Source organism: Danio rerio, chromosome 10, assembly GCF_049306965.1.
Source record: "Danio rerio strain Tuebingen ecotype United States chromosome 10, GRCz12tu, whole genome shotgun sequence".
NCBI lineage: Eukaryota > Metazoa > Chordata > Actinopteri > Cypriniformes > Danionidae > Danio > Danio rerio.
In genome coordinates this window covers 31,653,708-31,714,655 of record NC_133185.1, presented here as the reverse complement: position 1 = coordinate 31,714,655, position 60,948 = coordinate 31,653,708, and the positions used below count along the sequence as shown (strand labels likewise).

The window sequence follows — 60,948 nt, the reverse complement described above, 5'->3', positions numbered from 1 at the left end:
TTGCGATGTGATTTTAGTCCCAAGTGAGCTGTAGTTTTAATCAAATTAGACTTTTCACCTTTTGATACAAATTAATGATTGATTTCTTTACAGAAATGAACTTCATTTTTTACTTTTTAACATCTTAAGTGCCTGACACTGACACAACTGGTGTCCTGACGTTACTGCTTGCACTCCTGGTTGACATTGAAGTTATAGCAGACTCATAAAAATTGCTTAATTTTATTTGCATATCAGCATAATTTTGCATAACAAACCAAAAACATTTCAAGTCATTATTGGTTGATTCTCTGAGGAATATTTCCAGTATTCCAGGATTAAGGCAGTTCTGAGGGCAAAAGGGGGTCTGACCCAGTAGTAGTACGGTGTACCTAATAAAGTGGGCAGTGAGTGTAAATTTGTCATTTTTGTAAAAAAAAATTAATATGTCGATGTGCAAAATAAAAAGAGACAAAAATGTGGTTTTCAGCAGATTGATCCAATGCAGTCTAACTGGAAAACATAAATCATTTTGGGTTTTTTTAAAGTAGGAAATTGTGTCATTTGTACAAAAATGTACAATCTTTTTAAGCGTTCCGATAACATCATGCATCCCAAATGCTAGGTTCACACCAAATGCGAGTTTAAGTATTCACCAGTAGGCATGGGACTACACCCAGCAAACAATTTTGTCTTTAATAGACATCTAGATGTATTAAACTTAAACATAGTCAAATAGGCAGATTAGACAGACTTTATAAGTGTAGTCATTCATTTCTGTTTATTTGATGACTAGCTTAGTTTTGGGCTATTCTTAGACATCTATTATATTTTCACTGACAGCCCAAATTTAGCCTTGTTTTAGCAAAGATGACCATGTATAGACGTCTATTAGACATCTTCCATAGATATATACACTAGATATTGTATACAGACCCTGAGGATGCGTCAAACACGCCGCCACATTTGTACAGTGCTTTCAGCACAAATGTCACTTAACCACACTCGTCAAGACCAAAGCCAATGTAAAGATGATGGACTTTAGCACTGGGTACAGGTGTAATAATGAGCAAACAAAGAAAAGAAAGCATAAAGGTGAAACATTTCATTGGTAAAATTTTGTTTTTTAACTTTTTACATGTTACAAACTTTTCTGCTGAACAAGTTTTGATGATAATACAGTCACTTACTGCATTCACAAGGCAAAGTAGCACCAACTTGCACTAAATTCTAGGCTTATGCTAGTTTTGTTGAATAAATGAAATATGACAGCAAGATGCTGCGGTGCCAGCAACTTGTATTATCTCTGGCTCTAAATGGCCAGTCCTGGTCTCGTATTCATTTTAAAGGAGCGCTACCCTGTACTAAAATGGCAGCTCTATTGATGCATTCCTTCCAATAGACAATAATAGATTAGGGGACATCTAATGTAAATACCTATGGACATCTTTTAAAAACAAAAAATGCTTGCTGGGTACTTCCTCGGTTTAGAAAAGTGAAGGTTTTAAAAACACTTTTTTCCCCTACCTTTCCTACAGTTTTTTAAAGCTGTTGTTTTATCAAAACTATTTTATTTAGTTTTTTTTTTTTCGGGTAGCAGTATCTAATAAAGTAAATATAGGACTTTCTATATAAAAAACTACTGGTTTGCCCACGATTTTGGAAATATTTAAAAAACAAATTGCATATGCGCCAACATCCAAGAATGCTATAGACCTGAACAGTGGAGTGGCGTAAAAGAAAAATATCCACAGATGCGTTTTAAATTTTTAAAAAGAAATCTGTATTTTTAAAACTAATGAAGATAGCAGTAGTCAACGATTTATTTTAATTATTTAGCCTGACATGTTTACTGTTCCAAAATATTTAAAACGTTTCCTAAAATCAAAAATATTGTGTTCAATGGGGGAAAAGTTTTCCCAGACATTTAAAAATAACATTTTAAAGCAGAAATCATAACACGGGGATATTTTTATCCAAGGTTTTCATACTGACAGAAATCCATACTGGCACATGCCTGTTCGCGAGTAAATTAAAAGTCAACGCAAAGGTGCATATATCAAATTTATATGGCAAATTTCCTCAATGTGGCACAAATGTCACGTGATGCAGTACGCGTTTGCCACGAATGAGCAATATTCACCTCATTTGCATCTTAAGTTAACACATTCAGGGGTGAAAAAACATCCCATAGGTAATCTAGAGTGGATGCGCTTGATCTCTTCCCATTTGGTGTGAACCTATACAAAAAAAAATCTAATTCAAACTCTGTTGATCACCATTAGACATATGTCCTGTTCTGATTCTGGTAATGTTAGTAATCCAGGCCATGTATTTGGAGATGCGGGTGTAGATGCCATACTTCCCCTCTTTAGCGCACTCCTCGCCCCAGCTGACGATGCCCGTTAGGAACCAGGTGTCTTTGTAGCGGGTGGCGTGCGGGCCTCCACTGTCCCCCTGACAGGCGTCTTTACGTACCGTACTGTAACCGGCACAGAACATAAAGCGGGAGATGCTGTCGGTGCTGCTGCCTTTGCACTTTATTCGGTCCACATAAGGTAGTTCCACTTTCTGCAGCACATTGGATTCGATGCCACCATAGCGTAACCTGCCCCAGCCACTCACCAGGGAGTTTTCTGCGCTCTGAAGCAAGTTTTCAGTGAAGTCTTTGGAGCCCAGGCAGATAGGTACAGCGTAGTCGAAGAGTATGACAGGCTTCTTCAGCTTTAACAGGGCGATGTCGTGGTTGTAAAGGCTCCGCTGAGAGTTGTAGCGGGGATGGATGTGGTACTCCTCAATGCCGTGGTCAGACTCTGTTCCCTCCATCTTTGAGACGTCATGTTCACCTGTTGAAATATAACAACTCATTTTTAATCTGTGTAAATTAATTTGGTCTCTCTTAGCTGCATGCCAATTCTGTGTTCTCTCCTCCATCCCCAACTCCTCCTAGCTCCTTACTCATATCTAATATCTGTTTAAGGTATTTAGCTTATAGGTACATGGTAATCAATGTTGGTATATACAGTTGAAGTCAGAATTATTAGACCTCCTGAATTTTTAGCCCCCCCAGTATATTTATTTCCCCATTTTGAAAAGATTTTTTCAACACATTTCTAAACATAATAGTTTCGGTATCTAATCTTTCTGATAATTGATTTCTTTTATCTTTGCCAAAATGAGAGTATATAATATTACTAGATATTTTTTCAATTGCAATTTTAAGGCTTAACTAGGTTAATTAGGTTAACTAGGCAATTTGGGGTAATTAGGCAAGTCATTGTATAATGATAATTCATACAATCTTAAAAATATTGCTTAAGGGGATAATAATATTGACAATAAAAGGGTTTATAATTAAAACAAAGACGACTTTCTCCAGAAAAAAAAAAATGATATAGGAAATACTGTGAGACATTTATTGTTCTGTTAAACATCATTTGGTAAATAATGACAGCAACACAAAATATACAGACAACAAACATGAAAAATGTCACTAACAACTTGTGCTAGTGTTGTGTGGTCTCTCACCCACTCTGATGAAGAAGGACCCCTGCTTTCCTTCAACACAGTGGGCAGCGGTGATGACCCACTCTTCACTGAGAAGAGAGCCTCCGCAAAACACAATCTTATTTACCTTTTCCAGAAAAACCACCTGCCAGCATCATAAACAAAAGAACACTCACGTTTTATGTCAAGGCATATATGGGTCCTATAGGCTCTAGTCATTTGACCACTGTTCAGGCATATCACACAATAAAGACTATTTAAAGTTGACTTCTATAATCATTCTGAATCCAAAATCAAATGGCTATTTGTTGAAGAACCAATTGTCTACAGAAATGAGTCACCCACTTCTTCATCTGTTAAATTCAAATCCTTGATATAAATGATGAAAGTACACCATATGTTATCAAATACAACAATTGATAGCATCTGTTTTATCCACTGAGCCGTATTTGGACTTTGAATTTTCGTTCATAACAGAGTGAAATATTTTGTTTTTTGCATAACACAAGTTGAGATCTACAAATGTTCATTCACTTGTATTGTACTTTTGTTTTTGCTGCATTTTAAGGGAGAGAATTTTTTTTTTATTTAATTAAAATTTTTAATTCTGAAATCATTTACTCACCCTTGGTTGATTCCAAACCAGTTTGACTTTTGGTATTTATTTTTGTTTTAATGAGCAAAAATGTAAATATTTAGAAAAATGTTTGAAACGGGTAACCATTGACTTCTATAGTAGGTAAAACATACTATAGATCTCAATGAATATTGATTTCAAGCATTCTTCAAAAATAATCAGTTTGATATTTCATCTATTGAATTTTATATATTGTTCAACAGAAAAAAAAAAAGAAAAAAAAAAACTCAGGCTGTTTTGGAACCAGGAAAAATTAGCTTTTTCAAATAGGATAATATTGACCACTGGGCCGACATACAACTATTAAAAACCTGCAATCTGAGGGTGCAAAAATACTCATCTTAAAAACTTGTCTAAAGAAACTTGTCTAAGCATTTCACAAATCAAAATTAAGTTATGATATGTTGATGCAAGATTTACAAAATGTCATCATGGAAGAAGATCTTTGCATAATTTTCTAAAGATTGTTGGCAAAATATAAAAATGGATCATTTTAATTTACAATATTTACAATACAATTATTTTTGGGGATTTTTTCACAAATATACAACATGTTTCGCTTCTTGTCACATGTTAGTGTAATTTGTTGTTAGTTTTGACATCTGTTCGCTGCACTGAGAAAAAAGGGAAACTGCTGTGTCTTTCAATCAAAGTACATTTTTATATTGGATTAAATAAAAATTATGGTTATATTCAATTCAACTTAAAGCAAAAAACTAACAAAACATTTAGATCACTTCTTGCTCACCAGGTAGTGTTTTGCCATCTGCCACTCAAATGTGAAGTTTGGATTTAAAAAAATAAATAAATATTTAAGTGTACAGTATCAATTAATAAATATTAATTCACGTTCTCTCTAAAACAATATTTTGCTTTTAAGTGGATTTTCTTTCACCCCTTGGCCAGAACAAACATTTTCATTAATTAGTTTAGTGAAAATTTACATTTTACTACATTACAACTCGTTTTAATACATTTAGCTGTAAGTACAGTAAGTTTTTAGGTTGGTCCAAAGCAAAATTATACCTTGATGTAAGGGTAAAAACAATGTTCTACTCTGTACGAAAGAAAAAAAAAAGTTAATGCAAAGTTAATGTTGTTAACGTTATGAAAATACAGCTGTCCATTTTTAGTTCATGGTAACTCCCGGTGGATTCACTAATGTTAACAAGCAGGAATTTGGATTTTAATAATGCATTGTTAAATGTTGATCTATGAGTTATAAACGCTCTTCAAGTATTGCTCATTATAAGTTCATGTTAGTACATTAACTAATGAAACCGAACTGTAAAGTGTGACCAAAATATTTCTACTTTGCATGAATTAATTTTTTTCTTGACTACAATAAATATACTACTAACTATTTTAGCTGCAACAAATTACAGTAATTTATAAAAGTATAATTCTTTCAGTGTTTCCCAGAGATGGGTTGCAGCTGGAAGGGCATCCGCTGCGTAAAAACTTGTTGGATAAGTTGGCGGTTCATTCCGCTGTGGTGACCCCGGATTAATAAAGGGACTAAGCCGACAAGAAAATGAATGAATGAATAATTCTTTCATTGTGTTTAGAGCCAGAAATTTGGCCATCAGACTAAAAATTATTTAGTCTGTTATATGTAACGCCCTCCATAAATAACTGTTCAGAGGATTTTAGCCACAAAACTGGGTCTGCTTCAGCAGATTGAGAAAGCCTCCTATAAATGTTTAATTTACCCAGACACACACAGTTCATCACATCACTTACCTGCCAGGGAATCTCTCCTGGTATGGCTTCATCTCCTCCTACAATGCGATACTTATTGTTAGTTGTATTGTTGATATTGGTCAGGATGGGAGAAGAGGAGACATTTTGCAGTGAATTTCGAGGTGTGCTTGTGCTGTTCATTTCAGAAAGATCTGTAGGACTGGATTCTGTTGTGTTGTATTCGGTTCCATTGATGTGACTGATGGTCTGATTTTGATTTACAGTCTCAGTGGACTCAAGAGCCCTTGAATTGAGAGTTTCAGCAATGATCTTTCCAAGACGTCCACAAGGATACTGCCCTATAAAGATGTCAGTGGATGAATTAGAGCAAGATCCAATTGCAAGACCCAACTTGCAATCATATTCCTTAAATGAACATAAAGTCATAGTGCACAATATAAGAAAAGCTTTGAGCTGTGAGATTGAAATATAAGTTTGGTGCAAAGTAGCTTAATGTGGGTAATTGGTGTGTAATGAGTGTGATTGCTGTACCTCGCGGTTCACAGGATCTGCCGTCTATAGCCAATCTGTAACCCTCGGCACAGTCACACACTGCTCCATAAATTTTATCCACGATGCAGAAATGCATGCAGCCTCCATTATTTACATGACACTGTTTGGCCATCTCTGCACCAGAGGAGCCCATGAAACACCACATATCGTTTTAGCAGAGGAAGCAAACAAGGTTTAAGCACTTCTTTTTGACCAGGAAAATATCAGAGAGTTATTTAGACAGAGATTACATAAAACATACATATATTACATTTATAACAATTAAAAAATATAATATAATATAACGTAACGTAACGTAATTCGTTTTTCTATTTTGTTTATTTTTGTTCCCTTATATACAAGAGTAACATATGTTTTACTTAATATTATTATTTATTTGTATTTTATCTTAATATTATTTATACATTTTATAGAACCTAAATGTATATGTGTAACAGGTTTTGTTTGTTTGTTGTGTAGAAAAAGTGAAAAGCTATTTGTACTGTATGTTTCATGTCTAATATGTTCAATAAAAATTCTTTTGAGCAAAGAATAAAAGCAGTTTTTAATTACAAACAACAACAACAACAACAAACAACATTTTGAGGTCAAAATTATTAGCCTCTTTAAGCTATATATCAGCTATAAATAAGCTATATATGTCTTGAAAAATATCTAGTCAAATAATATGTACTGTCCTCATGGCAAAGATAAAATAAATTATTAGAAATCAGTTATTAAAACTATTATGTTTAGAAATGTGTTGAAAACATCTGCTCTCCATTAAACAGAAATTGGGGGAAAATAAACAGGAGGGCTAATAATTCAGGGGGGCTAATAATTCTGACTTCAACTGTATGTAAACATATAGTTTACATATATAAACAATATTATATTATATTATATTATATTATATTATATTATATTATATTATATTATATTATATTATATTATAGAGGATAAACCAGAAAAAACAATATATTAAAACATGCAATAAAAATAATTAATAAAAACTGTCAAACAAAACAATGAAATAAATTATGAAAAAAATATGCTGACAATTTTAATCTATGTATACCATCTAAAAAAATTATTTATATAATGTAAATATAAAACCAAATCATATCTAAACAGAAACATAATTATCAAATATACACTTCCAAGATATTGCATCTTACCTAACTCACAGTTCTTCCCGCTGAAGCGTGCAGGACACCAGCAGGTGTATGTGTTCATCCCATCCTCACACTTGCCTCCATTCTGACAGGGAGACGACAAACACTGGTCTCCATCTGAAAGAAAAATAGAGACCATAATCATCACATCATCAAGATATCCTTCTAATAATGTCCATTCTCAACAACATACAAACACGGCACATCCATCAATATTCAACCTCACCCATATAAGTGATCCAGAACTTCATCTGAAAGAGAGTTTGGAAGGTGTTTAACCTCACATTAAAAATCCTAAAACATGACAATGACTTTAAAAACATGCTTGCATTACTTACAGTTTTCTCGTTGTCCTCAAAAACCTCTCTGGCTTCTTCTAGACTGCAGCGTTCCTCATAACATTCCCGCTCCAGGTTGTCCTTCATCATCTCCTCAAGTCCTCCTGTGTTATAACGCTTCTGTCTCTTCAGAAGAGACTCGGCCAGATCCCTCGGCAGAAACACTGAAGCTACACACAAAACAACCACACTGAGAAATTAGGAGTGGTGCTACTTTGAGGACACAGAAAAAAAAAAAGTTAAATGCAATTTGCAGATATTTTTAGTATTTAAGGTAATGCTGTTGTAGGTAAGGCTTTCTATGTTCAGATCTGAAGAGCTGATGTCTCTGGTAATAAAAATACAAGTTAAGGAACAGCAAACACTGACATTATGTGCTAAGATGAAGAAATGCTGTCGATAATTGTAATTAATTTGTGTTGGGGCAACATGAAGTAATTAAGTTAACATACTAGTTCTTGCAAATTTAAGTGGATTGAACATAAAACAGTTAAGTTGTCCCCAAAAAACTTAAGAGTTGTGTTGTTTTAACCCATTTTATATAATAGTTTGAACAAACACCAAATGTGGATTTCACCCACACTGTAAAAAATGCTGGGTTCCACACAATCGTATTGTGTTGGGGCAACATGAAGGTATTAAGTTCTAAGTTAATTAGGTTAGTTTTGCAAATTTGAAATTGAATATCAAACAATGAAGTTTTCTCAAAAAACTCAAGAATTGTGTTGCTGTAAAACCCAACTTTAACAAATTAAATGAGTGTAGTTAACTCAAAATTTACTGAAAGTTAATTCTACTCATTTAAAAAGATTTTTGAACTCTTGAGGGTTAAAGGTAATGATTAAATACCTCATTGCTTCAACTTAAATGGAGTTAGTTCACAGTACTCGTATAGATTTTTTTTTTTTTAACTCAAATTGGTTTGTAATCGGTTTCCTCAAATGGTTTGAGTTGCCTTAACTTATTGGGTTTTAAGTACTCAGTTGTTTTGAGTTCTCTTCATTTATTGCTCAAATTGCTTTGTTTACTTAAATGGATTAAGTTTAAAGTACTCATTAGGATTAGTTTTTGAACTTGTTGCATTCGGTTTCCTCAAATGGTTTGAGTTACCTTAACTTTTTAGGTTTTACAGTGTATAAGTCGCTTGAACAAACACCAAACGTCATTTTTGAGTGTACACAATTTGCATGTTTTTAAAAGATTTTTATCATGGTATTGAAGGTAATGCTGTTGTACTTTAAAAGGTTTTCTATCTTCAAATTTGAAGAGCTGAAGTCTCAAGTATGTAGTAGGTTCCACCTAATCAGTTTGTGCAGGGGCAACATGAAATAATTAGGTTAGCTTTTGCAAATTTAAGTGGATTAAACATGAAACAAATAGGTTGTCCCCCAAAACTCAAGAATTGTGTTGTTTCAGCACATAAGTCGTTTAAACAAACACCAAACATCTTTTTTTAAGTCTATAAAATTTGCATGCCGGCGACGCGATAGGTAGTGCTGTCGCCTCACAGGAAGAAGGTCGCTGGTTCGAGCCTCGGCTGGGTCGGTTGGCATTTCTGTGTGGAGTTTGCATTTTCTCCCTGCGTTCGTGAGGGTTTCCCGCACAGTCCAAAGACATGAGGTACAGGTGAATTGGATAAGCTAAGTTGTCCGTAGTGTATGAGTGTGAATGAGTGTATGTGCATGTTTCCCAGAGATGGGTTGCGGCTGGAAGGGCATCCACTGCGTAAAACATATGCTGGATAAGTTGGCGGCTCATTCCGCTGTGGCGACCCCGGATTAATAAAGGGACTAAGCCGACAAGAAAATAAATTAATGAAAATTTGCATGCTTTTTTTTTTTAATTGAAGGTATTTGAGGTAATCCTGTTGTATTTTAAAATGCTTTCTATGTTCAAACTTGAAGAGCTGAAGTCTCCAGTTTAAGAAAACTGAAACATTTTAACAATTTAATTGTTTTTTTTTTTTTCACATGAAAAGGTGGTGTAAACTTCTTTCTCTCTTTTATAACTCTTTAAACACAAGGCTTTGACTATGTTGAAAATGTTTCTTCCTGCCGTAATACACTGATCATTTTGATAATTTAGTCACATTTGTAAACTGTGCTACTAAACAGCCTATATTTCATGCTAAAGTCTGTTAAATACAACAGTTTTTATTTAATTCTATTTATATCAAGTTTATTTGTATAGTGCTTTTCACAACAGTATTATTTCAAAGCAGCTTTACAAAAGTTGCACATTTTTACATTACAATCAAATTCGGAAAAGGTTATTAGTTACCATAACTTTATTAGTTACTAATAACTTTAACTAATTAACTAGTAACTAATAGCTTTTAACAGTTAAAGTTATTATATGAAGAGTTTGGATGCAAAAACCTCTGAGTGCCGTCTGAAATTTCCATCGAAAATGAACTTTTTTCTCAGCCTCCTTTGTTTATGTTGAGATATTTCCCTTTAAAGACCAGGAAAATGACTTAATCTTTGCCATAAAAGTGATATTATTGAACGTACACACAGGAGCCTGATAAAAATACAAATTTTAGAAGAAAATTTCAGAGGGCATTTAGAGGTTTTTGCATCTAAACTCTTTATATATAAACGTTTTAAGAACAGACAATAAATTAAGTCAGATGAAAGTTAACATACCTCCTGAAGAAAGCCAGAATTCAAGCAGCAAACTGCACATCAAAATAACGGGATAAATCTTCACCATTTTCTCTATTATGATTTCCCTTCAGGCACAAATCTTTCTCAACAGTCTAAATACCTTCATGATCTGCTCCAAAGTTCAGCACATACGTGTTTGCACTTCATGCGAACTGATATCTCATCCGGTGGGTGTTTTTCTTTTTTCAGTACGTGCCTTCATGCAGTGTTTGTGATCTTTTTCCAGCATTTTCCCCATTGTTATTCTAATTTAAATAAGATCTATTTCAATCAGTAATGTGTAGTGTAAGAAAACATCCCTGCGGCTGAATAATGCATTTTGTCATATTTCGGATTTCATAAAGTAGCCATTTAAATGTATAAAGTGTATATTTATTTAATATTATATTTGCATGATGCCACAGCATGTGCGTGCCTGAGTCATTCTGCCTTTTTAATGTTTTTTTCCTGCTGAGTCAGAGATTTCAGTTCAGACTTGGGACCCAGCAAATATTGACTTGGCTGACTAACACTCCTCCTCTCATAATTGACGTCCATGGCTGCTAAACTAGCTATTGCTATTAAAAATACAAGTTAAGAAATAGCAAACACTGACATTATGTGTTAAGATGGGGATATGTGCTTAGATGTTTATTTTCCTCTGTGAGTCAGTTCTCCTTTAGTGATTAATGGTGAAAAAGTGAATTTTTGTATGAGTGTATCTTGTGCTAGACATGTATGAAAGCAGACAGATCTGGTTTTCCATGTAGATTTGAAATATTTATAGGTCTCATATCCGTCCACCCAACTTGGGTGACTTGCAGTATCTTTTTTTATGTAACAGGATTTGTGTTTTCTCCGTGGCAGTCGAACAGGAAGTTTAATCTACATAATTAATGCTGCTCTTGGATGGGTAAATGAAGAGGGAATTACAATGACTTTCACATGGGCCAACTAGTCAAATATTATAATGTATTTCTATAAAACAAAGTCAGGGTTTCTGCAATTTAAAAGTAAATTGAATACTTTATTAGATATTTTCAAGTAAACTAAAAGGAATAAACTAAAGAAAACAATATCTTAATGCAGTATGTTTTTAAATCGAATAGAAATACAGATAATGATCAAATATGCTAAAATATTAAATATCAACAAACTCAGGATAGTTCACTCAAAACTGAAAATTCATTCTGTCATCGTTTACTCACCTTTCACTTGTTCCACAGCACTTGGAACAAGTAACTACATTTCTAGTAACTCACTTGTTTCTTTCCTCATCTGTTGAACACAAAGGAAGATAAAAATCCAAAATTAAACAAAAAAGTGCTTAATAATGCTTTAATGCTTAAATAATGTGTCGGTGCTCTTTGAGTAAGAGATTAATCAAAATAAACAGTAAAAGTCTGTCCAAGGCACTCACAAAATGTGGAAAAATATTAAAAATCCTTTATTGACATGGCTATTCCTTAAAACTGCACCAACGCGTTTCGGCAAACAATTGCCTTCACTAGGGTAACGACAAAAGAGGAGATTTTAGAGATTGCTGAAAACCCTGTGAATATTCTCTTCCATACTCGTTTTTCCTATTCAATGTTAATAGTTACAATTTTTCAAATTGAAATAGATGAACAACAGATGAAAGAACATTAATCAGGTTAGTAACAAGTGAAGGGTTAGTAAATATTAAATAGTGAGTACATTTTTGTACTCTTTTTGAACATTTTTGAACTCTCTTTAAAGAGAGTTCAAAAATGTTCAAAAAGAGTACAAAAATGTACTCACTATTTAATATTTACTAACCCTTCACTAAGTTAAAATAAATAAATTAAAATACAATTGGCATGTGTTTGTTCTTGTATAGTTAATAAGACAATCATTTAAAGTTTAAATGACTGTCTTATTAACTATACAAGAACAAACACATGCCAATTGTATTTTAATTTATTTATTTTAACTTACATTTTGGTTACTGATATATCTTGAATAAAGATGTATAGATATTTGTATTGAACAAGTATCAAAAATACTAGAGATATAAATTTTATTAATTCATTTATTTATTTAATTTCCTTTGGCTTAGTCCCGTTATCCATTAGGGGTCACCACAGTGAAATGAACCGCCAACTTATCCAGCATATGATTTACACAGTGGATGCCCTTCCAGCTGCAACCCAGTACTGAGAACACCCATACACTTTCACATTCACACACATACACTATGGGCAATTAAGCTTATTCAATTCACCTCTAGCGCATGTCTTTGGGCTATGGGGGATACCGGAGCACCCAGAGGGAACCCATGCTAACATGGTGGGAACTCCATACAAAAATGTTTACTGACCCAGCCGAAACTGGAACCAGCGACCTTCTTGCTGTGAGATGACAGTGCTAACCACTGAGCCGCCGTGTCGCAGATGAGTTTTATAGCATAAGTCAATGCGTAATAAATGTGTAATCTTGTATATTATAGCGGCTGTGACTCACTTTCTACTCAAAACACTACATTAAAAAAGGGATGAGTTATTTTTTAAAAATCTCATTAAAATAAATCCTACTGTAAACTTAAATAAGCTGACTTTCCCACCCTTACTGCAAGAAATGACTTTTTGCATATAAGCAAGATCAGCCTAAACCTTAGCAAGCAAATGACTCCATCATAAGCTAAAATAACATTACAGCACCCCTGCTCGATTTGATGACAGATTCAAAACCCATATGATGCAAATTTTGTTTAACCATAAAACAAATCCAGCTTCTTCTTTTAAATGGTTGGCCACATATAACATAAACTGGGACTACTTGGAATCTTAAATATTTGCTAACTAACAAAGTAAAAGGAGTGACATAAAATATTACATAACTGCTACCCTTGAAATAGTTTACTTAGTAAATATATGCTAGATATTGAAAACAAATGTACATTTTGTGACTTGGAAGAAACCATTGTTTTTGTGAATATATTTAAGTGAAACTTTTGGACTAACTATCTATCTCTCAGAAAAGACAAATGTTTCAATACTTTTGACATATTTGTCTTTTATTACAACTCTGAATCTTGCATTCAGTACATTGTTAATATTTTTATTATAATGGGTAAATTTTTTATTCACAAATGGACATTTTTGGAGAAGATGTGAATTCTGGTTATTTTTTATTGACTATAAGTCACATTTTTTGTATTTAATGGGCATAAAAAATAAATAATAATAAAAATCTTTGAAAAGTCAAAAATGGCCTGATCTTTTATTCATTCATTTATTTAATATGTTTTAAAATCTCTCTCTTCTTTAAAATGTATTATGCAGATTGTAACAGCATCTTCGTTTTTTACTAATGTTTTAAGTTTCTGCAATCTATAGTAAACTGTTTTTGAAGCCAATAAAAAAGCACTCCTGCTCCTTTTAAAATCATTATCAGATATTCTTGCTTACAATGTTTAGTTCAGATGGCCTGCCATCTAAAATTCTCTTCTAAAATGAGTTTTATTCTAAGGCACCTGTTAGCAGGTTAATTAATTTCCCTTGTATTGTGATTAATATGTTGCTTTCTGTTCATTTGAAAAGATGTCATGAAAACAAACACATGAGCCTGAGAAAAATGCTCATTTTGAAGAAAAATTTCAAGTCTGTTTTCAACGACTGCTGTTTAAACCAAACCTGCTGTTTGTTAATGAATGGTGTTGCGTAAATGTGCACGCAATGTTTGTCAACTCGAGAGTATTCTTTCTGACCGAGAGGCGTCAGCGGCGGGCGACGTCACGCGTCACGTGGTGAAGTTTGGGCTCCACAACGCGACCTTAGTGAAATACACCGCCATGTGGTCTGATTGATGTGTCAAAGCACATCATGAGCGCTCGAACTGTAATCTTACACACCGCAAACTAATCGACACTAAAACAGCCTGGGAAGTGGCCTTTGACGTTTTAATTTTTAAAGAAGACAGTTGTTACATTTTTTTCTCACTGCCTTTCCTCTGTCATGGAACAAAGCGCAATGTACACCTGCCAGAGGAGATCGTAATAACGACCAGCACACGGTGAGCATTCAGCAACATTTAATTCCACTGACGTTGAACTAATTTAATTAACATTCATATTCAAATTGCTTGATGAGTTTGTTTGGGAAAGCATTAATGCTAGATTTATGCTGCATGCTGTAACGTTATATGATACTTGATGATCTATAAACACTATTTTAAAAACAAAAAGACATCAGCCTGTTATAAGCAGCACTCTGGTTCCTTTAAGGAGGGGTTGGCCACTGTTTAATAGAAGAGCCAGTTTTAAATGATCGGACCGTTTTGGTGTGAGTTATCATCTGGAATTCTTCATCAAAACTGGGATCTATGAGCGGGAAAGCATTATTAAAGACGAAAGAAGATAAGGATGCAACCAAAGGTAAGATATCCCATATATATTAACATGATTATCATCTTTTCCTCTATGTACTGACATAAATATGCTTGTTTATAATTCTGGGGAAACTGTTGGTTGTGGTTATGCAGACGGTTACAATGAATGGGCCGATGCCAAGCATAGCAGGGAAAATCATTAAAAATTGATTCCCTCGTCGTTAGTAGCCTGCAATCTATTAAACATCTACAAAAAAAGAGTAACGCTACCTTAATGTGACTGCTTGCTAGCGTTCAATCTGATTGATACATACAACCAACAAGTGCGATGTTTATTTAGCGTTTATATTTTGAGGCGCGGTCACTTTAAATCTACAGTAATAACAGCTGACCGCGCTTCACGAGGAGCAAAAATAGCTTTCCACGCTTCTCATACTTTACCTCAGAAACAGCAAACGCTTCAGTCAAAAGGCTTTCTCTTGACGAAACGTGTGTGCAAAAGGAAAATGAGTATTTATGTGTTTATTTCCTACTTGAGCGTGATATACGCACGCTTCAGTTCACGGAGGCTGGGGGTACCTATTGCCATGGAGACAAAGAGGCGGGAGGCTTCTCATTAAAAATACATATGATGCTGTATAAAGCAGATGTATTCTGTATTTTTAGCGTCTACAGCGGTTCTTGCACTGGACATAAATTGCATAACATTTTATATAAGGTCAACAAGCATTAAAGTGCTCGTTTTTAGCCTAAAATGTGTAAGTAATCTAGTTAGGTATCCACAACCCCCTGAAGAGGGAGTACTAAATGCTTGTGTGGGGGATTATGTTTGATTAAGCTGTTAGAGGAAAAACTCTAATAAATAAACTAATAAATTAAAGTTTATTACGTCATGGAAAAGTGTGGAACAATCAAGACATCATCTGCACTTGAGGCCATGTTAAATGAGGGGTCATTAAAGAAGACATAACTTTTAATTACATTTAATAGACCTGTGGGGATTCAGCTTAAATGAGAGATTTGGCTTCTTCTGGGTTTTGATTGAACACAACGTTCGTTTAAAATGTTGCGTTTAATTCTGGTCACTGTATGTCACCGCTTGTGTCAGTGTTTGATTTTAGCGTCCTTCAAAAATATGTTGTATGCTGTGTCGTTGATAGTATTAACATTGATTTTTTTCAGGTTGAAGCCTCAGTGATTTACACATCGTGGCCTCAAATTTCAGGGACTAAGATTTATCACATGTGATCTGCTATATAAATGCTCCACTTCTATGTGTGTAAACAAGACTCCTTCAGATCTTGTGGGCTAACCATTAGAAAAATGTAACAAAATATATTTAGAAATTTGATTAGAGGTAAATAAATCCTAGTGTGGTCAAAGACAAGAATAACATTTTTGAGGTGTCTAAATAAAAATTAATTCATAAGATTTCATATAAATAATGTCGATGTTACCTAAATGACTTTAACGCAGTAGTAGTAGTAAAACTTTATTGTTCTTGACAGGAAATTTGGTATGGGCATCATCATGCAAATCATGGAAGGATGACATTCCATAAAAACAATGCAAACAATGCACAGTAGTCACAATAACTCATTTCTAATAACTGATTTATTTTCTCTTTGTCATGATGACAGTAATTTGACTAGATATTTTTCAAGACACTAGTATTCAGCTTAAAGTGACATTTAAAGACTTATCTAGGTTAATTAGGTTAACTAGGCAAGCTAGGGTAATTAGGCAAGTTATTGTATAATGATGCTTTGTTCTGTAGACAATTGAAAAAATGTATAGCTTAAATGGGCTAATAATTTTGACCTTAAAATGGCTTAAAATTTTAAACTGCTTTTATTCTAGCCAAAATAAAACAAATAAGACTTTCCCCAGAAGAAAAAATATTATCAGACATACTGTGAAAAATTTGAAAAAGAAAAAAAAATTCAAAGGGGGGCTAATAATTCTGACTACAACTGTATATATATTCAGATGCACAAACCTATAAATGCCGTCTGAAATTTTCTCCTAAAATTGAAATTTTTCTCAAGCTCCAGTGTGTATGTTGAGTAAATCCCTAAGAAAATGCTTATATTAGAAGAAAATTTCATATGGCACTTAGACGTTTTCTATTCAAAGTATAATAATAATTCAAAGAATTCAAAGTATAGTTGGAAATTATGAAAACGTGAACTCACAATCAAAATTATTGAGTGTTTATGGACTGCTGAATCCCTCAATCCCTAAATAAATTAATGTAAACAAATGTCTTATAATTGTTCTTCTAAATATGCCTTACAAGACTAATATATATATATATATATATATATATATATATATATATATATATATATATATATATATATATATATATATATATATAGTAGTATATAAATTATTGCTTCACTCAATGAGTTCATCTTAGAATAACATATTTTTCTCATAAAAATCATTGTAAAAATGTATTTTACAATAATGCTTTTGTCCTTGACTCTAGCTGCATTAATAAATTGGACTAATGAAAAGTTATTTAAAAAGTTTATATGTTTCTGTTCAGCTAAGACCTGAATTAGTGTGTATATATTTGAACTTTTGTGACACCTTAAGTTAATACTTTTGTAGAAATTGTGTATATGTCACTGAACCCATAGCTTTACCACCAGATGTCAGTATCATCTTTCAAAACTTATTAGGTCTTTTCTATACCTCTTGGCTTGGCCGCTTGGTATGTGTACGTGCACGCTTGCATGCATCAATATAGTCTTAACATGATGTCTATATTTATAATAATGCCATTGTCCCCCCTAATACTTGTTGTCCTGTCATGTTAAAGTATACACAGTTCAAGATGGCAAGGAGTACATTCTGTTGCGGACGGAATCAAGTCTATCTCTCGCTGTAGATCAGAAAGAAAACTCACCTTTTCACAGTAAATGTCAGGAGCTCTTTTGCTGTCCTTTCTGGAAACTCTTCGTTCTAAGAAAGAAAAAAGAAAACACTGAAGGTTTGTCGAGACGAGAGGTTTATCAGTTCTGCCTGCTTAGCACTTTCACCGCAGACTAGCATTGACAATGTTTCTATTAGCAACAACTTAAAAAATGTACACCGTGCTGCGCCACCATAAACAGAATGCGTTGAATATGCTTTATATCACAACGCATGCTATTGTGAATGTGAATGAATTGTTTTATTTTATTTTTTTGTTTTTTTAAGTCTTTGATTTATAAGGAAGTATAATACACTTATGTATATTACTCCTGCATGTAAACACGGACAGTATTTCAAACCCAGTTCGTTTCATTGCGCACTTCAGGAACATTTGAAGCCCAACATTTCTTCTAAAAGCACATTTCGTATCTTTTAGCGCCATCTTGTGGCGATTTCTGAAAGTATCTTCATCAGGGTGGGGTTGTTGTTTTTCTTTCTCCTCAGAAATGTGGCTGAAAACGAATTGTAGCACCGCTAAAAGTTGTTTATAGATTGTTTTACAGTTTATATATAAAATAATCAAACTGTTCTGATAATCTACAAGTTTGAATTATCTAAGATGTAGGAAGAATAAGAATTATGCGTTTCAGGCCCGTAGCCAGCCTGGTGAAAGGGGTGATTCCTTTTCATAAAATGTGGACTTATTTGCAGTTATTCATCTCATATTCTGTTTAATTATAATGTTTAAATACTCAAATAAGTATTATTTTTATTTATATCCTTATTTTTTGATCTACCAAACATATTTCCTTTTTAGATAGGATTTTTATACACAGCCTAATTAGTATTAAAGTAACTTTAATATGGACTGCATATGGTGCTTTGGACATTTTCATTCAATTTCAAGAATAATGTCCAAGATTTAGAATAAAAGTTAGGCTACTTGTAAAAAAAATTTTTCCGACTACAGGCCTGCATTTGAATTATCTGAGATATAAAAACTATAAAATTAAAAAGCACTACAGCAAGATCTAATTAGATAGATGCAACTATTGAGATCTATACAATGGGAAAACAAATCACTTCTGTAGTTAATTTGAATAAGGGTATATTCCTGGGAAAATGAAGGAAATGGGTTGAATATATTTCACTTAGAAGACCTGATTGTGTTGCTATAAACAAACAGAAGATGCTTAACTGATAGATACATATGCTAATGTGTGTATACGTATATGGTTATATATTTAATCATATTGTATTGTGTGTTATCCCCATGTGTATAATGAGGATGGTCATTTGAGATTATTCTGGAAGGAATTATATTATGACATGCGTTCTCACCCTGGATTTAAATAGTCCTTTAATTTTTATAGTTTTTTAATGCTATTTTTTCTATTTATAATTTAACAAAATGTTAGTACTATGTATAGTTAGTACACCTGACAATAATGAATGCAGGGCTCAACAATAAGGACTGCCCAATGGCCCGATTGGTCCAGCGCTGCCTTTTCATTTAAGTTTCATTTGCCTGCGACTTTTTGAAAATTGCGTGCAAATACAGTCTTAGAATTGAGAAACAGTTTGTGTTTTTGAACCTTTAAATGCCACCTTCTCTGTGTAGTCATAAACACTATAATGTTTTTCCATTCCTCTTATCTGATTGGATGATGTGAGCATGTTATTATTTTCTGTAGCAACATGACGGCAACATCAAATTAACCATTAAATGAGTCTAAAGGAAACAGACATTTATGTGGGTACAACACGATGAAAAAAATGAAGTGATGTTTTGCAGTTTGCCATCAGTTTGGGAAGTCAGCCATCTTATGTTTTGCAATATAATACCTGCACATTTTTCATATTGTTATTTTTGTTTACATAACACTTTGAATTTTACTTATTATACATTTATAAAAAAAAAAATATATAAATATTTAAGTTAGATTCACAGACATTATTTTGACACATTATTTAAAACATGGCTAATAAATAGCTATTAACTTTTTTTTTTTGGTGGGGCAGGTGAAATTTTGTCAGGACAAGTAAAAATTTAAACCGCTGGCCCAATCAGGCCAGAAAAAACCTTAGCATTAAACCCTGGTACGCAAATTGTATGTCACTTAAGGTCACATACTGTGATTCAAATGGAGTGTTCACATAAAAACAACAAGAACTAACTACTATAAGAACTAAGAACAATTATTAATATAAATATTTCCATGCATTTGTGCTATTACAACCAAAGACTACAACTAGATATTGTATAATATACTGTATATATCAAATCAATTTAGGTTTTATAGTTATATTATTGCCTTAAAATGAGTAGAAAGAGTGATAATGACAGCATGTTTGTTAATAGAAACATAGAACACAGAAACTAAATAGACTGCGAAGACATAAAGAATTAATAAAAAGTCAATGTCCTGAGATTTGATGTGCATAACTAATATAGAGACTACATGCGCATGCTAACATTACATAAAACACTTGTGTATATGACATTGACTTTGATATGATCTAAAACTGACACGAGACGAGCAGGAAGATGTGTGCTTGGTTGTGTCGTCAACACATAAGAGGAAGGAAGGCCAGACTAATTTGATTGCCCCTGTTTGAGAGGGGAAAAATCCAGTTTCCTCATTACCCGATATCTCATTATCCTCTCTCTGTGCTGGTTTGCTTTGCTGTTCTCGGCTGTTCGAGAAGCGTGCAAAATATCTTTCTTTGGCCTGTTGTTTTACAAGACAGCCTTGGCAACAAAAAACAAGTGACTATAAGATTGATAGTTTGAGCGTATACAATTAAGTAAATCCTCAGGTTTGTGATTAGAAAGCATTTAGCATTAGAGTGTTTGCTTGCTCTTCTATATCCTTGTCTACTTGCTGTGAATGACCCTGAAGGGAATGATAGAGTTGGCAGGATCACAGATGCATCTGATGAATCATTGATAAGGCGCCCTAAACTCATAGTGGTCTGTCAATAATAGCCGATAATGATCTGCTATGATCGCCGGGCTGTGCTCTTTTAATGGATGGAATACACATGAGAATTTGTTGAAAGTTTGCAACGCCCTTTTTCTTGCGTTTGCACACTGTGAAGAAGTGCGAAAGAATAAAAGGCTGCTCTGGATGTCTGTGAGAGTGGCATGGCGTTTCCCTTGAGAAGATCTGTATCAGGTACACTTTTAGAGATCTGTTGATATCCCAGCAAGAGGGGGGCTCTAGATAGGAATGATAATGGCTGATAATGGCATGTTTGAGTGGTTGAAAGGATGCTTTTGTTTGTAATTAGCTGAGAGGTACGAGTCTTTAGTTGCTGTCCGTGGTGCTGAAATTAACCTGTGAAACTAAGCTTAAGTGGGTCACTGGAGTTTTCTAGTTGTTTCTTCAAAGGAAGGTTGCCGATTTAAAAACTAAACAATTAAAAAAGTCATATAAATATATATAATGTATTTGGCACCACCAAATGATTCTGGTGTCATTAAAAACCCGTTAAATTAACTAGAATTGGATGAAGCGTTTGATGAAAATGGCATTTTGACTTCATTAACAGATACTAAATAGATATTCAACAATATTTAAAGCAAACTTTTAAAGTAGCATTAAAAAATGAAAGCATATAAATAAAGTTCAGAATGTTGTTATTAATTAATGAAGAAATTCTCAAATTTGCAAACAAGTTTGTGTAGATATTTAAAAAGTTGATCTTAGAAATAGTGCTACATTTAGTTTATCATTTATTTATACTACTGTATATGATGTTACTGACTCAAGTTGCTTTCTACTTTGCTGTTATTTGGCAGTTTTAAGTCGTTTTTTGGCCTTTTTTGCTCATCATATCCACATATTTTATGAATATCACTAATGAGTTGATAAATGAGCAGATTTGCAGCTAAAAGACAACAAATATGAAAAATCATCAGGTTTTAAAGTAAAGTTTTGGCATCAGCATATTTTTTAAACCTTGAATTTAACAAAAACTATTTTAATTTGTAGAATTATGTAAAAATGTGTGTTTTTTTATTTTAAGGCTTTGCTTTTTATGCTATATGCTCTGCAATGTGGCGACATAGTGGCGCAGTTGGCAAGAAGGTCGCTGGTTCAAGCCTCGGCTCAGTTGGCGTTTTTTGTGTGGAGTTTGCATGTACTCCCTGTGTTCGCGTGGGTTTCCTCCGGGTGCTCCGGTTTTCCCCCACAGTCCAAAGACATGCGGTACAGGTGAATTGTGTAGGCTAAATTGTCCGTAGTGTATGAGTGTGTGTGTGAATGAGTGTGTGTGGATGTTTCCCAGAGATGGGTTGCAGCTGGAAGGGCATCCGCTGCGTAAAAACGTGCTTGATAAGTTGCCTGTCATTCCGCTGTGACGACCCCGGATTAATAAAGGGACTAAGCCGACAAGAAAATGAATAAATTAATGAATGCTCCACAATGTATTTGTCACCACCCAATCTTATCCGCAGTAAAATGTTTTTTTGTGTACTTAAAATACCACTAAATAACTACAATTGGATTAAGCATTTTATGAAAATATTATTTTGACTTAATTAACCTGCCTGTAGGTTACACCAACAAAGATTGCTTGAGAAATCTAACAATTACTGGATTTTCCAACTATACATTTTTACCACATATTAACAAATTAATTTTAAGACAGAGTAGAATTGTGTGTTTTATATAATGTGTATATAGATATATTTTATTATTAATATTATTATTATTTATATTATTATTATTATATTGATACTCCTTTATTGTTGAAATAAATTTGTTATATTTAAAAAATTCTGCTGTGTTCTTTTAGGGTTTCTGCAGATTTTATCAAGTTAAATTTAAGACATTTTTAAGACTATTATGAATGAAATTTTAGACTTATACAGGGCTAAACACTAAGGATTTTTTAAAAATATCCCAGTTATAACAGATCTTCACCTGCCCTGTCAAAAATTATTTAGATTTAATACATTTAATAATACAATAATAATACATTCATTCATTTTCTTGTCGGCTTAGTCCCTTTATTAATCCGGGGTTGTCACAGCGGAATGAACCGCCAACTTATCCAGCAAGTTTTTAAGCAGCGGATGCCCTTCCAGCCGCAACCCATCTCTGGGAAACATTCACATACACACACACACACACTCATACACTACGGACAATTTAGCCTACCCAATTCACCTGTACCGCATGTCTTTGGACTGTGGGGGAAACCGGAGCACCCGGAGGAAACCCACGCGAATGCAGGGAGAACATGCAAACTCCACACAGAAACGCCAACTGAGCCGAGGCTCGAACCAGCGACCCAGCGAACTTGTGTTCATGGCCAGATTGGGCAGCTTTACATGAACAAAGGAAAATTAAGACCTGTTAAAAAGATTTAAGTACTACAACACAACATTTCCAGAGATTTAAGACTTTTTAAGGCGTAACATTTAGCTTTTGAGATTTAAGACATTTTAAGGCTTTTTAAGACCCTCAGGTTGCCTGTCTTTAATGTAGTTGCAATGGCACATCTTGGTTTCACGTGGTATAAACATGGTTACATTCAAAATATAATAATATTCATAATAATACTTATCATTACTGTATTGTAACTTGCTTTTACCACCAATAATCATACTTAATGGTTGGTTTTAATATTTGAAAGAACTCATTTCAACCCATTTCTTATTTAATTAAAAATATATAAATGTTTACTTACAGGCAACTTTAACATAAAGATGAGAGTATTATATATTACGCTAAATAATAATAATAATCATTTAGATTTTAATATTTCTCATATTTTATTTCTATCAATAATAGTTGTAAAACCCATTTTAGATAATACATTAAATTACTAGATTTTTACATACACTATAAAACCCAACAGTTAACTTTATCAAATGAAATGAGTGTAGTTAACTCAGTGTTGAAGGAAATGAGAGTTAATTTAATACCTCATACTTCAACTTAAATGGAGTAAGTTCACAGTACTCATGGCTCACACTACTCATTTTTTCACTCAAATTGTTTGTTCAAACAAGTTTGCGTAGATCTTTGAAAAATTGATTATGTGGCGACGCGGTGGCGCAGTAGTGCTGTCACCTCACAGCTAGCAAGTTGCTGGTTCGAGCCTCGGCTAGGTCAATTGGCGTTTCTGTGTGGAGTTTGCATGTTCTCCCCGCGTTCGAGTGGGTTTCCTCTGGGTGCTCCAGTGTCCCACACAGTTCAAAGACATGCACTATAAGTGAATAGAGTAGGCTAAAATGTCCGTATAGGACATCCTGTCATTGGGGGATGAGCAAATCGTAGTAACTTGTATGAATTAGATCGTACGAATTCATACGAATTAGCCTCTAAATCAAAAAGTTACGACTTGCCATGAGATTGCGTTGATGTTTCCATGTTATGGGTTGCAGCTGGTAGGGCATCCGCTGCGAAAAACATATGCTGGATAAGTTGGCGGTTCATTCCACTGTGGTGACCCCTGGTTAATAAAAGGACTGAGCCGAAAAGAAAATTAATGAATGAATTATACATATTTGTGCCACATTGTACAGTATAACATTTATACTGTACATGATGTTGCTGATGCAAGTTGCTTTGAACTTTGTTATTTGGCATTTTTAAGTCGTTGTGTGGCGTTTTCTGCTTTTCATATCCACATATTTTATTATTGAGTTGATAAATTAGCAAATTTGCAGCTAAAAGACAATACATATGATAATGTCATGATGTTTTAAAGTAAAGTTTTGGCATCAACATACTTTTTTAAACCTTGAATTTAACAAAAACTATTTTAATTTGTAGCATTATGTAAAAAATGTTATGAAAGTAATATGACTTAGATTACGTGTGCCATAAAAGCCACTCCTCATTCCAGGACGCTGTAATGTTGCTTGTTTATACAAGGCGGCTTGTTGAAGACCACAGTCACGTCTCTCGGACTGTCTGTCACCATGCAGCCGCTGCAGGAGAACGAGCTGCTGCTGCAATCAAACCCGCTGCCGAAAACACAGCACTCCGGCATCCCCGCGCCAGTGGATATGAACAATATTCCTCTATGGATCATACAGTTAACACCTCAGTTCAGATTCTCTATCATGCGCCTCTGAATATCCATATTTTGCTCGGTCTCGATAAACGGGGGGGATCTGTTGAGCACCTATGCAGATCTTCACTGCTGAAAACATGAGCACATCTGCAGGGGAAGCCGATTAATCTACTCAACTTCAATTAAAGCCTGCGTTATTGAAAGGCGGAGACCTCTTGCTCACTATTTCTTCCCGGCACAACTCCCTCTCTCTCTTTTCTTTTTCTCTCTCTCTCTTACATGAGGACAGTATTTAATTATTTCCTCAGCCGCGGTGTGTTAACAGGTGCTCGTTTTTTCTGAATCAGCCCATGGCTTAGTTAAGCTTTGGATCATGGCACAATGGCTTGCGTTTTCCCCACTCAAAAACGCGCAACATACAGCCGTCGTTTTCTAGAAGAGACAGCTTTTTGTCCCCGGAGAGGAGAGGAGCTGCTGTCCGGGATCTGCTGCACCATGTCGGGGCACAACAGCCGACGCTGAATGAAGGTTTCAAACCAAGTGATTTCACTAAATAATAGTGATAGAAAATGTTCAGTGCTAGTGGAGACAACGGTGGACTTCTGAAATGACCACTACGCAGTCCGTCATGGAGTATTGATTTTATTCTTGCTCCGTGACAATGCTTTGAGCACGCAGGACTTCATATAGGCTATACAACGTATGGTCGTTTTTTCATCTGGGACGCGTCGCCACAACAAAACGCCAAACTGGCTACAGCCGCAGCGATCGCCAGCTCCCTCATTCGGCAGAAGAGGCAGGCGAGGGAGCGGGAGAAAGCCAATGCCAACCGATGCGCCAGCAGCCCCAACAAGAGCATAGGGAACTGCGAGAAGCCCAGCAGGCTCAACTTGTTTTCACGCGTCAAACTCTTCGGCTCTAAAAAGCGCAAGAGAAGGCGACCAGGTCTGATGTTTATGTGTGTCCTTTATTTTTTCTCGCTCTCAGACTTTTACCCATGTTCATCAATCATCATCATCATCATAGCTGACTGTATTCAGAAAAAGTGACTACACTTTTAACTCCTCCGGGTCTGAGCTGCGCAGAGTGTAAGGATTTCACAGCTCACTGCTTTTGAGCACTGCTTTCTCTCTGAGCTATAGAGCTGATGTTGCAATATCACCAATGCACACAGCTCATCACTTGTTCTACACTACATATCATGCAGTCCAAACGCAGTCTGAAGCACGGGTCTGTGGTTTCATTTGCTGGTTTTCTCATGCTAGTATTGAACATTTGTTGTTGACATGATCACTGGTTGATCTTTCGAAATATTTAGCGTTTTATATACTTTTCATTGAGGAATTTATAATAAGTGTGGTTCTTGTTTCTGAATTAATGTAGTGGGTTTATATCTGGTTGGTGCACTGACTGCACTCTTAAGGGGATTGTGGAGGGATATCATAGAACAACCATTTTTAGTCCATCAACAGTTTTTTTTTTCTTAGTATGAAGTACACTAAAAAAATAGTTTTTACCAGTGTTGAATGTCTTGTGCTGTGGAAAAGGGAGTGTTTTTACAACCTTAAAAATTAAGCATCCAAAGTGGTGTTTTTGCAGTGATGCCATACTATATTTTGGTTCCTAACAGAAACCTTCAATAATCACTTCTTTAAAGAAGCACTTTTTCCTTGATATGAACTTTTATTCCCATTAAAGAACTCTTTTAAAAGATTTTTTTGTTATGGACAGTTTACATACAGCGCTCAGCATAATTGAGTACACCCCATTTTGAAAATTAATATTTTTATCTATTTCTCAGTGAATATAGGCAATGTATTTTGATGCATTTAAACAAAACAGGTTTATTAAACATATATATTTATTAAATTAATATTTTAGTCACCAAACATATTTAGAAATTGAAAGATAATACAATTAAATTCAAGCTAAATATTGCAAAAAATAAATCAGTAAATACAACCTACAAAATTTCAACTATTTTTTTCTTCTCATGATTTTTGCTCTTTTTAAATTTTGTATTTAATATTTTTCTATAACATATAAATTTGGATGTTCTAGTTGTTGGAGCGTTACTGTAAGTTGTTTTTGTTAAATAAGCTCCAGATTTGGCTACTGACTAATCTATTGTATATGCACAATTAAAATATTGTATAACTTCCTATTAAAACATGATTATAAAGATAGATTTGTAAGGGGTGTACTTATATATACTAAATTAGCATGATAAATATTTTAAGTTCTTCTTGGAACTCCAAAAATCTGTAAATTGTATTTATTTTTAAGAGTATATAAAGTCAATTATTTGAGATGCTCCTGCTCAGAGTAAATGTCAAATTCAAGCACTCATGAGTGCAAACAGTACAAACTAAACAAAACACTGTGTATATATACTACCTGTCAAAAGTTTGGAGTCAGTTTTTTTTTTCATGTTTTGTTTTTAGGGAAATTATTCTGTTCATCAAGACGTCATTTATTAAATATATCTAAAAAATGTAATTGGTAAATATTTATAAAAAAAGTAATAACTGCTTTCTTATTGTATAGTTTCAAATGAAATTATTACTCAAGTCATTATTGCTTTTATCAATATTACATTAATAATAATTAAATTATTATTATTGATAATAATAACAATAATAATAATTAATATTAGAGTGATTTCTGAAGGATCATGTGATTCTGAAGACTGGAGTAATGAACTTGAAAAGTCATCTTTAAATCACTGCAATAAGTTATTAAATTTAATATACACAACTTTTGAACAGTTACTTTATAGTGCAATAACATTTTACAATTTGTACTTTATTTTTGATGAAATAAATGCAGCATAACTGCAACTTATTTTAAAACATTTAAAAATCCCTATTGACACCAAACTTTTGACCGGTATTGTATATTAATAATAGTAAATAAAATCACACTTAGATATTGCTTGATGCTATTAGCAGGTTTAGCATGCTGTCCCGGGAAAGAACCTTGAGCTCGGAGAAAATTGGTAAATAAGCATATAAAGGGAAGAAAAGGAGGAGATGGGGTGGAAGGGGGGATTCTTCCAAAACAAAGATAATTTAGTAGGGCGAAATCTGTTTATTTAATGTAGGCTTGAATCAATCTGATTGAATTATTGCTGATTTCGAATGAGCCGAGAGCAATCATGGATTTGTAAATCTTCACTTAATACTGATTAAACTTGTTTCAGGAGTCAGGTAAGGTAGAAACCTTTTTGAAGAAACATCTGCTAATAATAAAAACTGTAATGAATTCTTTGTGAATGAGACTTATACAGCATCACCAAATATCAGTATAGCACTGAACGAGTGAAAAAATACTTTGATTTGTGCTTCTAACTCTTAAATCTGAAGATCTTTATCTGGAATGAGAATATGACCAAAATGCATGTTACATAATTCAGTTATCTATCACCTCGACACTGAGGCATGCTTGGCAAATGTCCGGGTCCTGCTGGCACCAGCACTCACTATGTTTTCACAATGCACATTTTATGGTTTTCCAACAGTCATTTCCTGGCTCTGTGTTAGATGTTCCCTTCTTTTTCCTCACCCCATTTGTTCTGCTGTTACACCCCCTCCCCTCTCTTTTTTCCCACTCCTCCTAAATTGTGATGTCTCAATTCCACAGAGCCTCAGCTCAAGGGGATAGTCACCAAACTCTACAGTCGACAAGGCTTTCATCTACAACTCCAAGCTGATGGAACCATCGATGGTACAAAGGAGGAAGATAATAGCTTCGGTTCGTTTACTGTGACACATACAGTAACATGTTTAAACACGACAGATCCTACACGCTTCTTTCCCTTGGGCTCAACTGTGTTTTCTGTTGTACTGTAACTTCACAGCTATTTTCAACCTCATCCCCGTCGGGCTACGAGTGGTGGCTATTCAGGGCGTCCAGACCAAACTCTACCTGGCCATGAACAATGAAGGCTACCTGTACACCTCTGTAAGTACGACCGTCTCTTCACAGCGCATCTTTGCGAGTCCCTCCTACACACCGTGGGCTCTTCAGAGATCAGGGCAGTAGTAAACATCCCACATTTGGTCTCTGCCGCTCTGATTGTAGTTAAATCTATGCTTTAGACAGCACCGTGGATGCCCGAGGATCCGAGCTGTTAACTTAAAGGTTGTGTGTTGGATTCTAGACAGCCTGCGATCGATGGACTGAAGAGTTAATGAGATCCAACTCCTGCCCAAACACCATCTGCCTCCCTTATTTATCGCGGCATTGTATCGTGCTCGCATTCGAAGATGAGATAATGGCATATTTAGACATGCCTATTAGCACCTCGCTTTCACACAAAGATAATTCACACTTCATGTAATTGTTCTGTGTTTGGACTATCTATAGAGCGCTCTTGGGAGATGATGCATAATCATACGCAAGGTTTTAACGCCCAATATCTGCAGTTTTAAATATGGAGAAATCACAATAATGCTCTAATGGATATCCTTCTTTTTTTTTGCTAGCGCCTCCCTCACCTCTTTCGTTTGATTAAATGTGCTGTGGTGAGATGAATAATTTAGTACCTTGCCAATAAGTGCTTCTGTCAATTCAAAATGGACATTTTGAGCAACACTGCTGGCATTAGTACGCTAAAGATTTGCTGTGGCCCTTGAAACTCTTGGCAGGGTCTGTGCTTCGTAACGCAGGATCCGTTTCAACTGTACCTTTGCGCTTCAACTGTGTGTGGGTTCACGTGTGACCGTCTGCCCATAGGAATACTCAAACTAACACCTATGGTCGTGCTGGTATACACGTATCTCCTTGTTGATTTCGAGAGGTTGTTTTCCCCAGGATGAATGTATTGATTCGCTGGAATGAGTCAAAGTGTTGGGGGCCTCAGGAGTTTAATGGTAATCAATCGGCAGCGCATACTGGATGGGACAACGTGCTACCATGTTTAGACCACTTATTACGGTTCCAATCAGAGGAATTTACCATCTAGGTTTAGAGGCAACTCGAGATGAGGTGATGTGCGGATATTGATGGAGGCTTAGATAGGGCATCTCAACTCGATTTTCTTTTATCGTCGCAAAAGCTTGCACACATTTTTTCATGTCATGTTTCTGGGTTAACATCTATGTTGATCCTGGAGCAACATTCCAATTGGCCAATCAGATTTGAGGGATAAGATTAGAGTTTATGGTAAGTTTAGGGTTATAGTTAGGGTTATGTGCTTGTAGTGTACATCAGGGGTCTTCAATCTTTTTCGTAGCATGGACTGGTGTTATTATTAATAATTTTTTATCAGAATGGTGTTAGGCGCTGTATTTTGGTTGGTTTCTAAGTTAAATTACTAAGGATGTCCTAGAGGTGACCTCGAGTTCAAGTCAGAGTCATTTGATTTTGAGTGTCTACCAATACCCAATCTGATTCTACTATAATACATAAAAAATTATATAGAAGAGCGAAGAAACAGATTCAGGATGTTCCTTATTTTTTATTTAATTCACCTTATATTTTAACATTCAACAACTCTGTTAACAAACTGCGAGGTAGCTTGAATAATCAAGTCATAAATAACATAAATTCTTCACTTTTGGACTTTAGTACAACAGTAAATATAAATATATTAAAAAAACTAATATAAAAACAAATAGGACCTCAACCTTAAAATACCTGGCAGGCAATCCCAAATTTACATTTCTCACAGTTTGCTATGGCAATGTTGTCATCATCAACTTTATAATACCTCCAGACCACAGACATACTCGAGCTTGCTGCTTCAAGCCTCTTTCAGCTTCTACTTTGCTGGATTTAAACAAAAGCGTCTCAGCAACAAAGTGATGTCATGCCGCATGTGTTGCTGTGTCTGTGTCAAGTCAAGTCAAGAAAGAGGTCTAACTCTGTGCCACCACATAACTATAAATGGGTTAAAAATAATGATATATACTGTATATATATATATACATACACACACACACAGTTGAAGTCAGAATTATTGGCCCCCCTGAATTATTAGCCCCCCCTGTTTATTTTTTTCCCCCCAATTTCTGGAGAGAATGGAGAGAAGATTTGTTAAACACATTGCTAAACATAATAGTTTTAATAACTCATTTCTAATAGCTGATTCTTTTATCTTTGCCATGATGACAGTACATAGTATTTTACTGGATATTTTTCAAGACACTTCTATACAGCTTAAAGTGACATTTAAAGGCTTAACTCAGTTCATTGGGTTAACTAGGCAGGTTAGGGTAATTAGGCAAGTTATTGTATAACGATGGTTTGTTCTGTAGACTATCGAAAAAATATGTAGCTTTAAGAGGCTAATAATTTTAACCTTAAAATGATTTAAAAATATTAAAAACTGCTTTTATTCTAGCCGAAATACAACAAAAAAGACTTTCTCCAGAAGAAAAAATATTATCAGACAACTGAAAATGTTCTTGCTCTGTTAAACATAATTTGGGAAATATATATTAAAAAAATAATAAATAAAAAGGGGGGGCTAATAATTCTGCCTTCAAGGTCTGATCAGGAGGTAACGTCCGATTCCGATCAAGTCTAAAACCGTGTGATTTGAGCCCGATTTCAGATCAGCTGATCGGATCTGGACAACCCCTGAAATTACATTAATTCATTCATTTTCTTTTCGGCTTAGTCCCTTTACTAATCTGGGGTCGCCACAGCGGAGTGAACAGTCAACTTATCCGGCACGTTTTTACACAGCGGATGCCCTTCCAGCCGCAACTCATCACTGGGAAACACTCACAATCACTCATTCACACACACACTCATACACTACGGACAACTTAGCTTACCTAATTCACCTATAGTGCATGTCTTTGGACTGTGGGGGAAGCCAGAGCACCCGGAGGAAATCCATGCAAACGCAGGGAGAACATGCAAACTCCACACAGAAACGCAGTTGAGGCTTGAACCAGCGACCTTCTTGCTGTGAGGTGACAGCACTACCTACTGCCCCACTCCATCGCTAGAAATTACATCTACATCTACAAATGCATGCAACAGAAAAACGAATACAACTCACCATGACAGAGAAATAACTGAAGCTTATAAAGACGGCCGCCGCAGCTGCAGCATTGTAAATACATTGCTAAGAAATGCAAATAAATCCCAATTGTTGTCTAGTGTTTCTACCTGGGTAGTACCCTCGTAGAAAACTTTAAGAAATGTTTAGAACTGTCACATCTTTTGTTTTGTCTGTCACTTTAGAGAATTGATTTGTCCCATAAATGAAAATTTGCTGTTAATTTACTCTCATGCAATCCTATGTGTAAGAGAGTTTAATTTTTTTGTTTATTTATTACAACTTTAAAGAAAATCTTTAACTGAAATTGTGGTCCTTGGTGATTCATTAAATGTGAATCAATGGCTTCTGGCACATTGAAAGTCCAAAAAGATAAACAGGCAAAATAAAATTAATACCCGTGACTCCTGATGATATATTGAGGTCATATGAAGTGAAACGATCAGTTTGTTCATGAAATTGATTTGAATGTTATTTATTTACAACATTACAACCTCGAATCCACAGCCTCAGGAGACAGTCCTGGGTGCTTCATGACAGTCTGGTGAAGGAATCTGCATATTGATGATCATTTTCTAACATCATTTTCTTTTCTAGCAGATGACCGATAAAAACTTTAATAGAAAATAAGAACCCATCCTGCTTTAAGGAGCTTGAACATTTAAAGAGACAGAGAACAAAACTGCAACCTGATAACTATACAAAATTGAGGCCAATGCAAATACAGTTATCTTTATAGTTATGTTTGAATGGGCAATAAGTCTGTACTGGAAATGAAATATTTCTTATTTTCATCTGACACATACTTAAAGGTAGTCTTTGATATTATTAGTGATTTAAAATAATAATTACAGTATATAATCATAATCAGAGGGGAAAACTACTGCATATATAATGTTGTGATGCATAAATTCAAAGTGATATTCTGTTTTTAGATTTTACTTTGTTCAAACAATAAGGATTAAAATGTCCATGTGAAATCAGAATTTACAGTCTTAGGTCAACAATTAATCACTTCGGTCTCTTCGATCATACACGGACCCTATTATATAGACATCCAGTGCAATAAGGCGCAAGACGTGAATGACCTGATTTTTTGATAGTTTCGGACCAGTCCAACACTAGTTTTCACATTTTACACCACTTTGTTTAAATAGCAAATCCATTTGCGCCACTTTGTGGTCTCATGGGTGTGCTGGTCTATAAAGGAGGTGTGTTAAGGTGCATTGTTGGCCTGTTGCTATTTTGAGGAAGTGAAATAGATCCCACCATCGACCAACTAAAAGCTGGTCTAAAGTACGTTAGTTGTGCACCGATGCGAGTCCAAACACTTACACATTGCTTAATACACACAGGATGTACAGAAATACAGAAATATCTTTACAATAGGATTAAATTAAATTACAAAAGGAGAATTAAAATGTTACAAAAATTATTATTTTCCATGTAAATATAAAAACCTCTACCTCCATGCCTTCATTTCGGGGGGGCTTTTTTCAGTTTATTCATGACAGTTTGCTTTCGTATAATGTTATTATTAGTATTAGTATTATTTATTATATGCATATTTATATTTGTTTAAATAAAAACAAGCTTAGATTTGTTCACCTGTTGAATTTTGGACCATATGGGGCATAGGACATGTGTTTGGATATAACTCAGTTTTCTTTTTTTTTTTTTACCTCACTTCATTATTATTGTTCATTTATTTGTTTTCTGGAAATTAGAACTGAATTTAGAAATAGTTTTGAAACAAATCTTTGCGCTTAACAAACAAAATTAATTATGTATAGGCTAATGGATGTCCTCAGTGGAGTGAGTTTCCACCATTTAGTTATTCACAAAAGTAAAGGAGTAAAGTAAAGGAGTAAAGTAAATAGTAAAAGTAAAGAGAAAGTGAAGAGGCTGAATGGAGGATGCTCATTTTTTATCCTCGCACTGCAGATGGTCTGTTTAACTGTTTTCTTGCTAGTGAAGCATTCAGTTTTTACACTTACAAATCATGTAAATAGCAAATGCTTCATGGCGCAACGCAACTAACTTTTAAAGGTAATGGGAGTTGAGACTCTGATTGGTTTAATGCATTTTATGCTCAAAACACACCCATAAGTCATGAAGAGAACAAGCACAACCCTGTTAGACCATACGCCGTGGCACAAACCATATTTTTCCGTCCTTAAAATAGCAAAAGTGGATTCGGACATGCCCCTAATGCTTTTGCGCTTTAGTCTTTGGCCCTTCTTCGGAGGGGTGTCGTGGACGAAAGTGAGCAGGGCGGGGGTATCACAGGCGAAAGTGAAGAGGGTTGGGGAGTCGCGGAAGAAAGTGAAAGTGAACAGCAGATGGGGGAGGAGGATGGTTGAGGAGGGGGATCGGTAAAATGAGATGCCGGATCAGATTTCAGAGGTGCCAGATCCGGACAGGCGAGTTTCGGCACAAATTAAGCCCTGCTGTTGGAAGTATATCAGCATACTAAAATAAAAGCCTCAGCAACTTTCAGTTCACACAGATTATCAAACTATTTATCCTATTGGTTGTTTTTAATTTTGACTTTATTTAGACAGCATGCATTATAATGTTAATACCAAACTATGACAACAAATATTTGCATTAAACAGAATCTTACCATCAATATTAGCCTGAACTATCTTCATTTTGTCTGCTCTCACTTTCTTCATCTCCCTCGCACACACACTTTTTTTTCTCAGTTATGCAGATACTCCTCCACAAACACATCAGAATATTGCTCTTCCCCTCATTCTTCCAGTCTCTAATGTTTCTGTTGTCTTCTCTGCCCATTTCACTCTCACAGGAGCACTTCACGCCAGAGTGCAAATTTAAAGAGTCGGTGTTTGAGAACTATTACGTGACCTACTCGTCAATGATCTACAGACAACAGCAGTCGGGCCGAGGCTGGTACCTGGGTCTCAACAAAGAGGGTCAAATCATGAAGGGCAACCATGTAAAGAAGACCAAGCCGGCTGCTCACTTCATCCCCAAACCTCTTAAAGGTTTGTTCAAGTGTCTCCTGTTTTGATCGTCAGACTGATGGCTTTCTAAAAATAATATGTTTGAGACTGGGGGAGATATTGGTTGACAAAAAATTTAGTCGCTTGTTGGCTTTCCAGCACGTTTTTGCTGTTGTTTCATGTTATGAATAGAAATGTGGGTATCACTTTATTTTGATGGTCCCATCAAATGCATTTTATTAAATTTAAGTTACATTTCATCTACATGCCAACTAATTCTCAATAGATTCTAAGTAGATCGTTAGGGTTAGTGTAGTTTGACATGTACTTGCATGTAAGTATTTTATAGTCAGTTAAAGGTTGAAGGAGCAATATTAGGAGCAATATCAGCAGATATTAAGCAGACAGTCTACTAATACTCCAATCAGAGGTAGTTGGCATGTAGTTGCAATGCACCTTTTAGTCTACAAAATGTGCAATAGGAACCATTAAAATAAAGTGTTACTGAAATGTGCTTCATAAAAGGATGAAAATGGGTAAGGGGTTTTAACTGGTATTATTTTTTGTTGACAGTTTAGCAAGCTTGTCCAGCAGATTATGTAATACATTCATCATATAAGCATTTTAGATTTTTAGTCCGTATTGGGCATTAAAAAAATTATTACTTAATAGAATCTATATTACAACTTCAATTTTATTTCCAATTTCATTTGCCGCACATTTAAAGTAAAACTTTTAAACTTTTAGTGTATTATATAATTATCATAATGGCTACATTGTCCAGTATTCAGTATGTTTTTTCACTTAGACCATATATTGTTTCTGATGTTTATTTCTATGTTATGTTGTTTATATTTTAGTATATGGTTTATTGGTCATAACTTATAAAGCACTTATGTTGAGTAATATTTCTATTAAAAAGTTATGTTCATCTGGAATTTATATAGAACTATATAATTTATTAACATTAGTTTATATATATATATATATATATATATATATATATATATATATATATATATATATATATATATATATTCTTTGATCATTGATCACTAACTTAACTTAACATTAATCTTTAAAAACATTATTCATTTTAATTTAATTTAATTACTTAAAAAATGTTTTTATACTTTTTTACATAATGTTTGTTAAAGGGCACCTATGATGAAAATCATCTTTTGTAAGCTTTTGAAAGCACAGTCATATTGAAGTGATAAAAAACAAGAAGGTTTATTTTTTTTAATTTCCTGACGTAAAATAGGATCCAAATCTCCATTTTGAGGCCGACTGCAACGTGATGTGGAAGTGCGGTTTACCCGCCCACTGAATTGATTGACAGACGCATATTAACAAGTCTCTATAGTAACGCGTATAATCATATCAACAAGACAGGACGTGCAAAAAGCAACCGGGATCTGTTCAGCTCTCTGTGATCATCAGTCATCATCAAATGTGATCAAGAATGAGTTTTACAAGTTTACAATGTTTTTCAAATAGTGCATGCTTGTAAGGAATACAGTAAAATCGCTTCGTAATTCAACACCACAGCCACTTAGTTTAGTTACAGTTATAAAAGAAGACGCTTCAATCCTGGTTTGTGGACTTAAATTAGGTTTATTTTGTACATTAACAGAACGGATGTTCATACAGCAGTGTATCCTGTCACATTTACCGTGCAAAAACAGTGCAAAGCTAAACGTGTGTGCGCGTGCATGTATGCGCACAAACTTTATAACGACATTGTGTGTGATTCATTGTTGCAGAAAGGCTTGAATTAACTCCACAACAAATATATCAAACAACAGTTGGGAAAGTTCCTACTGTAGTAAAGGAGATCTGCTTTATTCTTGTCTGTCACTGTGCTGTTTATCTACGTGAAGGCTACGGCTCTGACACGCACGTAGTAAAGCTGGACGAGGAGAACTAGCTCAGATGCATTAAAGGCACTTGCAATAAAAACTGCTACAAAGTTTTAACAGTCTCAAATTTTCCAGATTTAAAAAGCTATAATAAAATAATCTGATGGGTGTTTTAAGCTGAAACTTCACAGACACATTCTGGAGACACAAAAGACATCGCTTAATTCAAAAAAGGGGTAAAACAGGTGCCCTTTAAAGTGAAAAATTGTAAAGATTCTTAAAATTAATACCTATTTTTATACTTTGTGTTTCGACTTCCGAATTTTTGTGCAGCATTAAAAATATTATTATTTTTTTTTAATTTTTGAAATACTAAACACAATGTAATATGGTTACTGTCCATAACAGGAAAACAGTTGTCTGCGTTTATCAAAATCTTAACACCAGCCCATCAATATTTCTTATAGAATCACTCTACTATTGACCTAAAATAGAAAATAAAATATATATAGTATAGTATATTGCGCCCTTTCTAGTAATGTGGTTTTCCTCTTGAAATTAAATTGGTGCCTTCTTTCTCAGAACTGGTGAAATCAGAGGGGAAATCAAAAAGTGCAGCTGCTTGTGTGCAGTCAGAAGTGAACCTGAGATGGCTAGACATTAGTCATGGGAGCTCCATGCAACTGGATTTCAAACCAACTTATGTTAAATTAGTTCATCATACTATTGTTTGTCTGAAATGAGGTGTTTTTTAATGTAGAGTTCAGACAAACTACAGCTGGAAGTCAGTTCAATTTTACTTAAGAGATGAATGGAGTCCTGGTAATATATGCGTATGTGGAATTTCAAATCTAGTTTGAGCTTCAGCTGCATTTATTCTCCTAAAATATGGCAGCTATTACAGCTCCACTATATGCTACCATCTGACTGCATGGCATGTGTTGCAAGCAAAATATGTTTTATGTAAAAAATATACTCTAATGTGAATTATTCAGCACGCTAATTTTACATTAGTGAAAAAGGGTAACGGCTACTTCATGACTAGTTCAGTGTGAAAAAACCTGTAAAATCACTGGTGAATCAAACAAGATGAGATTGTGCGCTAATGAGTCTTTTAAGGCGGTTCCTCGAATAGTGCCATATGTATTACTTTATAATAAGGTTTGTTGATATTGGCTAGATCAGATAGCATTAAAACATACTTCTCAAGGATTATTTAATTTTAATTATAAGTTGTCATCTAGACAGATTTTCTTAACTAAAAGAAAACAAACATGTTTAATATGTTAGGGTAAAAAAAAAAACCCAGAGTCTACTTCAGAACAATGAAGTGCGTAGAGCAAAACAATCCCAAAGAATAAAGTAACTTAAAAACTCATAGCTCTGTTAGCTTGGCACAGACAATGGTCAACATGCGACTCAAACGTTTGCCTTTTTTCCAGTAATTTTCTTATCACTCATTGCTTGTGTAATTTTAATATGATTAGTCAACCTCAATGTCCAACAAAGTCTAGGACATTTTTTTTCTTGTGTTGTGAATTGTAAATTTGGTTTAGATGGGCCTATAACTCATGTTATGTAAACCTAGGTTTAGAATTCAAAAATGTTGAAAAGCCAACTGAGGAGCACAGTGAGTTTTATGTATACTGTTCTCACTAATGATGATTCTTACTCACATTTATTGAGTCTTCATTGTTTTAGGCTCTGTATATGGAATGGAATAGATGTGTAAATGTGCTCATGCGTTTTATGATGGCACTTTTTCACATTTATGCTGTTCAGGTCCTCCTGGGAAGTCGTTATGTTATAAAATAGTCTATAAAATTATCAATAAATAAATTTATATCACTGTATATTTAGCTTTTTCAGCTTACAATGCATCTAGAAAGTATTCATATCGCTTCACTTGTTCCACAATTTTTTATGTTAGAGCCTTATTCCAAAATGGATTCAATTCATTGATTTCCTCAACATTCTACACACAATACCCCATAATGACAATGTGAAAAAAAAGATTTTTGGAAATTGTTGCAAATTTATTAAAAATAAAACACCTGAAAAATCACATGTACATAAGTATCAGCTTCGATAGGAAGCGACGGTGTACAGCCATTTTCAGATCTCTCCAGAGATGTTCAATAGGATTTAGGTCTGGGCTCTGGCTGGGCCACTCAAGGACATACATCAAGTTGTAATGACAATGACAAATTCACAATGTCATTATGGGGTATTGTGTGTATAATTTTGAGGAAACAAATTAATTTTATCAGTTTTGGAACAAAGCTGTAACAAAAAAACATGGAAAAAGTGAAGCGCTATGAATACTATATATATATATATATATATATATATATATATATATATATATATATATATATATATATATATACATACACATACACATTTTACATACAATACATACACATTTTGTATATGCAACAGACCAATTATAATTTCAACACATTCAGCATCAACACAGACGCTTTGTTAACTGCAGTCTCATCAATAGTATCTGGATGCAACTTACACATGCAAGCTGACACGCACAGCCTCAGACATGCAGTCTCAGACATACTCAATGGAGCTAGTGATATTACTGTGAGGGGTAGGGTTAGGGGCGGGGTTAGCTGCACGTATTAAAAGCATTGCATGCCGTCTCAGCTTGCATCTGCACCTGGTCTGCATCCAGACCCTTTTCATCTCATATACTTTCTGTCAGACCCAAGAGTACTAATTATCGTAATTATGACAATGTGTGGTGGCATTCAAGTGCTTTCAACTCTTGAGCATGTGACGATAGAATTACAAATATTTTAAAATATTTCTTCTTCTTCACACTTAAAAGAATTGAACTGAAAAGGGACAGTTTACCAAAACTGAAATTACTCTCCCATTGATTGTTTCAAACATTTTATTTAGAAGAATGTTGGAAACCTGTAACCATTGACTTTCATAATATATGTACACCATGGAAGTCAATGCTTACAGGCTTTCAGCTTTCTTCAAAAAAAATATTTTGTGTTCAAGAAACAAGTAAAGGAAGAGAAAACAGTGAAGACATTTTCATCTTTGGGTGAACTGTCCCTTTAAGGAACCGCCTATGATTCCCATCCCTCATTCTCTGTTGACACTAACAGAACTTATTGATCTACTCATAAAAACCCTTGCTTGCAAGAACCTCAGTATGATCCTCACGAGACCTTTTTTCTCCTTTCTCTCCCTCCTTCAGTTGCCATGTACAGAGAGCCGTCTCTCCATGACCTGACCGAGTTTTCCCGCTCCGGCAGCGGCACGCCGACCAAGAGCCGCAGCGCCTCGGCCATGCTGAACGGCGGCAAGACTCTGAGTCAGAACGAGTCCACATAACCACCGCTGCCGGACTCCAGCGTCAACTCCAACAGCACAAACGCGTTTACAAGAGTGCGGCGAGAAATGTTTCCTGAAATCACTGTGATGAGAACACAAGTGCAAAACCTACATCGTACAATCTGCAGGTCAACCTCGTGAGATCTAATCAAACCAAGCCATCTTACCGATGTAGGGGTCTGCGGTCCCCCGTTCCCATGTGTAGCATATACAAAGCTCCTACTGAAACACCTACTTTGTGTTTTGCTCCATTTCTTCTTAGGGATGCCTGCAGCTCCATAGTGCTGAGTCAACTACAAAATGACAATAGCAGCTTGTGCGACCCATTTATCGGTATATAGAGGCAGAAATCCCAAAGGTTTTTTGGACATATGATACAAGTCCTTCAGCTCAGCTTTTTTTGTTTGAAAGCAGTGGTTCATCGTTGTGTGCTTTTTAGATGAGGCGTTTTGCTTCTCCTTTTTGTCTTTTCAGCTCTTCCCCTCCCCAAACACATTGTTATTCTGCAAATTAAACAGATTTAAGGTTCGGCCTGTCTGCGCACCAAAGATGTCATTAGTCTCTTTGTATGGAGGTAAGTCAATTTGTGTAATTTCAGCTCTCTCAGACAGATAGTTGAGAAAAGCGCGAGAAGCGAATGTCATTTAGTCGGAGGAAATGTATTCGGGAGAGATGAAGGCTACTCGCTGTGCTTTTTTATTTATTTTGAGGTCTGTTTATGTCTTCCTTTACTTCCTGTCTAATTTGGGAACCCAGCATCTTGGAGAAGTGTCAAATCAGACAGTGTTTAAATTATTGATTAACGTCAAGCCGGTAAGATTTCCGTTACGTAAAAACAGGGCAGGCTTCCTCTTTTTTTCATATAATGAAAGCTTCCATTGCTTTAACAGGGCTAAATCAGCATAAGTAAATAACCCGTCTTTGAAAAGTCGTTCATAGTTTCTAGTCTTCGCTGGTCAGGCAAGCAGCCCAGTTTCTAATTTCAGTCAAACGCCTCTTTTGTTTTGTTGTGTGTATGTACTGTATGTATGAAGCATATTTAATGCATGGGGGACAATGGACGCTGCATGTTGTGTGGCTTTGTATATTAACTACAATATGGAACCATGTGCTCTAATGGATACTGGAGTAAAATACAAATGTACTGTATATATATATATGCATTTTAACCTGCTACCCGCCCGTTTATTATTTGTTGTACATTTAAAAAGCTGCACTGAATAAAATGTTTTGTATGTTCAGAGCATTCATCGCGTTTAATTATGTTAAGAGACTTGTTTTTGGTACTATAGCTCTTTTTTATAGCTATATCAATCAACATTTTTTAAAGATTTGAATGAAGGATTTATGTAAAGATATGCAATAAATAAAAGAATGATAAAAATAATTCTGAAAATAATGAAATATAATTCAATTAAAAGGGAAATCAATTGTTTTTTTATAAATAAACAACTTAAAGAGTCTCTATTATGGCTTATAGGCAATAATCTAAAACTAAATTTAATAAAATACGTAAAATTTATATATATTACATTAAATATGAGATGTCCCATTTTGGTGCCTGCATGAAATTACATTTACAAAAGTGATTTAACATCCATAAAGCATATTGCATGGACATTTTAGTGTTTCAAACAGTGTCTGTGAAAGTAAAATATCAAAATATGGTTATAAAAATTGTGTTCTATCCTAATTCACCATGTCATATATTTGCTGTATATAATGTTGAAACAATTCTGACCTTAGGTCAGAGAAGAGGTGATCACGCTTTTATTATATTCAAAAAACTTTATGTCTTAATGTCATGAAATGATCCATGTTCTAACATGCCTGAATATACTCACTTTATTAGGTACAACTGTCCAACCGCTAGTTAATGCAAATTTCTAATCAGCCAAACTCATGGCAGCAACTCAACGCATTAAGGCATGTAGACATAAACAAGACGATCTGCTGCAGTTCAAACTGAGCATCAGAATGGGGAAGAAAGGTGATTAAAATGACTTTGAACATGGCATGGTTGTTGGTGCCAGATGGGTTGGTGTGAGTATTATAGAAACTGCTGATCTACTGGGACAACCATCTCAAGGGTTTAAAGACCACGAGCCAAAAAAGAGAAAATATCCAGTAAGCGGCAGTTCTGTGGGCGCAAATTCCTTGTTGATGGCAGAGGTCAGAGGATCAAAGGTTTGAGCTGATAGAAAGGCAACTGTAACTCAAATGACCACTCGTTACAACCGAGGTATGCAGAAGAGCGTCTCTGAACACACAACATGTCCAACCTTGAGGCAGATGAGCTACAGCAGCAGAAGACCACACCTGTCAGCTAAGAACATGAAACTGAGGCTGCAATTCGCACAGGCTCACCAAAATTGGACAATAGAAGATTGGAAAAACGTTGCCTGATCTGATGAGTCTTGATTTCTGCTGTGACATTCGGATAGTAGGGTCAGAATTTTGCATTAACAACATGAAAGCCTTGTATCAGTGATTCAGGCTGGTGGTGGCGGTGTAATGGTGTATGGGATATTTTCTTGGCAAATTTTGGGCCCATTAGTAGCAACTGAGCATTGTGTCAATGCCACAGCCTATAGTAGGCTACCTAAGTATTGTTGCTGACCATGTCCATCCCTTTATGACCACAGTGTACCCATATTCTGATGGCTACTTCAAGCTAGATAATGCACCATGTAATATCAGACTGGTTTCTTGAACATGACAATGAGTTCACTGTACTCAAATGGCCTCCACAGTCACTAACTTCCAATTCAATAGAGCAGGGGTTCCCAACAGGGGGGCCTCAGTGAGCTTTGTGGGGGGTTGCATCATATATAAAAAAAAAAACATCTTAGCAATGGAAGATTAGGAGAATGATCATGTTGCCTTAGTTCATTTTAATCCCTAGTTCAGTGGGTCTCAACCCACTGTTGATCAGTGGATCAATTGGTACCGGGCCGCACAAGAAATCATTAATTATTTCTGTTTCTGTCTGATTTATTATCGCAGTCTGAACAATCTTTTATTTTAAAAAGTCTCTTATTTAAAAAAAAATGACTGTATTCTCTCGCTTACATCTTGGTCACTTTAGCGGCCAAATTTAACCCACAAGCAACAAAATGAGTAAGAAACAGATGTCTTTGGAAAGTTTCTTTGCATAGGGGTAAAGGCCAGGTGAACGACCCGCGAACTGCCAAGGAATATCCGCAACCCTTTTGTCAACAAATCAGGTGAATCTACCATGGCTGTGCAAGAAGATCAACAGATGGAGATTGCAAATGACGGCAGCCTTTCAGGGGCCGTTCGGTTATTGTGTATTTCTAGAGTTTACACAAGTTTTTTGTTTCCAATGGAGGTGCATGGCCAATTAACCCCGGGCTGCAAGTGCACCGCGAGTCACGTGACAAGAATTGACCGTTCAGCTTCAGCTGGTATGGAACATTCACATTTCGGTAAGACTAATTTTCTTAGACAAACACAGAACAACCAAACACTGCAGTGCTTTGTACTTTTCTCCATAAATAAAACTTGTATCAGAGAGTGACAGCAATGTTTTGTCAGTTTGTCATCCTCTGAGAAAATGGTTGATGGTCGCATAGCAACCTACGAAACACGCCCAACCCCCCGCAGTAAAGATGTCAACCGTTGACCAGTGCATGGTGATAAAAAGGCTGAGGACCACTGCACTAATGTTAGCTGACCAAAAATGGACAAATTTGTAATCTGTCCTCATCAAAAAAAGATAGTCTCACTGATTCGCCTCGCAGCAATCCTCACACTAATTGATAGAGCATAACAAATAACAGGCAGCTATTAAATTGTAATAGCCTAAATTATTTTTTTCCCTTATAAACCAGTGTGAATACTGATTTTTGTTATTGAATTTCAAATAGGGTCAATTTTAAGGCCAAAGGCTCATATTTTTCAGTTACAAATGGCCTACTGATGTTTTGCTTTTATATTTTACATTAGGCTATTATTCATTAATTTTCTTTTCGGCTTAGTCCCTTTATTAATCTAGGGGCCGCCACAACGGAATGAACCGCCAACTTATCCAGCACATGTTTTACTCAGCGGATGCCCTTCTAGCTGCAACCCATCTCTGGGAAACATAGGATTTGTGCATAAACTTATCTAGATATAGTAATAAACATCCCGTTTGTTTGAAAGCAACATTTGTTGTCATCATTACAGCAAACTTATATGAGCGATTATATCATTAATTGTGAAGGGGGGCCTTACAATATTTTCTGGGGAAAAAGTGGGTCTCAGGCAAAAAGGTTGGGAACCACTGCAATAGAGCACTATTGCAAAATCTCTGAGGAATATTTTGAGTACCTTGTTAAATCTATGCCACAAAGGATTTAGGCAGTTCTGAAGGCAAAAGGAGGTCCAACCTGGTACTAGTAAGGTGTACCTAATAAAGTGGCCGGTGAGTGTATATTTAAAGTGCTGAATAACATATTCCTTATCTTAAATACATTCCAATTTAGGGAATTTAAAGCATATTAATCAATAAATGCAATTAGAGAATACATGAATCTCACTGGTCCAGCATAAACAAAATATTATCGCCTACATAATTAATAACTTAATTGAATTCAAAACACTTTGACTTACTGCGTTATACTGGGTTATGTTATCAGTAGCTCTGACTGACAGGTATAAAGGCAACGGTGGCAAATAACTTTACATAAAAAGTTGCGTTAATTAAATGGTGAAGGTTGTTGTTATGGACCAGTTTGCCAGTGAAGCTCTTTACACCCTTTAAATATGCACACTCTGTGACATTCAGGACCCTTCAGGAACGCAACTCAATGTTCATTGGCACCGCGGTGCATAAACAGCAGTGAATTCATCTGAATTTAAACTATAACTCGTGAATAAACATCAGGTCAGCGAGCAGTGTTTGATTTTTAAGTAGATAGTTCTACCTGTTTTTTAGTTCATGGATTCATATTGATGAAGACGCTGTTGAGTGAAGAAATTGATTTTGTTGTGCTTTGCTTCGCTGGAGTTGAGTGTAATGAAACCTTGATCATGTCTAATGCATAACCTATGGGGAGGCCATTGGAAAACTATCTACTCTTGTTTAATGTACTGTAAATGGCCATTATACAGACCATCCAATTCAACTCTATTTAACTCCAATATGAACGAGCCGTTAAATAATGTGCATAGGGCCATTTTACTAGAAATGCACCAAAAATAAACAAGACGAGGTGGCCTTGCTTGATTGAGATGTTTAAAATGCAATCAAGAATTTGAGAAAGACCGCAGAAGGAAGTGAAATTACATAACATAGCAATTTACTATTTACTCTTTTTAACTACATGACTATTTTCATTATTTCAACTGTCATATACCAAAGTATTCTGTCTATATACACACAAAAACAAAAACATTGAAATAATTGTGATTTTTTTTTTGTGACTCATCCACAACTGATATGGCCATTCCAGTACATAGTATAGTCACTTTAAGAAAACAGGTCCCACTTTATATTAAGTGTCCTTAACTACTATGTACTTACATATAAAAAATAAATACAATGTACTTACTGTGTTTATAATGTATTTGAGAACACTTGTGGTGCTTTTGAGTTGGAATAGAGGTTGGGTTATGGACAGGTTTGGTGGCATGGGTAGGTTTAAGGGTGGGTTAAGGTGTAAGGGATGGTCAACAGTGTATTTACAAATGTAATAACAAAAGTTAATGACAGAGTTAATTACATACATGTATTTAATCAAGCATAAGTACACAGTAAATACATGCATTTAAACAATAAGTACATTATAACAAACTATTAACTCCTGTGTAAGTACATATTAGTTAAGGTCACAATATAAAGTGGGACCAGAAGACAAAATAGTATGGAAGGCAATTAGTGCCAAAAGTTTTTAAACAAAATGTGTACAATTTAACCTTCAACATGTTTAACGCAATGTGAGCATGGAGAGGTGTCAGTTTTAAATGTGCTATGTTATCCGTTCACAGCATAATCACTTCAAGAAAGTGCCTCCATTATGGAAGGGAAGTTGTGCCAAAAGTCTTTAATTGTAATGTGTGAATTTGAGCACCAACATGGACGGTTTGACTTTAATGCAGCAATTTTAAAGCAATTTTTTGTCTATGTGTCAAACTAAGGCCTGCCATATTATTTTATATGGCTAGTGAGAGGTTATAATTCACTTAAAATGCAAATTAAGGTATTCTTGCTAGCAGATTAACTACAAACTCAGTGCAAACTTGGCAGCGTGAATGACATAAAGGACTCGCTTCAATTGTGTCTTGTGCATGTTAAAAATATTCAAACTCAAGTCAAAAATTTGCGTGAGGTGAAAAACATCCAGAGAGTAATCTAGAGCAAGTGACACTGCTTTGCTTTTGGTGTGACCCCAAAATTTTTATAAAAGTCCATGCTGCTTTATATTGTACTATATTGACTAAACTAAAAACTATATCTCCCATAATGCATGTTTGTTTTGCGACACGCCATCACTAGACAGCAGTGTTTCCACATAAGATCTAAGCAGAATTTGTTTATGTTTATGTAATGACTGGTGTCTGATGATGGTTATTTATTTTGATGAAATGATGTGGGTCACTTAACCTAATAAAAATGATTCATGCTAAAATCACATCTATTTTATATTTATGCAAATACATGTATTTACTTGATACTTTCTTATAATTTAATAATTCAATTAAATTTGTGTTTATTTCTATAGCACTTTCACAATGTAGATTGTGTCAAAGCAGCTTAACATAGAAGTTCTAGTACATTGAAACTGTGTCAGTCCGGTATTCAGAGTTGAAGTTTAGTTTAGCTCAGTTCAGTTTGGTTTAAATTTCACTGCTGAAAGTCCAAATGCTGAAGAGCAAATCCATCAATGCACAGCTCCATAAGTCCTAAACCAAGCAAAGCAGTGGCGAAGAACAAAACTTCACCAATTGACGAAAGTGAAGAAGAAAAAAACCTTGAGAGAAACCAGGCTCAGTTGGGCACCACCATTTCTCCTTTGACCAAATTTCTCAAATAAAGAGACAATTATTTAACAATGTGCTAAGCGAGGGTGGTAGTAAAGTACAGTTTTCCACAAAATAAAGCCTGACAGCGAAGCATGTTTATTTGTAATAATTTGAACATGTTTATTTATAATATACCTGTTTGTGTAAAAGTGTTACATTTTTAGGAAATTCCTTTAGTATTAGTAAACACGCAAAGTTTGACCGTGTCAACGCGGCAATATTGAATGTCTTTCTTTAGTATGCCTAGACATTCCCAGGTGTTTGAATATGTGAATCCCAGTATCACAATGCAAATACAGTCTTAAAGAGACAGTTCACCCAAAAGTTTAAATTCTGGCATCATTTCCTCTTTTTTCATTTGTTTCAAACTTGTTTGAGTTTCTTTCTTCTGTTGAACACAAAAGAAGATATTTTGAAGAAAGTTGAAAACCAGTAAGCATTGACTTTCATAGTATTTATTTTTCCTACTATGGAAGTTTATTGTTACAGCTTTCTTCAAAGTATCTTTTTTGTATTCAACAAAAGAAAAAAAAACTCATAAGTGTTTTAAACCACTTGAGAGAGAGAGCATTTTAATTTTTGGGTGAACTATATCCCTTAATGAACTTTGGGTGAATTATCCCAAAAATGAAAATTCTTGCATCATTTAGTCTCCCTTCATTTATTCCAGACCTGTTTGAGTTCCTTTATTCTGTTGAACACAAAAGAAGACATTTTGAAGAGATATTTTGTTGACTTTTGTAGTATTTCTTTTTCCTACTATGGAAGTGGATGGTTACAGCGTTCATCAAAGTATCTTTTTTGTGTTCAACAGAATAAACTCATAAATTGGTAACACTTTATTTTGATGGTCCATTTGTGTATTAGCAGATTGTCTGCTTAATATCTGCTGATACTGCTCCTTCAACTAACATTTAACTGACTATAAGAAACTTTGCAAGTACATGTCAACTTACACTAACCCTAACCCCAACCTATCAGTCTACTTATAATCTAATGAGAATTAGTTGGCATGTAGATGTAATGTAACTTAAATTCAACAAATGAACCATTAAAATAAAGTGTGACCCATAAATATTTGAAACCACCTGAGAGAGAGTACGTTTACATTTTTGGGTGAACTATCTCGTAATGAACTTTGGGTAAATTATCCAAAAAATAAAAATTCTGGCATCATTTACTCTCCCTTCATTTGTTTCAAACCTATTTGAGTTTCTTTCTTTTGTTGTACACAAAAGAAGATAGTTTGAAGAGAGTAAAAAACGGTAACCATTGACTTCTGTAGTATTTGTTTTTCTGGTCACACTTTACAATAATGTTCATAAATTAATGTTTATTAATGCATTTACTAACATGAACAAACAATGAACAATACATTTACTACAGTATTTGTTCATGTTAGTTAACGTTAGTTAATGAAAATACAGTAGTTCATTGTTAGTTCATGTTAACTCATGGTGCATTAACTAATGTTAACAAGCATGGTTTTGGATGTTAATAATGCGTTAGTAAATGTTCAATTATGATTAATAAATGCTGGACATGTGTTATTCATGATTAGTTCATGTTAGTAAACGCATTAACTAATGAACCTTATTGTAAAGTGTTGCTGTTTTTCCTATATGAAAGTCTATGGTTACAGCTTTCTTCAAAGTATCAAATAGTATTTATTTAATAGAATAAAGAAACTCATAAATGTTTAAAACAAGAGAGAGAGAGAGAGAGAGAGAGAGAGAGAGAGTACATTGTAATTTTTGGGTGAACTATCCCTTAATAACCACTGAAAATTTCATTTCATTTCATTTGTTTTAAACCTGTTTAAGTTTCTTTCTTCTGTTGAACACAAAAGAAGAAAGAGAGAATTTTGATTTTATTGCCATTTCAGTTTCTCTGGCTATGTCATGACAAAAAAAAAAAAAAAAAAAAAAAAACAGATCAAGTTTACCACATTTTATAATTGCCACTTTTCTAGAATTATAAAAACATTCTAACAATTAAAAGTCATAAACCGCAATAAATAATACACAAGGTCAAACAAAAAATAATACTACAAATAATAATAATATTTATCAAATAAAATACTAAAACAGTTTAAGGTTTACTCTTAGTACACACACAGAGCAACAGGAGGGGCAGCCCAAGGAGACTGTATACTCCGGAAAAGTACCTTTGGTCAGGGTGCCTTTTCAGTTACAGCTGCACAGGAGTGGAATTCTGTCCCCGGCAGCATCAGAGATATAACCTCTTTTAATATTTTCAAAAAACATTTAAAAATCTGGTTTATAGAGAATCAGACGTGTTATTATTCCTATTAGAATGAACCTAGCATGTTTCCTTTTGTGCTTACCATCTTAATGATTTGTTGTTTAAATGTGTTTCAACTATTTTTCTCTATTACAAAATGTTGGTGTTTTAGTTTAATTTGTAAATATTTATTTTTTATTAACATCCACATAACCATGTCTATTTTACAACTTTTGAACTATGTTTGATTGATTGTAGAATTCTTGTATTGTTTTTTTTTTTAGGTTGTTCAGGGGCAACAGATGAAAAATAGCCGTCTAGCTAAATCTGGTGCATTTGCAGAAATGCTAATTAATGTCCCATGTCACAGCCAAATAAACAAATAAATAAAGATTGAAATTGTACAATTTTAGAAGGATTCCTATTTAAAAATATTTCATTAAAAGTTTCTCCAGATAAAAATTGTTGTCTGATAACATTAAAAATAGGGCATATCACAAGAATATATATTAACAGCAGAAAACTATATTATAAAATGTTCTCTGTAGTTCATTCACTTTGATAAAAATGTCAATAATAATGGGATACTCCCGTTTAAAAGACTTCAATGCTTGTACACAAGATTGAGTAAGAAAAATATGTTCTTCAGCATTTTCAATGTGTTCCAGAGCTAAAAATAAAGCCTTTTGCTTAAGCCAGGGGTATCAAACTCAGGTCCTGGAAGGCCGCAGGCCTGCACAGTTTAGCTACAACCCTGCTTCAACACACTAACATGGAGGTTTAAAATAACCCTGAAGGACTCAATTAGTTTGATCAGGTGTGTTCGATTAGGGTTAAAGCTAAACTGTGCAGAGCTGTGGCCCTCCAGGAACTGAGTTTGACACCCGTGGTTTAAGCTGTAAAATTTTAGCTTTGATCTGGATCACAAATGCCGTAGTGTAATTGACACTACTGCTCCAGAAACATGACTGTCCTTTTTGATCCATCTGTGTATATAGGTTTATGAGTAGGATCCACATTTCTTATGTCATCATCTTCTTCACAAAAGAAGATATTTTGAAAGAAAGTTGAAAACCAGTAACCACTGACTTCCATAGTGTTTACTTTTCCTAATTATTCCTCTTGTGTTCAACAAAATAAAGAAACTCAAAAATGTTTGAAACCACTTAAGGGACATTACATTATAAATTTTTGGGTGAACTATCCCTTTAAATACGACAATTCAATGTACATGGCCTTGCACATGTTGACATGATCAAAATTTGCACATATAGTTAATAATTGTTGGCCTCAATCTCCTTCCATGCTCTATAAGCTCCTTGGGTAAATCTGGGATGGTTACATCACCGCTGCCCAGGCTAAGGCCATCAAGTCCTGAGTTAATATTTCATAACCTGACATGAATTATGAATGAACTGGGCTCTCGTTCCCAATAAACCCAGTGAGACAGTGAGATTATGTGCCTCTGGGAAACAAAGTGCTAAAGACTTTGCATTCATTAACAGTCTTATCATTAAAATAGCATTACATGTGGTGGCGAGGAAGTGGCATCTCCTGGTTTGTATCCAGATGGTGCCTGAACAAGAAGCACGCACACACTGACTGATATGGAAGAGCGATGGGGGACGGAGAGATGTGTAGATACTGAAGAAAGGAAATGAGATGGAGAAGTGAAGTTATGATGGACAGCTCCGTGCTGATCTGCCGTTTTAAAATCTGATTCTGTGAGCAGCACTCAGGAAATTGTGCTTCGTGCTGCTCCAGTAAATGAAAATAATGAATGGAGCAGAACAAGACACGGGCCCCTGCTTTGTGCAGTCATGCGTGGCCACTCTAAAGGGTCTAAAGGTTCATTATGAGCTCAATGTGGTTTTTTCTTCTGCCACTTTAAATGCTTGAGCTTTTTTAAAAGTCAGATTTTGATTGGATGACAGTTCTTTTAGTTCATCAGCTCTGACTCTAACAATTTTGAGTTTACAGCACACTATTTCACATTATAAACTATGGCTGCACGATATTGGAAAAATCTAACATTGCAATATTTTTGAATTTTGAGATATATATTGCAAGATGAAAAGAATTTTACTAGATTAGTTGAATAACTAGTTGCAAAGGTTGATTGGGATGATTTTGTCCGGGAGTGTATATGCATAAAACATAAAAAACAATCCACAAGCATTGATAAAATCAATAAAGAAACAGATACAAATTAAATAAACAGCTTATTATTGTTTTCCGAGGAGTTGAACTGTATTCAGGTATACAGTAATTGAATGATCAAATGTAAAATAATACTACATAGTTTTCATTTTATAAACAATTCACTAAAATTGATAGTTTTATAATTTGACCAAGTTACAAACAGTACAATTTCTTAAGTTTAACAGTACAATTTCTTAAGATAAGTTTAAAACCCTCACACAGACACAGGCCTCAAAAAACACTTGCGAAATGATGAATTATAATCCAGAATCAACATTGCACATACTTGCAATGTGACTACTGCGAATGATCACATTGCGATATCAATGCTGAAACAATATATTGTGCAGCTCTATTATGAACTCACAACTGCGTTAACATTTATGCAGTTTAAAATTTCTCCTAAAATTCTGAGAGATAAATTTTGAGCAAAATTCTGAATTGAGAGATGTAAGCTCTACAAACATATGTCAGGAAGACAAAAATTTTGAACTATGATATAAACTTAGAATTCAGACCTTTTTTTGTCATTTACAGTATACATCTCATATACAGTGGGAGAAATAAGTATTTAACATGTCATGAACACGTTGAATCTATCAAATCTGATCTTTAATTTGTAGTTTATATTGGATTCAGGTCAGGTGATTGGCTCGGCCATTCTACAACTTAATTTTTTCTCTTAAAGTATTTGAGAGTTTCCTTGGCTGTGTTTTGGATCTTGGGGAAATGCCCACTTTGGTTTTATCTTTATCATCCTGCTAATGTAGATGTTCTACTAAAGCAGCTAATATTAATATACAATGATCAAGGGAAGAGGGTTACTGAATAACTTCTGAGGAATTTTAGCTGCTGTCTGGACTTCTACTGCCTTTACACCTCCCTTTCTTCATGTGTTTAATTCTTTTTCCTGCCTCATTTAATTTGTAAAGTAATTAGATTTATTTGCAAATATGGATTTCTTTGGTTGTTATCAACATCTGGTGGAAATTTCATGTCAAGAGCACCTTTAGAAATCTGTTTTCTGAGAAAAATGGTGACATTGAATATTTATTTCCCCTATTGAATATGACATTTTCCCCCCAAAAAAGTTTCCAGTTTATGTCTCACAACTTAAAATTATATGAACACAATTGCAAGTTAGCATCTTACAATTTGGACTCAGAATTGTGTGAAAGCCTATACACTTAGTATTAGAGGTAGTATTTTAATAAGAGATAGAACTGTGAGATGCAAACTAAGCATTCTCACCAAAAAAAGAAAAGAAAAGAAAAACTACGAGATTTAAGACATAAACTTGACGTTAATTTCAGAAGTGTGAATTTCTCACAATATACCCTTTTTCAGTATTGCCAACTTAGCAACTTTGTCACTAGATTTTGCAACTTTTCAGACCCCTTAGCGACAAATAATCAAAAAAGCGACTATCGACAAATCTAGTGACTTTTTTGTGTGTTACTGGATATTTTTTAGACAGTCATTTGTCCATACTGTACCGTCCCTACTCTTCTCAACGAGCTGCGGGTGATGCTGCCGGCCCCTCCCCCGCCTCAGAGCACTGACAGGCGGCCCAGTCCTCCTACAGCAGTCTCTCCCACCTGCAGCCCGAGAGCAGATCACCCCTCTGCGCATCTACAGCAAATAATTTAGCACCGGCAGTGTTAAGGTATTTCCCTTGTACAGTAAAACCGATCTGCTTTTCCTTTATTTTAACAATTTAATTTGACCGTTTTTTCTTTTCTTGTTCACAATTACAGATATTTTAGTGACTATTTCAGAACTTGTCTGAGATTATAACCTCTGAGAGATTACTGTAAATTCACTACACATAATAATGATATGCTGTTTTCAAACAGCAATTAATTTAGTTAAATTGACGTGCATAAATAAAACTTAGTGAAAATATAAATACCCGTTTATTGACCATAGGCTGTTAAACAAACAAATGGTAGAACATGATGACGTCAGTAATATGCTAACGTATAATGTATGACGTAATCTAGCAACTTTTACTGACTTTTTGGGCAGAGCTCAGTGCCTTTTCATAGAAAATAGTTGCCAATAGTGCCCTTTTCACAAAATAGTGATGAAGCATTTCAAAGGTCATTACCAATTTAAATCTTCGAAATGTTTCAAATATGTTGAGTTTTTTTATTTATTTTTTTATTAATGTACATTTATAAAGCTATACTTTGTGTAACAGAGGCCAGCTAGAGAAGTTCTATGCAGTAAAACCTCAGTCCTCTGACCTCTAAAGGTGCTCCAGCGACAGACCTTAGAGGGCATGGTCTTTAGCCTCCTTGTTAGACCACCCCACTCCCATGCAAATAATCATCGGTTCGTTCCCAGCTCAGTGTGGGTTGGGTGCAGTAGGACTGGTGGCTTACATGTGAGAGCTCGTCCCGGGATGGGAGTGAGGTTTAGGGGGGTGAGTGTAACAGAGGGCAGTGCTATAGTATAAATGCAAAACTCACTCCTCTGACCTCTAATGGTGCTCTAGCGACAGACGTTAGAGGTCTTAAGCCTCCTTGTTAGAGCAACCGACTTCCATGCAAGGAATCGCCGGTTTGATCTCAGCTCATTGCGGGTTGGGTGCAGTAGGACTGGTGGGTTACATTTGTATTCTATAATTTTTGCTATCCAATTACATAGTTATTAAATAATTAATGCTTTAGCAAAGTGTTTTTAATGTAGCATCTATTGGTGGGACAGTAAATTTGACATTCTTCTCTCTTCTGGCTGCAAGTTGTCAATCTAAAACACTTTTTAATTTATTTCTTTTGAAAGTCGTAAAAAAATATTGTGGATTTATATATATATATATATATATATATATATACACACACACACACACACACACACACACACACACACACACATATATATATACACACACACCTTTTTTTTTTGTGGTACTCTCCCATTCTCTACTCTCATCCAACTATGATGACTTACACTTCGGAGAAATCCAGAAATGTGAACAGGGTCCACTATGAATTTATATCTTGCATGGGAAAGGTACAGTTTGGTGAGCACTGATTTCTTATAGGATGTATATGCTGTCTGAAATATCAAGCTCTATTATTGCTTCTTGCATAACACTGTCACACTCATCGTTACTAGAAAGTATAGTTGCAGGTCTGTGTTTATATTTACAGTACAGCAGTGTGCTGGAGCTGATCTGAGCGTGAAGTTGCCATCTGTTTAGCTGTATGTGTGCACTGATGCTGACGAGAGTGCAGAAGAAAAGCAGCCTCTACCATCACTGGCAGCCATTAATGTCAGGGAGGACGTGACTCTTTAAAAACACTGTACAAGTCATTTTTTTCTGCTTATAAATGTGTTTATGTATCCACACTTCAGATTCAGATATTTATTGTAAAAATGCATGCAAGCTCTGTATAAAAGAAAGAAAAAAAAAAATCAAACCTTGTGTTGTTTGTTTTATGCATTTTTTAAAAGCTTGCCAATGCACAGCATCTTGTCTCACTCTTTGTCTGCTCGTCTTGCTCTCTATTCCGTTGGGGTTCATGTACATATACATGCAAGCAAACAAATAAAATCTTGCACATATGCTGGCAGATGCTTCGATGTAACCCTGCTGATCGCCCCCATAAGGGACATTAAGAGTCGTAAATGAAACGCCAACATAATTATGACACAAATATTTCCCACCAATTTAAAATCCAAACACCACAATGAAAACAGCATGAATGGTAAAGTCTGATCTGCAAACAAATCACATTTCAATCAGCAACATCTTGCTTGTCAATACTAAATATGGAATTAATAATATAGGCAATTTATTAACCTATGGCTTAGTCACTGATTTATCAGGGGTCACAACACTGGAATGAACCGCCAATTACTGGCATATGTTTTATGCGGTGGATGGCTGTCTAGCTGCAACCCAGCACCGGGAAACACCCGTACACTCTCATTCACACATACAGGTACATACACATTAATACGGTCAATTAAGTTTACCCAATTCCCCAATTCACCATGTGAGTGAGTGAGCAACAAAAACTTGATTTGTAAACAGTCTGACAACTCGAGTTTAATATATGTAAAGTTTATTTATAAACTAATTTCGAGAAGATCACGTGTTTATGATTGCTTGCAGCTGGTCCCGCATTATCCAATTTATGATTCACCAATCAGACGATTCCTAAGCCACTATAAATACCCTTTGTTCCATATAACAGCCAACTTTATTTTGAAGAATCCCCCCTTCCACCCCTACTCCTCCTCCTTTCCTTGATGGGTGGCACGGTGGCCCAGTGGTTACCACTATTGCCTTACAGCAAGAACGTCACTGGTTCTACTCCTTACCAAGCCAGCCGATGTTTTGGTGTTCTCCCCGTGCTCACGTAGGTTTCCCCCGGGTTCCCCGGTTTCCTCCTACCGTCCAAAAACATGCAACTTAAGTTAATTGACTAATCCAAATCAGCACCATAGACATGCACCTAATAAGTAGTTATCTCTTAAAAGCAATCACCATCTGTCCATTAGTTACTACAGCAGGGTAGTTCTTGATATCTACCTGAGCTCAAATTCTCCTCTCGCCAAGCAAACAGGAGGGAGCCCCGGGCTTGAGGATATGAGCTCAGGGCTCTCTCCCAGGACAGCATGCCAAACAAGCTTTATAATCAATCTTCAGCTAAGTGTGAACTCTTGAAATAGGGTTTAATCAGATATACTCAGTGTATTTACAGCAGACTGTTTTGAACAAGCTAGTTTGAAAGTTAGATTCACAGTTGGACGTTGTTGATACATGGCAACATTTCATAAATTACCTTAAAAAAAAATTTTTTTCCCAATTTTTTTTACAGCACTTTAAGTTGAGACAATTAAAAAAAGAAAAACAGTCAAATTATTTATATAGATTTATCATAATGTGTGCGGATGAGGGTTAAATCTTGGTTGTGTTTATAAAATACAAAGCAATGTGTGCACATGCTTCCGTTGTGGAAATTCATGTTACTTGTTCATATATCTAACATTAATTATAAACAGCTACTGTTATTCATATATATTCGGTTTATAAGCATGTTTAAGTTATATAAAACGTTCTCATATCTATTGCGAGTATGTTGTTTGGAAAGTGGCTGCATAGAGACACTGCAGCACTTGTGGGTGTTTACAGCGGTTTGACAGATAAATATGAATTTGTAGCTAAATTGTTAGCGGTGCCAAACAGCATTTTTCGTTGTTTACATCCTCACTACAACATACCATTAATGCTAGAAACTGTGCCTGTAATAGATCAATTTTAACAAATAAAATACTTACAGGTTGTGGCTCACAAACAGGTGAGTTTTTAAGCCAAATCCAGCAATGAACTGGGAGCATTCTGGAAGTTGTCCTTTGTCAAATGCTAGTGCTATATCTTTTTTAGGCCCCACTTTATATTAAGTGGCCTTAACTAATGTACTAATGAACATAATGTACTATTGAACTAATGTACTTACACAGAAATTAATAGTTTGTTACAATGTACTTATTGTTTAAATACACGTATTTACTGTGTACTTATGCTTGATTAAATACATGTATGAAATTACATCTTTAATTAACTTTTGTAATTACATTTGTAAATACACTGTTGACCATCCCTTACACCTTAACCCACCCTTAAACCTACCCATGCCACCAAACATGTCCCTAACCCAACCTCTATCCCAACTCAAAAGCACCACAAGTTTTCTCAAATACATTATAAACACAGTTTAATAGTACATTGTATTATTTTTTTTGGATGCAAGTACATAGTAGTTAAGGACACTTAATATAAAGTGGGACCCTTTTTATTATAATTCTCTGGAATATAATTAACATGAAACTGTGAACACGTCTCTTTTTCTGGTCTCTTTTTTATTTGGAAGCCCAAATACAGAAACAAGCTCTATGGAAATAGCAGCATTTGGACAGCATTTTAGCTTTCTCTGCTACATTACAGCATTACAGTGCCTGTGGCCATGCCCCAGTACTGCGCAAGGTGTGTGCGAGGTGAATGCACGTAACCCAAAGCCCTTATAATCTCAAACTTCATTTGCTGTAGGTTTTGCTAAGCTGCCTCTGTACAAGCTAATGTCTCCCTTTGCATTGACCTTTAAGTGCTTTACATTCAGAGATGTTGTTTATGTTCACACAGCTACATTACACATCAACTAAAGTTTAAAATATGATATCCTAGTGTACCACCCCTTTAAATGCTGAAATACACAAACAACATTTTGTTTGTGTGCTGGTCAGGTTAGGTTAAATTTTTTTACAGCAAAGTTTAACAAATGAAACAAATGACATTATATAAATACAAATCAGTGACATAAAGCTTATGATTGGCCATTGTTTTAAAATAGTGGAATTCAGATCTACAGAACCTGCTGATTAATGCCACCCACACACAAGTACACATAATTCACATACACAACACTTTTTACTGCATAGGTTAGTATAAAACCCTCATAGCTTCCACAAATATATTCCCAGACAAACTGGATAACCAAGGGCACATCCATAAGACTGTGAGTGATTTATAGATTTCTCAGACTCTGTGCTCGGCTCCTGGTTTGAGCGCTGATGTGTGTATGTGCTCGGCTTTGGCACTCATTTCACCTGATCGATCAGTAAACAGTCAGAGTTCAAGGATAAGACGGATCTCTAGAGCAAAAATGACAGCTTGATGATGCCATTCGGTTTGATGATGCCATTCTAACAAAACGAGAACAGACTGAACGTGAGACCAAGCGGAAAGCAGTGAACTGAATACAAAGGAGGGGAGAAAGCAATAGGCGACTCTTTTTAAAGAAATATAGACAGGAACCTACTATTTATTAAACCGCAGGATTGTGGTTTGTAATTACAAGGGCTCCATGCATCACCTTTCTGCTGAAGCGGTGTTTACTGCCGAGATTGAAATATTCTGCCATAGATTATCTGACATGACAGGCCAAATTAATGTCTATCAGTAATCATGCATGTGAACCTTTGGCTTTCTCTCTATAATTAATGACAATGAGGATCATGAGATTTGTGTCCGGATAATGAACTCCAGAGATGAATACAGAGGACATGATTTCATATAACGCACAGATAACTCACATTATGGATTTAATTATGGCAAATGCACTGACTGCAGTGTGATGATACTAAAACAGACATAATTGTCTATCCCATCCCTTACAAAAACACAAAGACACTTTAAAGATTTATACATAATATGATGTTTAACATGGGGAAGATTTTTAAACACATTTTTTTAAACTAAAATCTATAATTATATGGTCACACTTTACAATAAGGTTCATTAGTCAATGTTAATTAATGCATTTACTAACATGAACAAACAATAAACCATAAATTTACTACTCTATTTGTTCATGTTAGCTAACATTAGTTAATGAAAATACAGTAGTTCATTGTTAGTTCATGTTAACTCATGGTGCATTAACTAATGTTAACAAGCATGGACTTGGATGTTAATAATGCGTTAGTAAATGTTCAATTATGATTAATAAATGCTGTACATGTGTTGTTCATGATTAGTTCATGTTAGTAAATGTATTATCTAATGAACCTTATTGTAAAGTGTTACCAATTATATAATATAATAATATTATAATATAATAATATTAAATATAATATATTTTTAACAATTAATTTATTTTGTCCATACTATATTTATTTACTTTAATATACTATAGTTACTTTGCATACTAGTTACTCTCCAAAATATGGTATTCAGGTTTTTAATGGCTTAAATAGGTTAATTAGATCAACAAACAATTCACAGGAGGATTAATAAGTTTGCCTTCAACTGTATATTTTCAGTGCAGCATTATATATTCAGATTCCAAAATTAGGAATTTGCAATTTGATCATATGACATGAATACTCTGATTTTAATTATATTTGTATTGATTATGTCATGTTGTATTATGAAATACTGTGGATTTTTCTTATTTAGTGGCATTCACTAATTATAAATTCTGATAATCATGACAAAAAGAAAATGTCATATTTATTCTGATATGTACAGTAATATGTATAACTTTTTATGTAATATATTCATTCGTTCAATCACTTTCCTTTGGCTTAGTCCCTTTATTCATCAGGGGTCGCCACAGCGGAATGAACCGCCAGATTATCCAGCATATGTTTCACATAGCAGATGCCCTTCCACCTGTAATCCAGTACTGAGAAACACCCATACACACTCATTCACACACATACGCTACGGAAAATTTAGCTTATTCAGTTCACCTATAGCGCATATCTATAGACTGTGGGGGAAACTGTTCTCAACATGAAGAAAACATGCACACTTCACACAGAAATGACAACTGGCCTAGCCGGGACTGGAACCAGTGACCTTCTTGATTTGAGGTGACAGTGCTGTGTCACCCCCCATGTAATATATATGTAATATTAATTTTAATTATTCAAGTAATACATGAAATACAAAAATTCCCAAACATACTATTCAGGTCAAACCTTTATTTCAAGGGTAAATTATTTACTTGACCCTTAAAACTGTATGCAGTGTTTGGTGGATTGCTCATTATTAGGCCCACATGGAATCTGAGCTTGCAGAATTCCCCAGAAATCTGCAGATTTCCAGATTTTTAGCCCATTATTGAGTCTATTTATTTACTTGTGTAAATGTGTGTAAATGTATATTTATTCAGTTTTAAAATTAATTTCATTTATATTATTGACTGATATGAAAATGTTCATATGATTTATTTATAATACAGTTAAGTAAAATGTTCTGTATTTTAGTAGATGTATTATAAGAGAGACTTGCTTTGTTTACCAAATAAGTGGATCTAATTAGATTTGCATTGTAAACATTATATTAAAGTTAAAAAGGTATTATTTTTTTATTTCATATATTAAGATTTTTGTTATGATACTTCCAAAATCATTCCACATAAATCAGCAGATTTACAGAATTCTTTGCACAAATAGCAAAAAAATGTCCGCATATTCCATCTTGCCATACATTACATCATAAAAAAATGTCATTCGTAAAATAATCTAAATTGCACATTTTAGGTTTAATCCTTTTACATAACTTTGGACCTAACGTATCACATCAGTTTTAATACGTTGTGCTATATTGAGCAATTAAAGAGAAAATATATTCCATTCAAAATGATCTACAACATGAATTGTATTAAACAATGCATCACTGTTTGTCAGGTCTTTCTGAACTGAAGGGTTATAGTTCAATCATAATAAAGTAAAATTAAATCAATTATGAATCAAAATAAACCACTCAGAAAGATTAAATATTTTAGTATCATATGAGGTACTAACAAACAAAAAAGTTTGTTTTTTAAATACTCAGTAGCTATTTTAGATCTCAAGTGCTGTAAAAAAAAAACATGCTATAGCTTCTGATTAATGTATGAGAGTCTGTGT

General features: G+C 34.8%; 3 protein-coding genes across 7 annotated transcripts in view; 1 reads left to right on the top strand and 2 right to left on the bottom strand.

Moving 5' to 3' along the window:
* Positions 1–412: 412 nt before the first annotated feature.
* f9b (coagulation factor IXb) lies at positions 413–11,797 on the bottom strand. 2 transcript variants are annotated; one of them, XM_073914162.1, is made up of 8 exons: positions 11,728–11,797; positions 7,872–8,041; positions 7,760–7,784; positions 7,537–7,650; positions 6,359–6,493; positions 5,867–6,165; positions 3,508–3,631; positions 413–2,825 (listed from the first exon to the last, which is right to left on the bottom strand). In XM_073914162.1, the coding sequence occupies exons 2-8, from the start codon at positions 7,959–7,961 to the stop codon at positions 2,236–2,238; spliced, it is 1,377 nt and encodes a 458-aa protein (XP_073770263.1). In that variant the 5' UTR covers positions 7,962–8,041; positions 11,728–11,797; the 3' UTR covers positions 413–2,235.
* Positions 11,798–14,308: 2,511 nt separating this feature from the next.
* fgf13b (fibroblast growth factor 13b) lies at positions 14,309–41,282 on the top strand. Of its 3 annotated transcripts, NM_001328492.1 has the most exon segments (7): positions 14,309–14,554; positions 14,766–14,915; positions 17,700–17,870; positions 28,472–28,582; positions 28,689–28,792; positions 34,657–34,855; positions 39,905–41,282. In NM_001328492.1, coding segments are annotated over 6 exon segments (774 nt in total). In that variant the 5' UTR covers positions 14,309–14,554; positions 14,766–14,863; the 3' UTR covers positions 40,042–41,282.
* A 14,292-nt stretch (positions 41,283–55,574) lies between these two features.
* tmtops3b (teleost multiple tissue opsin 3b) overlaps positions 55,575–60,948 on the bottom strand; it is a 13,349-nt gene continuing 7,975 nt past the window's right edge. The window contains exon 6 of one of the 2 annotated variants that reach the window (XR_012385775.1): positions 55,575–55,920. The gene's annotated coding sequence lies outside the window, so the exon portion shown is untranslated. Of the gene's footprint in view, positions 55,921–60,382 lie in introns of those variants that run through there. The other variant, XM_073913471.1, reaches the window with a different exon arrangement.

Excerpts from the sequence above, each read along its gene's own strand:
- f9b (XM_073914162.1), bottom strand. The coding sequence starts at position 7,961 with ATGATGAAGGACAACCTGGAGCGGGAATGTTATGAGGAACGCTGCAGT. Across the intron at positions 7,785-7,871 it reads TTGAGGACAACGAGAAAACT|ATGAAGTTCTGGATCACTTA; the intron begins GTAAGTAATGCA and ends ACTCTCTTTCAG. Across the intron at positions 3,632-5,866 it reads CAGGAGAGATTCCCTGGCAG|GTGGTTTTTCTGGAAAAGGT; the intron begins GTAAGTGATGTG and ends TGATGCTGGCAG.